Source organism: Dasypus novemcinctus, chromosome 24 (genome assembly GCF_030445035.2).
Source record: "Dasypus novemcinctus isolate mDasNov1 chromosome 24, mDasNov1.1.hap2, whole genome shotgun sequence".
NCBI classification, from domain to species: Eukaryota; Metazoa; Chordata; class Mammalia; order Cingulata; family Dasypodidae; genus Dasypus; species Dasypus novemcinctus.
This window is the reverse complement of record NC_080696.1, coordinates 37134631-37206719: the sequence shown is the minus strand read 5'-3', so window position 1 is coordinate 37206719 and position 72089 is coordinate 37134631. Positions and strand designations below refer to the sequence as shown.

Here is a 72089-nt window from a genome sequence, read left to right as displayed (position 1 = left end):
GGTAAGTTGACAGTACATACGTGGAGACAAGGAGACCAGGGAAAATAATCTAGGGAGAGTATGGAAAGACAAATGAGCATCTGAATTAGTGAGGCTGGGGAAGAAGCAACAGGTCTAAGAACCTTATATAAGGGGACGAGAGCAGAGGAAGAGTCGTGAAGGCTCTACAGTGTCTACCTCAGGTGACTGTGGCTAATGGTATCAGTGATGAGAAGAGATAGAGAATTCGGAACGAAGAGCAAGATTTGAATGGAAGATGAATTCTTTTTACTCTGAGGTATACTGAAGTAGAGGTATCTAGGAATGTTAGAAATAAAAATCTAAAGTTCTGAGGAGAGGTCTAAACTAAACATGTAGATTTAGGCATTATTGGCATATAACTCATAATTAAAACCAGGCAACAGATGAGATAACCCGGGGAGAATGGGAATAGAGAAAAGAACAGAGATACAAGGACTGAACTCTGGGATGGGCCAGGAAAGCTTTGGTAATTAGTCTTTTAATTTTTTTCCTGGGGCTTTGGAGTTTACCACCTGCTTTCATATCCATTATCTTACTCAGTTCTCATCTGAGGGGTTCCGTAAAGTAACTGGTAAAATCAAGTGTTACTGCGATGACACCTATGATGCCAACAATGCAATAAATCCGATCCATCAGACAGGTAGGACATGGGGACCCAGCACTCTCCCCCTGACCTCTATACCATTTCACAGAGGATACTCCCAGTTATTGGCTTGAAGTCCAGTTAACATGACACGGCACGATTCCTGAAGGTAGAGTGCTCCTTTCCTCCACGTGGTCTCATCCACTTGCAACGTCTTTCTACAGCATTTCTGAGTTTCACTGTGTTATGTTAGTGTGTGCTTGTTCAAATGCCCCCTTGTGTTCCCCAGATGTCTTCATCTTTGTGGAGCAGGTAGGAGCCCATGTGGCCAGAGGTTCAGGCCATGAGAGACAGAGGGTAAGGTGGAAAAACCCTGGCTTGAATCTCAGCTCTGCTCCTTACTGGATGAGTGACCAAAAACAAGTTGTTCAACCTCTTTGTACCTCAGTTTCCTCATCTAAAAATTCATTAAAGAGTTGTGAAGATTAGAGTTGTGCTCAGAGTTGGGCTTAAATAGCAGCACTCATTATTAGGATTATCATGAAAGTTTCATTTACTACAAAAATATCTTGTCTTTCAAAAATTTCCACCAGTAAAATTACCCCTTTAGGTCCAACACCTGAAAAACCCTATTGTAATGCTTATTATATGTGGGGAGTAATATTCTAACCCATTATTAACCATTACCATAATTCTGAATTGGTTTAGGTCAATCAGAGAGCAGAAATGGGCCACAAACAGTAATCTTTGTTGGGCTGGAGGTGGGAAAATGAAATATTTCCCAGGGAGTGGATGTGACTCAAGTGATTGAGTGCCTGCCTCCCACACGGGAGGTCTGGGGTTCAGTTCCCAGTGCCTCCTGAAAAAACAAACAAAAAGAACCAACAAGCAAAATAAACAAACAAACAAAAAACAATTCAGGGAAGCTGATGTGGCTCAGCATTTGAGTGCTGGCTTCCCACATACAAGGTCCTGGGTTCAATCCCTGGTACCTCAAAAATAAATAAATAAATAAAAATAAAAACTCCCAAATTTCAGTCATTTGGATAGCAGTGTCACAATTTCAACCATATTCCTATATTGCCTATATTATTATTTACTTTAAATAATAGTATTATTATTTTTCTTTAAATCAACTAACTTTACTGAAGCTTAAATACATTCATGCAAAAAGAAAAATGTATATCATAGTGTCATGTGTCATAAATAGAATATAATCCTAGAAAAATTTTAACAAAACAGTATTATTGAATTCAAAATAATCACTTTTGCCAGAAGAAAATTCTGGGTCTGTGTTTGAGTATGTTAATGACATTTTTAGGCCAAAATGAGACTTTCTTTTAAACTTAACCAAGGCTTGAAAGTGAAACTGAGAAGGGAATTACTCTCTCACCATATGATTCACTGCTATTTTATATTGTCCATGTACCTTGTAAAATCATCTCCTGCAAAACTCATCTCAGGTAACAGCTCATGCAATTCTACCCAAAATTCCAAAGTCAAAGACAAATGATTTTGGGACGATCTAGGGTCTAAGAAAGTTCCTGACAAGTTCCCAATAGAAATGAGAGTTGACCTCATTAATAAAATAAGTCTTCATCCTTGGCTCATTTTCTGCCCAGCTTTGGTGATGACATCCTTATATCAGCAGAGCAGAGTTACATTGTCTGATTCCTAAAGCAGTTCTTTGTCCTTACCTGTGAAAATTGCTATGTGGAAAGGGTCTGTGAACTCGGCGTCCAGGTTTTGTTTCATTCAGTGACTATGGCAACCTGACCAAAGGCATCCCTAGTCTTCCCACTGCTTTTAATGGGCTGTTAATGACCTCCAGCTCTAACCATAAGTAAATAAATCCTATGGTTTAAGTTGAACCATTTCATGGTAATTGCTTAAGCAGCCTGGAAAGCTAAAACAAGGGACAAATATGGTCATTAGGGGTCAAATCAAAAAGAAGATGTAACAATTATAAATAAATATGCACATTAATAGTGGAGCCCCAAAATATGTGAAGCAAATTGTGACAGATTTGAAGGAGAAATAGATGTTTATACATTAGTAATAGGAAACTTTAATACACCACTTTCAATAATGGATAGAATATCTAGACCAAAAAATCTAGGAAATAGAAGAGTTAGAGAATACTCTAACCACCACGTTAATAGAATGAAGGAAAAAAACCACACATGATCATCTCAATTAATGGAGAAAATGCATTTGATAAAAACTGCTTCTTGATAAAAACACTTAGAAAACAAGAAATAGAAGGAAACTTCCTCAATATGATAAAGGGTCTCTAAAACCCACAGCTAATATCATACTTAGTAAAAGACTGAAAGTTTTCCCTCCAAGATCAGGAACAAGAAAAGAATGTGCACTGTCCCCACTGTTATTCAACATTGTACTGGAAGTTCTAGACAGAGCAAATAGGCAAGAAATAGAAAAAAAAAGACATCCAAATTGGAAAGGAAGAAGTAAAATTTTCCTTTTGCAGATGACATGATTGTATATACAGAAAATCCAAAAAAATCCACAAGAAATCTCTTAGATCTAATAAATTAATTCAGCAAAGTGACAGGGTATAAGACCAACAGGCAAAAGCAGTAGTGTTTCTATACACTAGCAGTGAACAACTGGGAGAAATCAAATATGAAGGAATAAATCTAACCAAAGTAAAAGACTTGTACACAGAAAACTACAAACATTGCTAAAAGAAATCAAAGAAGATCTAAATAAATGAAAGGAAATTCCATGCTCATGGATTAGAAGACTACATATCGTTAAAATGTCAATTCTACCCAAAGCAATTTACAGAGCCAACGCAATTCCCATAAAAATTCCAACAACCTTCTTTGCAGAAATGGTAAAGCCAATAATCCAATTTATATGGAAGGGGAAGGGCCCTGAGAAACCAAAGCCGTCTTGAAAAAAAAAGAAAAAAGTTGGAGGACTCACACATCCCAATCTTAAAACTATTGCAAAATAACAGTAATCAAAACAACATGCTACTGGCTGAAATACAGACATAAAGACTAATGGAATCAAATTAAGAACTCAGAAATCAACCCTCACAGTTATGGCCAACTGATTTTTACAAGGGGGAGAAGACCACCCAACTGGGAAAGAATAGTCTCTTCAACAAATAGTGCTGGGAAAACTGGATCTCCAAATGCAAAAGAATGAAAGTGGACCTCTACCTTTCACATCATATTTCAAAAAATGAACTAAAAATAGATCAAAGACCTAAATGTAAGAACCAGAATTATAAAACTCTTAGAAGAAAACATAGGGAAGCATCTTTAGGACCTTTGTTAGGCAATTGTTTCTTAGATTTTAGACTCAAAGCAAAAGCAACAAAAGATAAAATAGATAGATGGGACCTCATCAAAATTAAAAACTTTTGGGCCTCAAAGAACTTTATTATGAAAGCATAACAGCAGCCTATAAAATAGGAGAAAATATTTGGGAACCATACATCCAATAAGGTTTGAATACCCAGAATATAATCAGGGAAATGCAAATCAAAACTACAATGAGATACCATCTTACTCCCATAAGATTGGCAGCTATGAAAAAAACAGAAGGCTACAAGTGCTGGAGAGGATGTGGAGGAATGGGAGCACTCATCCACTGCTGGTGGGAATGCAGAAGGATCCAGCCATTCTGGAGGACAGTTTGGCGGTTTCTCAAAAAACAAGCTATAGATTTGCCATATGACCCAGCAATTCCACTGCTGGGTATATACCCGGTAGAACTGAAAACAAGGACACAAACCGATATATACACACCAATGTTCATAGCAGCGTTGTTCACTATCACCAAAAGTTGGAATCAACCCAGTTGCCCATCAACAGATGAATGGATAAATAAAATGTGGTATATACGTACAATGGAATACTACTCGGCTTTAAGAACAAATACACTACAAACACATGTGATAACATGGATGAATCTTGAGAACCTTATGTTGAATGAAGCAACCCAGGCATTGAAGGACAAATACTACATGACCTCAATGATATGAAATAAGTAAACCAAGCTGCTTCGGAGAGCTAGAGACTGGATGATAGGCTTACAGGAAATCGAGGGGTAGAGGAAGGATGTAAGCTGACATCTACATGGGTGAAATCTACGATAAGCTGGAGGTAAGTATGTGTACAAGGAAGGGATAAAATGGGGGCATAGGGTTACCTTTGGGTGGGGTTTTGCAGGCTTGAGGGGGGCTAGGGATGGGCAGATGGGTATATTGCCCAAGAAATTGGGGGGAGGGTGGGGCAATATATGAACATAGGAGATTGTCAGGTGTTAGTTGAGAGTATAATGCTGAGAAAACCTTTTCAAAATATAATTAGGAAAGTTACCTGTTTAAGATACTTAAAGGGGATAATCTGATGTAAGACATACTCCTAGGGAATATGTGAATGCTCATTTTGCCAGAGTGGGTTATATCATTGGGTAGAGACCCATATAATGAGAGTGAAGGTATACCCACATCCTGGGGAGGACTAATGCCATCAAATAGAGGGAACTGTATCTCTCAAGAGAAATGGTGGCTCCCAGGGCATTCGGGCAGTTGAGCATGTCAAGTCCTCAACACTGTTGCAAGTATCTCTGAACATGGCTCCTCAAGAAATGAAGACTGACTGTCACTGTGGGTCCCAAGGAGAGGGGGAAATAGATATTAAATAGATGGAACCAATGTAACTGTGAGGGCAATAGAAGTGTTTCACAAGAGTACGCAAGGATGGATATAAAACATGTAATATTACACCAAAAACATATAGGGGCCGACAGACTAATAATGTAAATCATAATGTAAAACATAGGATAACTAAAAATTTAGAAAATTGTATAGCCTAAAGTATAAACCACAATGTAAACACAAATGTTAACTTGTTTGAAAGCTATTGTCTTAATATCTGTACATCAGTTTCAGTAAATATGGTATGAATATGTTAAAAGATTATTGCTGTGGAAGGGAAAAGGTTTTATACTGGATATGTGGGAGTACTGTATATTGTATATATGAATTACTGTGATCTATAACTCTTGTGAAGAGAAGCTTAATAACTAAGAAAAAAGAAAAGAAAAAGATAGGATGTAGAATTTTTCCAAATTAATATGTATTCTATATCTAACCTTTAAACTCATTGCTATATTCCATTTTACTATTAAGGGAACCTGGCATTATATTGGGCTTCACTTTTCAGGAAGTTTTGGATCACAGAGTGGTTCAACAATGGCAGCAGAGGAATACTGGTAGTGGATGTTATTGACAGGGGACATATGGTTGACAGGGAGTTATACAGGGCATGTGTCTGGGGTGCATGGAAATGTTTGGATATATTCATAGTGGAAACAATTAAAAACAACAGCTGGGGGGGCGGTGCAGGGTTCCTGGCCGGGGGGGGGGGGGGGCGGGCTCTGTCGTGGTCCCTAGGGGAGCAGCAGCAGGCCCCCAGGTGCAATGGCAAGGACCAGGAAGGAATGAGGGTCCAACAGTGAGCCCCTGATACTAATGACTATGCTTGTGAGCCTATACACCTGAAATAAGAACAAGGCCTAGAGCAGCACTGTGCCTAAGAGTTCCCTCCTGATAGCCTCCGTGTTACTCAAATGTGGCCAGTCTCGAAGCCAAACTCAGCATGTAATTGCACTGCCTTGCCCCCAGGGTGGGACATGACACCCGGGGATGAGCCTCCCTGGCGCCGAGGGATCACTACCAAGTACCAGCTGATAACATAATTAGAAAATGACCTTGAATAAAAGGTTCAACTCGGAGCAGCAGAATATCCCTGTCTACGTATAATAACAGGAGTTAAAAATGCTTTTTGACCTAAATCAAGGGGGAAATGAGAAGGACAAATGAATTTATATGGCTATGAGTCTCTAAAAAAGAGTCTGGAGGTTATCAGAAGGATTGCCCTTATGTACAGCTGAGCAGAGTCTCAGAGACAGATAAAGTAGATACAACCCCAGGTATTGGTTCTTCTGAGGGCTAAAGAGACCCACAGGTTTTATGGTCATGGCAGATGGAGTTCACTGCCATGTCAGTTGGCCCTTCTTTGGAGTTGGTGTTTCTGTGTGATGGAGCTGGACTCAGATGTGATCTCTTTTCACAAGCCTTTCATGCTACTTTACTGGAATTGTAGTTGGTGCTGGGGTTTAAGATATATCTAGGGGATTTGAATCTCTGGACTGACAATATGATAGCCAGGTCCTGAACCTCAACAGACTTCAGCTCCTACACTCTGGTTTATTGGACTCACCCCACTCAACTAACATGGAGTTGAAGAAGGTCAACCACCACACCATGGAGCCAAGAGTGCCTACAACTGAAAGCAGGAGGATTGCATCCAGTATCCATGTGGAATCCAAGCCCCCTCTTGACATAGATGTGGAATAGACACAACCAATCCAAGGTCCACAGGATGGAGGAATACAGTAAGGATTAGAGTGCACTTACTGATATTCTATTCATGAACTATTGTGGTTAGTAATCGAGAAAATGAGGTATTAGTGTGGAAAAAGTGGCCATGGTGGCTGCTGGGTGCGGGGAATGGGAGGAAGAGATGAGATGTGGAGGCATTTTTGGGGCTTGGAGTTGTCCTGGGTGGTACTGCAGGGACAATTACTGGACATTATAGATCCTCCTATGGCCCACTGGATGGAATGTGGGAGAGTGTGGGCTATGATGTGGACCATTGACCATGAGGTGCAGCGATGCCCAGAGATGTACTCACCAAATGCAATGGATGTGTCATGATGATGGGGGAGAGTGTTGCAGTGGGGGGAGTGGTGGAGTGGGGGCGGTGGGGGGTGAATGGGGACCTCATATTTTTTGAATATAATATTTTTTAAAAATGAATTAAAAAAATAAAAAAAAAAGGAAAAAAAATATGGGAAAATGTGGGAGGCATGGGGAGTGGGGCATATGGGGACCCCCTATATTTTTTGTGTCTTTGTGTAATCTAAGTATCTTTAAAAAAATAAGAAAATTAGAGCATTTTCATTACTATAATAATAATAATAATAATAATAAAACAAAAACCAGACAAACAAAAAAAATCTATTGTGTTTTCATTTTCTTTTTGTTTTTCTCATGACCTGGACAATGAGTTCTGGGCAGCCAGCTGCAGTCCCACTGCTGTTTTGACCCCAGAGATCAGCTAGAGTAGACTGCTGCTTCCCCCTGCACCTACTCCTTTGGTTCCTCACTGCCTTCTATCTCAGTCCTGGGTAAATTCGCCTTCATGGATTAGACTTGATCCATATCCTGTGATCAAGCCAGCACAGGCCCTCTGCCTTGGGATAAAACTCTGATCATTTCTCAACCTAATTCTGTCCCAAATGTCATTTTGGTGATGGAATTCTCAGCTTTTCAGACATTGACCACTTCTTTCAAACTCTTCACTGACAAGTGTATAATGACAGTAACTAACTAAAGCATTATTAATGTCAATCAGTTTGCTTATTGATTTCTAGAATTTCTCTTTGAAGGAATTCAGAGGTTGTGCTCTCTCAAAACCAGGGCTAAAATAATTCGACTGTTACGAGTTTTATGTTTTAAATAACTTCTTCTTGTTTGAGCCCCATTTATTTAGGGTGTGATGGTGGGACCTAATTCTAACCAATACAGTGAAAGAAAATCACATCATACTTAGGAAAAAAATCTAAATGCCTTGCCAAAGTCTGGAAAGGTCTACATGATCTGGTCCCACTCCAGTATAATCTCCACCACTCTCCTCTCACTCACTGTTCTCCAAACCCTCTGACTTTTTATTTATTTTTATATAAATATATATGTACACAAGCATGCCCTCTTTCCTCTCCCATCCCCATAACTTCTAATCTGCTATTTATCTCTGCATATTTGCTATTTCTAGTCATCTCTTACAAGTGACATCATATAATTTTTGTTCTGTGTCTTGCTTATTTCACTGAGCATAATGTTTTCAAGGTTGTTCCATGTTGCACCATGTCTAATAACTTTGTGTTTTAAAAGGCTGAATGATATTCCATTGTGTGTATGTACCACAGTTTGTGTATCTATTCATTTGTTAATGGAATGGACACTTGGGTTGTTTTCAGCTTTTGGCTATTGTGAACTATGCCATATAAACACTGGTCTACAAGTATGTGTTTGCAACCCTCTTTTCACTCTCTTTGGGTATATGCATAGAAGGAGATTGTTGGGGAATGGATCATGACCTCACAAAAGGCATGTTCAGTTCTACCCCCTGGTCCTGTAGATGTGAACCCTTTTGTAAATAGAAACTTTGAAGATGTTATTAGTCAAGGTGTGCCCAAACTGAAGGAGGCCAAGCCTTAATCCAATATGGATAAAGTTCTTATAAGCAAAGGAAATTGGAGAGAGAGAGGAGACATCAGGAGCAGCCAGGATCTGGAAGTCAATGGAACCTGGAAGAGAAAAGAAAAGATGCTGCTACGTGCATTGCCATGTATGGAAAAGCTGAGGAACCCCAAAGATACCTGGCCAACCAGAAGATAAATGACCGTGGGAGGCAGCAAGTCTTCTAGCCTTTGAAACCATGAGACAAAAAATTCCTGTTGTTAATCCAACCCATTGGATCATATTTGTTTTAGCAGCTGGGAAACAAATGCAGCAATTGCCGATCAAACAGTAATTCTATATTTAACTTTTTGAGGAACTACCATATTACTTTTCAGCTGGCTGTACCATTTTACATTCCCATTAACTATGCATTAGAATTCCAATTTCTGCACAGCCCCTCCAACACTTGCTATTTCCAAATTTTGATAGTAGCCATGTTTGTGGATGTGAAATGGTACCTCGCTGTGGGGTTTTTTGTTTGTTTTTTTTTAAATTTGTATTATCCTAATGGCTAAAAGACTTCATAGACGTTAGTCCATAGAAGGTGGATTAGAAAGACATGGGACTCTCTTCTCTCCCAGAAAAATAGCTAGAGGACAGGATGAAATGGCATGAAAAAAATCTTCTAGGGTTTAGGACCCTGAGAGAAGGCTGGACACTGCCCGCAAGAGAGAGGGACAAATGAAAAGAATCACGATGGCAAAACTGTGAGTTAAAAGCCACAGCTGGGGAAGCAGATGTGCTCAACTGATAGAACATCTGCCTACCATTTGGGGGTCCAGGGTTCGATACCCAGGGCCTCCTGGCCTGTGTGGTGAGCTGGCCCATACACTGTGCTGCCACACACAAGGAGTGCCATGCCACACAGGGGTTCCCCCCCCCCCCCCGCATAAGGGTACCCCACGTGCAAGAAGTGCACCCCACAGAGAGAGCTGTCCCATGCAAAAAAAGTGCAGGCTGCTGAGGAGAGGTGCCGCACTCACAGAGAGCTGATGTAAAAAGATGATGCAACAAAAAAGAGACACATTCCTGGTGCCACCTGACAGGAATGCAAGCAGACACAGAAGAACACACAGCAAATGGACACAGAGCAGACAATGGGGGGAAGGGGAGAGAAATAAATAAAAATAAATCTTTAAAAAAAAAAAGCAGCAGCTGCTACTGCTGGCACCCTCCCCCACACTAAAGACACTTTTGAATTCTCAGGCCTCTGTGCAGGATACAGACAATGGGGACCCCAGAGATCCACCAGCCCAGGACAGGGGAGAGAGAAGGACACGGCCTAAGGCTGACTCAGGTTTTGACCCACAATTTTGGTCTGCTGTATCCATGAGCCCTTCTAGGCCAGGTGGGGCTGTGCCATGGTTTTTCCCTTGAGAACCAGCTAGGGACTAAAGAGATCCAGGACTAAAAAGATCCAGCCTTCTCAATCTCCCTCTCTACTAACTGGGACTGATTGTTGAGGATGCAGAGGGGAGTAGAAATATTTCCTACCTGGAAAAAGGGAGGGGCTCCCAGAGAATGCTGGAGAACTGTCTCTGAGAAAGTTTGAATTACAAGGATCTTAGCCTCCAAATAGGAACCTATATCACACTGATCCAATCAGTGTTGCAGCAAATATTCTGACCAGGCATTGAATTGAGAGAGCTGCCAAAAGTGCCATCTGCTGGCAGACCAAGGAAATGTATGTGAGGAAATTAAAAGTAAATAAGAGGGAAGCTGATGTGGCTCAAGTAATTGGGTTCCAGTCTACCATATAGGAGGTCCAGGGTTTGATACCCAGGGCCTCCTGGTGAAGCAAGCTGGCCCATGTGGACTGCCAGCCCATGTGGAGTCCTGCCCTGCGCGGGAGTGCCGCCCCGCACAGGAGTGCCGGCAAACGCGGAGAGTTGATGCAGCAAGATGACACAACAAAAAGAGACACAAAAGAGAGACAATAAGAGACTTAGCAGACCAGGGATCTGAGGTGGCACAAAAGAATGATTTGCCTCTCTCCCACTCCAGAAAGTCCCAGGATTGGTTCCCAGAACCACCTAATGAGAATACAAGCAGACACAGAAGAACACACAGTGAATGGACACAGAGAGCAGACAATGGGGGGAGGGGGGATAAATAAATAAATCTTTAAAAAAAAGTAAATAAGGGAGTTTTTTTCCAGCCTTTATAGACTCCTTCTCCAAGGCACTAGGCAGCAGCTCTGCAACCCATCACTGAGTTCAGAGCCCAATTTTGAGCAACTAACAGGGACAATCGTAACAATCCAGGTTGAACTAAGAATCAAAAAGCAGCAGAAATACACAGCCTCCCACCACTAAATCCTTATGAAAGAGAGCAATTGAGCATCTGAGTAAAATTACCATCCTAACCAGATGCCTAGGCATCAGCAAAAAATTATGAGCTATACTAAGAAAATGGAATATATGGTCAAAGAAAAGGAATATATCAAAACCCCAGAAGAGATACAGGATTTGAGACAACTAATTAACAAGATGCACACAAATTTCCAAAATCAAATTAATGAATTGAAAGACAATATGGCTAAAGAGATAAATGACATCAAGAAGACACTGAGTGAGGACAAAAATAATTTGAAATCCTGAATAGAAAATTAACAGAGCTCATGAGAATAAAGGACATGATAGGTGAAATTAAAAACACTTTAGAGGCTGTGGCAATTTGGTATTGTTTATGAATTCCAAAATAGATATTGGATCGTATTTTTAAACTGGTCTGTTCCTCTGGGCATATTAGATTGCATTAAATTCAGAGATTTCACTTTGAGTTGATTAAATTATGATAAGGGCTTTAATTTGGCCACATCAGTAGGACATTGAGTCCCCACCCCTTTGGTGGGCAGGGACTCACAGACAAAATGCAATGGCAGAGGAGAGAGTCTTAGTTTTGATGCAGGAGCCCTGGGAAGTAAGCACATGGAGAAGGAGAACACAGAAGCAGATACACAGGAAGAGAGATTGCTCCATAGACACATCCCCAGGAAGAGACATGAGCATGATCATCTATAGCCAATCTTGTGGAGAGAACAGAGCAGCTGAGCATGGAAAGAAATGAGCCCTGGAGAGAGAGATGAGCTTTACACCAGCCTGAAGCTGAGATTGGAAGAAGTTGGGACCACATAGCCTTAAGAGGAGGGAGGTAGACTGGACCCTCACAGACATCATCCATCATCTTTTGTAAACATGTGGCAACAGACTTTGATGAGAAAGTACCTCTTATGGTACATTGAGTTGGACTCTCTAGGGCCTGATAACTGTAAGCTTCTAACCCAAATAAATACCATTTATAAAAACCAACAGATTTCTGATATTTTGCATCAGCACCACTTCAGCTGACTAATACAAAGGCATACAATAGCAGAATCTAAATGATAGAAAAAAGAATAAGTGATACCAAAGACAACAGCTGAAATGAAAGAGAGAAAAGAACAGAGAGAGAGAAGAGAATAGAAAAAAATAGAGAAGGTGGTCAGAGAGTTGAATAGCAAGATGAAATGCAACAACATATATATCATGGGAGTTCCAGAAGGAGAAGAGAAGGGAAAAGGGTCAGAAAGAATATTTGAGGAAATAATAGCTGAAAATTTCCCAACTCTTAGGATAGAAATGAACTTACATGTCCAAGAACCGCACCATTTACCAATCAGAAGAAACCTGAATAGACCCACTCCAAGACATATACTACTCAGAATGTCAAATGGCAATGACGAAGAGAAAATTCTGTGAGCAGCAAGGGAAAAGCAAACTATCACATGCAAGGGACACCCAGTAAGACTTAGTGTGGATTTCCATGAGAAACCATGGAGGTGAGAAGACAGTGGTGTGATAGAATTAGGAGACTAAAGGAGAAAAAAACTGCCAATCGACAATTCTTTTTTTGGGGGGTGGCAATAAAAAGAATTTATTTGGGAAATGGGAGAAAGAACAGAGCTTGCTGAGAAATGGGAGAGAAAGAAAAACACACCAAGATTTGGTGTGGGTTTCTCTAGGTAGTTGGAGCCTGAGAATTCTTTATCCAGCAAAATTGTCCTTCAAATATGAAAGTGAGTATAAAATACTCATAAACAAACAGAAACTAAGAGTTTGAAAAAAGGGAATCTACCTTCACAGGAAATATTAAAGGAAGCCTTCGAACCTGAAAGAAAAAGACAGGAGAGACGGGCTTGGAAGAGCTTATAGAAGAAAGAATAGCAGAAAGCGTAACCAAAAAATTAAACAGACAGGTGAAATTATGATATGACATATGAAAACCAAAGAATAAAATGGAGGGAGTAAAGAGTGCATTTATGGTAATATCACTGAATGTGAATGATTTAAAGTCCCCAATCAAAAGATACAGGCTGACAGAATGGATAAAAAAAGACATGAGCCATCTATATGCTGCTTACAACTTAGACCTAGGGATACAAACCAGCTGAAAGTGAAAGGTTGGAAAAAGATACCCCATGTGAATAGTAACCAGAAAAAAGCAGGGGTACTGTATTAATATCAGACAAAACAGACTTTAAATGCAAAAAATTATAAGAGATACAGAAGTCCATTATATATTAATAAAAGGGACAATCCATCAGGTAGATATAACAGTCATAATTATCTATGCACCTCACCAGGGTGCCCCAAAATACATGAGACAAACTCTGGGGAAACTGAAAGGAGAAACAGACATCTCTGCAATTAATCACTGGAGACTTCAACACCTCACTCATATCATTAGATAGAACAAGTAGACAGAAGATCAACAAGGAAATAGAGATCTTAAACAATATGATAAATAAGTTAGACCTAACAGATATACAGAACACTGCATCCAAACTTAGCAATTTATACATTCTCTCAAGTGCCCATAGATCCTTCTCCAGGAGAGACCACATGTTAGGGCACAATGAAGCTCTCAATAAATATAAAAAGATTGAAATTATACAAGGTACCTCCTCAGATCATAATGGGATGAAGCTGGAAATCAGTAATAGACAGGAATAAAGTAAATTCACAAATGTGTGGATGCTGAAGAACACACTCCTAAATAATCAGTGGGTCAAAGAAGAAATTGCAAGTGAAATCAGTAAATATATTGAGACAAATGAAAACAAGAACACAATGTATCAAAACTTCTGGGATACAGTGAAGACAGTCTTGTGAGAGAAATTTATAGCCCTAAATACTTATATTAAAAAAGAAGAAAGAGTTAAACTCAAAGATTTAACTAAACAACTAGAGAAACTAGAAAAAGAACAGCAAACCAATCCCAAAGCAAGCCAAAGGAAAGAAATAATAAAGATTAGAGCAGAAGTAAATGAAATTGAGAAAAAAAAAAGAGAGAGAAAGAGAAAATCAACAAAACCAAAAGCTGGTTCTTTGAGAAGATCAATAAAATTGACAAGCCCCTAGATAGACTAACAAAGAAAAAAAGAAAGAAGATTCAAATAAATACAAAAAGAAATGAAAGGGGAATGTTAAATCTGACCCCACAGAAATAAAAAGAATCGTAAGAGGATATTATGAGAAACTGTATGCCAACAAACTAGACAACCTAGATGAAATGGACAAATTCCTAGAAATGCATTCCCAGCCTACACTGACACTACAAGAAATACAAGAACTTAACAAACCATTCACATTTAAGGAGACTAATCCATCATAAAAATTCTCCCAGCAAAGAAAATTCCAGGACCAGATGGCTTCATAGGTGAATTCTACCAAGTATTTTGAAAATAATTAATACCAATCCTGTTTAAATTCTTCCAAAAAATTGAAGAGGAGGGAAAATTACCTGACACATTTTATGAAGCTAAAATACCAAAATTTGGTATTTGGTAACCCTAATACCAAAGCCAGATGAAGGTACTACAAGACAAGACAGTTACAGGCCAATCTCTCTAAAGAGCATAGATGCAAAAATTCTCAACAAAATACTTGCAAATCAAATCCAACAGCATGTCAAAAGACTTATATATCATGACCAAGGGGGATTTATTCCTGGTATGCCAGGCTGGTTCAATATAAGAAAATCAACCAATATAAGACACCACATTAACAAATTGAAGGAAAAAAACAAAACAAAATAAGGTCATCTCAATCATCACAGAAAAGTCATTCAACAAAACCCAGCATCCTTTTTTGATAAAAGCACTTCTAAAGATAGGAATAGAAGGAAAATTCCCCAATATGATAAAAGGTATTTATGAAAAACCCACAGCCAACATCATACTCAATGGGAAAAGGTGGAAAGCTTTCTCTCTAATATCCGGAACAGGACAAGGATGCCTAATGTCACTGTTATTATTCAATATTGTACTAGAAAGTCTAGCTAGGGCAATTAGACAAGGAAAAAAAAAAGCTAAAGACAACCAAATAGGAAAATAGGAAGTAAAACTCTCACTCTGTTTGCATGACATGATCCTGTATTTAGAAAATCCTGAAGTCTCCACTACAAAGCTACTTGAGCTAATTAATGAATGAGTTCAGCAAGGTGATAGGATACAAGATCAACACACAAAAATCAGTAATTCTTTTGTACATTAGTACTAAACAATCTGAGGAGAAAATCAGGGGAAAATTTCCAATTTCAATAGCAACAAAAAGACTCAAATAGCTACGAATTAATTTAACAAAAGAAGTACAGGACCTATATGCAGAAAACTACAAAATAATGCTAAAAGAAATTTTAAAAGACCTAAACAAATAGAAAATCATTCTGTGTTCATGGATTTGAAGAATAAATATTGTGAAGAAGTCTATCTTACCCAACCTGATTTATAGATTCAATGCAATGCCAATCAAAATTCCAATAAGAAAAGCAATTGCCAAATTCATTTGGAAGGGAAAGTGCACCGAATAGCCAAAAACATTCTAAAAATGAAGAGCAAAGTGGGAGGAGTTTCACTGCCTGACCTTGAAACATATTATAAAGCTAGAGTGGTCAAAATAGCATGGTACTGGCATAAAGATAGACACATTGATCAGTGGAATAGATTTTGAGAACCCAGAAATAAACTCTCACCTATACAGTCAACAATTTTTTGATAAACCTACCAAGTTAATGTTAATGGGACAAAAGAGTCTCTTCAACAAATGGTGTTGGGAGAACTGGATATCTATAACCAAAGAATGAAAGAGTACCCCTATCTCACTCCCTATATAAGAATAAACTCAAAGTGGATCAAAGACCTAAATATAAAAGCCAGGACCATAAAACTATTAGAAAAAAATGTAGGGAAACATCTTCAAGACTTTGGAGTAGGTGGTGGTTTCTTGGACCCTACACCCAAAGGACATGCAACAAAAGAAAAAATAGATAAATGGGACCTCCTCAAAATTAAACACTTTTCACTTCCCAAGACTTTGTCAGAAGGGTAAAAAGGCAGCCAACTAAATGGAAGAAAATATTTGGATATCACATATCTGATAAGGGTTTAATACCCAGGATATAAATAGATGTTACAACTCAACAATAAAAAGACAAACGACCCAATTAAAAAATGAGCAAAAGACTTGAATAGACATTTGTCCAAAGAAGAAATACAAATGGCAAACAAACAAACAAACAAAAAGCAACTCATGGAGAAATGCTCAACTGCAAATCAAAAGTACAATGAGATATCATTTAACACCTATCAGAATGGCTACTATTAAAAAGACAACGGGAAACGGACTTTGGCCCAGTGGTTAGGGCGACCGTCTACCACATGGGAGGCCCGCGGTTCAAGCCCCGGGCCTCCTTGACCTGTGTGGAGCTGGCCCATGCGCAGTGCTGATGCGCGCAAGGAGTGCCCTGCCACGCAGGGGTGTCCCCCGTGTAGCGGAGCCCCACGCGCAAGGAGTGCACCCATAAGGAGAGCCGCCCAGCGCGAAGGAGGGAGCAGCCTGCCGAGGAATGGCGCCACCCACACTTCCCGTGCCACTGACGACAACAGAAGCGGACAAAGAAACAAGACGCAGCAAAAAGACACAGAAAACAGACAACCTGGGGAGGGGAGGGGAATTAAATTAAAAAAAATAAAAAAAAAAAGACAACAAACTACAAGTGTTGGAGAGGTTGTGGAGAGATACAAACTGGGTGAAAGTAAAAGGTTGGAAAAGATACTCGATGCAAATAGTAACCAAAAAAGAGAAAGGGAAGCTGTACTAATATCAGACAAAACAGACTTTAAATGCAAAAAAAGTTATAAGAGATACAGAGGGCTATTATATATTAATATAAGGACAATCCACCAGGAAGATACAGTAGTCATAAATATCTATACACCTTACCAGGTTGTTCCAAAATACATGAGACAAACCCTGGCAAAACTAAGGAAGAAATAGATAACTTTACAAATATCATTGGAGACTTCAGCACACCACTCTCAGCATTGGATAGAACATCTGGACAGAGGATAAATAAGGAAAAAGAGAGCTTGAATAATGTAAGTGAACAAGACCTAACAGGCATTTATAGAACATTACACTCCAAATCAGCAGGGTATACATTTTCTCAAGTGCTCATGGATCTTTCTCCTGGATTGAATACATGTTGGGTACAAAATGGAGCTAAATAAATTTTAAAAGATGGAAATTATACAAAGCATTTTCTCTGGTCATTATGGCAGAAAAAGGGAAAATTCACAAACATATGGAGATTAAACCACACACTCTTAATAGGTGGATCAGAGGAGAAATTGCAAGAGAAATCAATAACTATCTTTTGACAAATGAAAATGAGAATCCAACATATCAAAATTTATGGGACACAGTGAAGGTAGAACTGAGAGGGAAATTTATAGCCCTCAATGCTTACATTAAAAAAAAAAAAAAAAGGCGCTCTCTGCCCAGAGGAGCCTGCACCAAATCTTGGTGTGTATTTCCATCTTTCTCTCCCATTTCTCAGCAAGGTATATTCTTTCCCCCATTTACCAAATAAATTCTTTTTATTGGCTTATCAACAACAACAACAAAAGAGCAAAATCAAAGACCTAATTGCACACCTGGGAGAACTAGAAAAAAACAGCAAATCAATTGTAGCAGTTTGATATGGGTATGAATTCCAAAAATAGATATTGGATTATGTTTGTAATCTGGCCTGTACCTGGGCATGATTAAGTTTTGATTAGGGCTTTGATTGGGCCATGTCATTAGGGCATTGATTCCCCACCCAACAAGGGGTGGGGACTCACAGATAAAAGGCATGGCAAAGGACAGGGCTGGGGATTTTTGATGTTAGAGTTTGATACTGAAGCCTTACGCTGGAGCCCCGGGAAGTAAGCACACAGAGGAAAGAAAAGCAGAAAGAGAGGAATCCTGAGCCTAGGAAGAAGCAAGCCCTGGGAAGAGAGGAACCCTGAACCCAGAGAAAAGGTGAGGCAGAAAAAGAGGAGTCCAAGAAGCCTGAAACCTTGCAGACATTGGCAGCCATCTTGCCTCAACACATGAAAATAGACTTTGGTGAGGGAAGTAACTTATGCTTTATGGGCTGGTATCTGTAAGCTCCCACCCCAAATAAATACCCTTTATAAAAACCAACCAATTTCTGGTATTTTGCATGAGCACCCCTTTGACTGACTAATACACCAATCCTAAAGCAAGCAGAAGGAAAGAAATAACAAAGATCAGAGCAGAAATAAATGAAATGGAGAACAACAACAACAACAATAAAAAACAATAGAGAATCAACAAAACCCAAAATTGGTTCTTCAAGAACTTCAACAACATCGACCAACACTTAGCTAGACTAACAAAGAAAAAAATAGAGAAGATGGAAATACATATAATCAGAAATGAGAAAGGGGTCATTACTACTGACCCAGCAGAAAGATCATGAACAACTGTATGCCAACAAAATAGACAACACTGATAAAATGGAGAAATTCCTGGAAACACACAAACAAACCACATTATCCCTAGAAGAAAGAAAAGACCTCAACAAACCAATCACAAAGAAATTGAAACAGTCATTAAAAAAAAAAACCTTCTCTAAATGAAAAGTCCAGGACCAGTGGCTTCACAGGTATGTTCTACCTATCAGTTAAACAAGATCTTATATCAGTCTTGCTCAAATTCTTCCAAAAAAACTGAACATAGGAGGAAATGCTACCAAACTCATTCTACGAAGCCAACATCACCCTAATACCAAAACCAGATAAAGGGAAATGGACTTGGCCCAGTGGTTAGGCCGTCTGTCTACCACATGGGAGGTCTGCGGTTCAAACCCCGGCCTCCTTGACCCGTGTGGAGCTGGCCCATGCGCAGTGCTGATGCGCACAAGGAGTGCCCTGCCACGCAGGGGTGTCCCCCGCGTAGGGGAGCCCCACGCGCAAGGAGTGCGCCCGTAAGGAGAGCCGCCCAGCACGAAAGAAAGTGCAGCCTGCCCAAAAATGGCGCTGCCCACACTTCCCGTGCCACTGACGATAACAGAAGCGGACAAAGAAACAAGACACAGCAAATAGACACAGAGAACAGACAACCGGGGGAGGGGGGGGAATTAAATAAATAAATAAAACTTTAAAAAAAAACAGATAAAAATATTAAGAAAAAAGAAAATTACTGACAAATTTCTCTAATGAATATAGATGCAAAAATCCTCAACAAAATACTTGCTAACCAAATCCAGAAGCACATTAAAAGAATTATACCCCCTGATCATGTGGGTTTTATACCAGGTATGCAAGGGTGGTTCAACACTATAACATTAATCAGTGTAATACACCACCTTAATAAATTGAAGAAGAAAATTCACACGATCATCTCAACTGATGCAGAAAAAGCATTTGACAAAATATAACATCCTTTCTGGATAAAAAGCACACCAAAATATAAGAATAGAAGGAAACTTTCTCAATATGATAAAGTACATATGTGAAAAACACACAGATAACATTGTACTCAATGGTGAAAGACTGGAAGCTTTCCTGCTGAGATTGGGACCAAGACAAGGATGTCAACTGTCTCTGCTGTTATTCAATATTGTGTTAGAACTAAAGCAATGAGGCAACAAAAATAAATAAAGGCAAACAGGAAAGGAAGAAGTAAAACTTTCACTATTTACTGATGTTATGATCTTATACCTAAAAAATCCTGGAAAAACCCACAACAAAACTACTAGAACTGGGAAGCAGATGTGGCTCAAGTGATAGGGCTTCCGCCTACTATATGGGGAGGACCCAGGGTTTGATTCTTGGGGCCTCCTGGTGAAATAGAAGAAGAGAAAGCATGCCTGCATGGTGAGCCAGTGCTCATATTGAGAGCTTAGTGCCTGCGTGGTGAGCTGAGTGTCCATGAGGTGAGCCAGTGCCCACACAAGTGAGTCATGCAGGAAGATAATGATGCAACAATAGAGAGACAAAAGGGAGAGTCAAGGTGAAGCGCAATAGAAACCAGGAACTGAGGTGGTGCCGCTGACTGAACTTCTCTCTACATCAAAGGTCCCCAGGATCAAATCCTGGTGAATTCTAGAGGAGAAAAAGTGAAAAAGAGTAGACAAATAGTCCTAAATGATATTGCAGGGTCAGATGCTGGACTTTATTTTTTTTTATTTTTTATTTTTTTAAAGATTTATTTTTTTTAAATTTATTTATTTCCCCTCCCCTCCCCCGGTTGTCTGTTTTCTGTGTCTTTTTGCTGCGTCTTGTTTCTTTGTCCGCTTCTGTTGTCGTCAGCGGCACAGGAAGTGTGGGCGGCGCCATTCCTCGGCAGGCTGCTCCCTCCTTCGCGCTGGGCGGCTCTCCTTATGGGTGCACTCCTTGCGCGTGGGGCTCCCCTACGCAGGGGACACCCCTGTGTGGCACGGCACTCCTTGCGTGCATCAGCACTGAGCATGGGCTAGCTCCACACGGGTCAAGGAGGCCCGGGGCTTGAACCGCGGACCTCCCATGTGGTAGACGGACGCCCTAACCACTGGGCCAAAGTCCGTTTCCCGATGCTGGACTTTATGTATCCTGCTATAATCCACTGAATGTACTGGGGGAGAGTGTGAAATACAGGGTAAACTATTATCCATGTGTTGCAGCAGTGTTCCAAAATGTGTTCACCAAGTGCGATGAGTGTGCCACAATGATGGGGGGAGGTTGTTGGTGTGGGAGGAGTGCGGTGGGGAGGTGGGGGATATATGGGAACCTCATGTTTTTTAATGTAACATTTTTTGAGATGTACATATCTTCAAAAAAACGCAGTTTACAAAGATGATGGGGGGTTGGAGAGTGGGTTATATGGGAACCTTCATGTTTTTTAATGTAACGTTCTTTGTGATCTATTAACTTTAATTTAAAAAGTGTAAAAAAATAAGAGAAATAGATACAGAAGATCACACAGTGAATGGACACAGACAGCAAAAACAGACAGGTGGGGGAGGGCAGGGAAAAAGGAAGGGGGAAAATAAATAAATAAATAAATAAATCTTTTAAAAAACTACTAGAACTAATAGGTGGTGTATTAGTTAGCGTTCTCTAGGGAAACAGAATCAACGGAAATATCTGTCAATAACATGCAATTTTGTAAGAGTCTCACATGACCATGGGGTTGCACAAGTCCAGGTTCCACAGGTGGGCTGCAAACCAGGGGCTCTGGTGAAAGTCCAAAGAAGACCCTTGATGAGTTTCTGGGAGATGTTGGCTGTCCAAACATGAGCTGGGAAATTCTCCCTGAATGTTGGAATCACTTCCCCTTTTAAGGCATTCAACTGATTGGATAAAGCATCACTCATTGCTGATGGCAATCTCTCTGATTGATGTAAATGTAATCAGTTATCTGCGCAGTAAAGTCACTGGTGACTAAAGTCCATAAATGCATTTGTATAACAATTAGCCCAGTGCTTGCTTGACCAAACAACTGGTTACAATTACCAGGCTGAGTTGACACATTAGCCTAACCATCACAGATGACTTCAGCAAAGTGGCAGGGTGCAAGATTAACACACAAAAATCAATAATGTTACTATATTCTACTAATGAGCAAATCGAGGGGAAGTCAGAAAAAAAAATCCATTTACATTAATGTCTAAAAGAATCAAATATTTAGGAATAAACTTAACCAAGACATAAAGGACTTATATTCAGAAAACTACAAAACATTGCTAAAAGAAACAAACAAACAAAAAAATCTAAATAAATGGAAGGACATTCTGTGTTCATGGATTGGAAGACTAAATATTAGGATATGTTCTTGTTTTCATTCATCTCAAGATATCTACTAATTTCTCTTGCAATTTCTTCTTTGAACCACTGATTAAGAGTGTGTTTTTAACCTCCATAAATTTGCAAATTTCCCCCTTTCCCACCTATTATTGATGTCCACCTTCATTTCATTATGATCAGAGAAGTGCTTTATATAATTTCAATCTTCTTGAATTTATTGAGAGCTGTGTTGTGGCCCAACATGTGATCTATCCTGGAGAAAGATTCATGAGCACATGAAAAGAATGTATAACCTGCCTATTTGGGGTGTAATGTTCTGTATATGTCTGTCAGATCCAGCTCATTTATATTGGTCAATTTCTCTGTTTCCTTGTTGATCTTTTGGCTAGTTGTTCTATCTATTGATGTGAATGACATGTTGACATCTCCAACTATTATTATAGAGATGTTTATTTCTCCTTTCAGTGTTGCCAGAGTTTGTCTTATTTATTTTGGAACACCCTGGTTAGGTGCATAGATACTTACGGCTGTTACTCCATCTTGGTGGATTGTCCCTTTTATTAATATATAATGGACTTCTGCATCTCATCATTTTTTTCATTTAAAGTCTGTTTTGTTTGACACCAGTATAGCTATTCTTGCTCTCTTGGTTACTATTTGCATGAAATATCTTTTTCAACCTTTTGCTTTCAGCCAGTTTGTATCCCTGGGTCTAAGGTGAATCTCTTGTAAGCAAAATATGGATAGCTCATGTTTTATTGTCCATTCATCAGGCTATGTGTTTTGATTGAGGAGTTTAATTCATTAACATTCAATGTTATTACTGTAAAGGCATTAGTTCAACCATTTTATCCTTTGGCTTTCACATGTCATATCTGATTTCATACATCTTTTTACATTTTGGTTACCCTTTCTGATAGTCTTCACTTCTGCCCTACCCTCCAAGTCTCTCTCATCTTTTCTGGCTACAGAACTCCCTTTGGTGTTTCCTGCAGAGCTGGATTTGGGGGGGGGGGGGGCGTGCATAAGGGAGATTGAGCCCAGGACCTCATACATGGGAAGCAGGTGCTCAACCACTGAGCTAAATCCACACCTCCAGAGCTGAATTCTTGTTTTTGAACTTTTTGTTTCTGCTTATCTGTGAATATTTTAGGCTCACCATCACCGTTGAAGGACAGTTTTGTCAGATAAAGAATTCTTGGCTGGCAGTTTTTCTCTTTTAGTACTGTAATTATATCATACCACAGTCTTCTTGCCTCCATGGTTTCTGAAGAGAAATCCACACTAAGTCATATTGGACATCCCTTGTATGTGATGGTTCACTTTTCCCTTGCTGCTTTCAGAATTTTCTCTTTATCTTTGGAATTTGGCATTCTATATATTGTGTGTCTTGGGGTAGATTTATTTGGATTTATTCTAATTGGGGTATGCTGTGCTTCCTGGACACATATATCCATATCTTTCATGAAAGTAGGGAAAATTTTGGCCATCATTTCCTCAAAACCTCTTTCTACCTCTTTTCTCTTCTCATCTCCTTTTAGAACTCCCATAACATTTACGTTGGTGTGCTTTCTGTTATCATTATCCCTGATATTATGTTATCCCTGAGCCCCTGCACAATTTTTCCCATTCTTTTCTCTCTCTGTTCTTCTTTCTCATCCATTTCAGTTGTTCATTCCTCTACAGCACTAATTCTTTCTTCCATGATTTCAAATCTGCTCTTGTGTGCCTTTGTTGTATTTTTAATCTCACATATTTTGCCTTTCATTTCCATAAACTCTGTAATTTTTCTATCCAAGATTTCAAATTTTCCTTTGTGTGCACTCAGTGTTTTCTTAATGTTTTTTTTATTGCCCTCCCCCACCCCACTCCTGGGCTTTTTTGCATGCTGTCTGCTCTCTGTGTCCATTTGCTGTGCATTCTTCTGTGTCTGTATTTATTTATTTTATTTCCCCTCCCCCATTGTGGCTTGCTTGCTGTGTGCTCTCTGTGTTCATTCACTGTGCGCTCTTCTGTGTTTTTGCTTGTCTTCCTTGTTTTTTATTGTGTCACCTTGCTGAGTCAGCTCTCCATGGTGCCTGCAGGTTGGGCAGCACTCCATGACACTAGGCTAGGCAGCTCTCTGCAGTGTGCAGGTGAGCCTGTCTTCACAAGGAGGCTCCAGGACGTGAACCCAGGGCCTCCCATATGGTAGACAGGAGCCCAACTGATTGAGCCACAGCTGCTTCCCATAATGTTCTTTTAAAATTTTCGTTAGTCATGTTGTCCTTCAACTCCATGATTTGATTTAGGAAAGTCATATGAACCTCACAGATTAGTTGTTTCAAGAGTCCTATGTCTCATCTGGAGCTTTGATTTTTTCCTTTGCCTGAGTCATATCTTCCTTTTTCTTTGTATGGCTTATAAATTTTTGCTGATGTCTAGACCTCTAATTTTTTAAAAAGATTTATTTATTTTTTCTCCCCACCCCTTTGTTGTTTGTGCTCACTGTCTGTTCTCTGTGTGTCCTTATCTTATTTTTAAGAAACACTGGGACCTGAACCTGGGACTTCCCAATCACTTGAACCACCTCTGCTCTCTGCTTTTTGTGTCTCTCACTGTTTTTCCTCATTGTGACTCTTTATTGCATCATCTCATTGTGCCATCTCGTGTCATTTCACCACACTAGCCCATTGCAACAGCTCACTGTCTTGCTCAACTTCTTTTGCTCAACTTCAGGAACTGAACCCAGGACCTCCCATGTGGTAAATGGGCACCCAATTGCTTGAACCACATCTACTTCCCTAGGCATCTAATTTTGATGCTGGGTTTACTCTGATGTTCACTTTCTCTTGCCTAGGGATTTACTGTTAAGCAGTCGTATGCTACCAAAGTTCTTTGACTCTTGGTTCAACTCATTCTAGATATTTAGCATTGCCCCTATTTAACTGCACAAAGCAGGGCTAAGCCTGAATGACATTGTAATGACAGATACAGGCCATTATATATCTTGCCATGACCTACAGAACTGAGTAGGAGAGAGTATAAACTAAATTAAAACTTTAATCCAGGCTTAGTGGCAATGCCCCAAAATGCACTCATCAATTGCAAAAAAATGTACCACACTAATGAACAATATTATTAATATGGGAAAATGTGGGAGGCCTGGAAAGTGGGGCATATGAGAATCCCCTGTATTTTCTATGTAGCATTTATGTAATCTAAGTATCTTTTTTAAAAAATAACTTAAAAAGTACAAAAAAAGAGCTGCGTTTTTCAATATTTTATTTTTTAAAATTTGAAATAAACTTGTTAAAAGATAATTAAAAAAACAGGACCAAGTACCCAGTAATTGGTATAGGTTAGTTTCCAAGGGCCTTGAAGAGAGGGGCAGTAAAGATACCAGATTACCTCTTTTATTTATTTATTATTTTTATTATTTTTCTCTTTTTTGTGCACTTTTATGGTCTGGCAAGCACATGGCACCCTTTGGCAGACCTCTCAGCTCAAACACCAGATGCTGGGGGGAATGCATTCAGTGTAACTCCTCAGGTGGGTGGGTGGTGCAATGTCTTTAGGGCTGGCCAAACCTCACAAACAAACTTTCTCAGAATCTGTTTGTAGCAGTTTGATATGGTTTATGAACTCCAAAAATAGATGTTGGATTATATTTGTAAACTGGTCTGTCCCTTTGGGCATATTAGAGTATATTGGATTCAGAGGTTTCACTTTCACTTGATTAAATAAAGATTAAGGCTTCGATTGGCCAATGTCAGTAGGACATTGAAGACTCAGAGAAACTGTCCCACTGAGAAGAGAGGTTGGTGTCTTGAGCTGGAGCCCCAGGAAGTAAGCACACAGAAGAGCTTGGTTGTGAGGGAAGAGAAGCAAGCCCTGGGAAGAGAGGAACCCTGAGCCTAAAGAGAAGCAAGCCCCAGGAAGAGAGGAACCCAGGAAGCCTGAACCCCAGCAGAAGTCAGCAGCCATCTGTGACTGCATGTCACACAACATGTGAAAATAGACTTTGGTGAGGGAAGTAACACATGATTTATGGCCTGGTAACTGTAAGCCCCTACCCTAAATAAATACCCTTTATAAAAACCAACAGATTTCTGGTATTTTGCATCAGCACCCCTTTGGTTGACTAACACACTGTTCTCCACCTTGGGCCAGCCACCCTCCCTCTCCTCTGCCTCTTCAGCAAGCAGCCCTGAGCAGCAGGGAGGGTGTTTGAGAATGCAAATTATCTTTAGTTCCCTGGTGGCTTTCAGGACAAACAATGTCAAAGCCCCACCTGGCCTGGAAGTGTAAGACCCCTCCAATGTAGCAGACCAAGTTCACTGGCCCAAATCTGAACTTTCTGTAAGCTGTGTCCCTCCCTCTCCCCTTTCCCTGGGGAGGAGGGCCCTTGCAACCCTCTTAGTCCACAGCCACTGCATTTCACAGCCTGCTATAATATTTGCTCTGTAGATGGGGAAAAGGGCACCCACTGCTGCTTTTGTGGCTCTACTCATGAGATTTTTCAGCCAGCTGAAATGCCTTTCCTTTGCCCCTTTCTTTCTTGTGGGTGGTGTCTTGCCTTCCCCTGATGTCCTGAGCCCCAGAGCAGCCCTTCAGACAGTCTTTGCCTATCCTCCAGTTATTTTTTCTGGGAGAGAAGTGATCCCTCCCTCTGCCTCTCCAATCTTCCATCTTCCCAGGATACTAATTCATTTACATTTGTTGGAGAAAAACGGCACTCACTGGGATGTGGAGATTGATGATTGCAGGTAGAAAGTTTATTGGGAAGTTCTCCCAATGGAGGGGGTCTGAAGAATAGATTTCAGCCCACCCCTGGAGGGTGGTGGATATGACTTTAAACAGTACATCAATAGGCAGGGAAACTGAGTACAGCCTGGGGCCAAAAGGCTAGGGGGAAGTGGGCTAGGAGGAAGGGTATTCTTGGAATGCAGGAGTGGTTGGTGGTGCCTGGGCCAGAGGGGGTGAAGACTCTTATCTGCTCCATTTTGTTTATTCTTGGGAGGGGATGGGCTCCCTCCTAGCCTGTAGGCTGTGGCTTGCTCACTCAGTTATGGCTAGAGAGAGGCTGCCTTTCTTTAATTTATGTAATGGGGGAATTGAATCACAGACTTATGACCTATTAATCATTGCAAACTTTGTAGGGTGGAACCTCTAGCATTCCACTCTTTGATTACACCTATATATGATGAAAGACCTGAGCAATGGGAGCACTGGGCAGGATGGGAGGGTAAGGGGATTAGGGACATCAACTCAATCTGGCTACTTTCTGTTGTCAGAGGGTGGAGAGGGGTTCTTTTCCATCCTGCAGAGTAGGTTTTGGCTTCTGGTTGCAGAGGTTAGTATTGTTGTTTTCACAATAAGAAGATGCCATTCATTTATTCCTGAGTTGTTGACTGTACAATTTAGTGTATGAATCCGACAAGAAGCTGTAAGAGGTAAGGACTAAAAAGGAGAAGCAGCAATACTATTAGTAATGGTGCTATAATAGGTAAAAGGATTGATTTTAGGGATGAGGAGAAGTAAGAAAGAAATGAGGATAGGTGTCTGTAAGAGGATGATAAAGGGATTTTAGAGAGGTTAGTACAAAGAGAAGTGGAAGGGGAAAATATAGGAATTCCATTGTGGAGAAACTACTTTAATCAGAAAGAAAAGGAAGAGGGTGGTAAAGGAGAAGAAGAGGATTTCTTTGGGGTGAAAATCAGAAAAATCTCCTTGTATGGCAAGGTATTACTAGAGTGAAAGGGTAGAGGGGTTGACAAAGTTGGTTAAGTGTGAGGAGAGAATGATACAGAACGTGTTGGCCTTGAGTAATAACATACAAATTGGCGCTGCCAAATTAAGATAATTATGACTGAATGGCAGGAAGGAAAAGGGAGAGAAATTAGAGGGAAACAGGACCAGTAGTAATTGGAACGTTGTCACCTCTGTTTCTTATGAGTTTCAAGCACAGGTCTCCAAGAGGTTCACGTAATTTGCTGTCTACAGAAGGTGGTGGAATAGGCTTTAATCTGGATGAATAGGCAGTGAGGGGGGGCATAAGATTCCAGCACAGGAAGAGTAGAGTCAGTTAGTTGATGCGGGAATGAACACATTTGTTTTAGGCCAACTATATTTCTTTCAAAATCTTATGGCTGGGAGGGTATAGCAGTTTGCTCTGATTGATGAATGTCCAAAATAAATATTGGATTATGCTTGCAATCTGATCTGTACCTGGGCATGATTGAGTTATGATTAGGGTGTTGAGTCCCCACCAAGGGGTGGGGACTCACAGACAAAAGGCATGGCAAAGAACAGAGGTGAGGGTTTCTGTTGTTGGAGTTTTGATTGTTGGAGTTTGACCCTGAAGATTTAAGCTGGACCCCAGGAAGTCAGCATGCAGAGGAAAGAGAAGCCAGCCCCAGGAAGAAAAGAATCTTGAAGCCAGAGTAAAGTAAGCCCCAGAAACGTAGGAACCCAGGAAGCCTGAACCCTTGCAGACGTCGGCAGCCACTTGCTCCAAATAGACTTTGGTGAGGGAAGTAACTTATGCTTTATGGCCTGGTATCTGTAAGCTCCTACCCCAAATAAATATCCTTTATAAAAACCAACCAATTTCTGGTATTTTGCATCAGCCACCCCTTTGGCTGACTAATACAGAGGGTATATTGGTAAAAGGCCATCCATACATGATTTCAAAGGGGCTTAGGAAGTGTGGTTTTTGAGGAAAGTTTCAAATTTTCATGAAAACTAAGGGCAGAAGTTCAGTCCATGGTGTCTGTACCTCCATTGTTAATTTAGTTAAGTATTGTTTTAGGATGCTGCTCATATGCTCAACTTTTCTGGAGGACTGAGGTCTGTAAGGAATATGCAACGTCCAGGTAGTTCCTAAGGCGCTACAAACCCCTTTTGTGATCTGTGAGGTGAAGGCTGTCCTGTTATCTGACTGCAGAGAAGAGGGAAGACCAAATCTGGGAATTATTTCTATTAACACGATGTTAATTACAACATCGGCCTGCTCAGAGGTGACTGGAAATGCTTCAACCCATTCAGAAAAGGTGCCTACAAAGTTATTAGGAACTAAAGGAACGATGGGTTGTGTGGCTTCATTAATAGTTCTAAGATCTTGTACAAGGCGATAGCTCCTATGTGGCTTTTTTACTGCCAGGATGGGGGTGTTAAAGGGTGAAATAGTTCAGCGTAAAATACCAGCAGCACAGAGTTTGTCAGTAGGAGTTTAAGGCCTCGTCAAGCACTGAGGGACAAGGAATACTGAAGAATATTTGGGGAGGAGGGGTTTTTTAAGATTATTCTAACAGGCAGATGGTGAGTTGCCATCAAAGGAGAATTAGAGTTCCAGACGTGGGGGCTTACTTCTGCCTGCAGTATAGGAGGAATATCAGTGGGAATTGGGTAGGAGATAGGTGGGGTGGACAAGAGGAGAAGGAAGTTTGTTTAAGAGGATGGAAGAGTGAAAGAAATGGAAGAGTGGAGTTTGGACAATATGTCACAGCCTAAGAGAAGGGAGGGACAAGTAAGGATTATAAGAAATTGATGGGAGAATGTGTGATTTTCTATTGAGCATATGATTGGTTTGGTAATTAAAGGAGAAGAAGGGATGCCATCAACCCCCACAATAGAGATTGAGGAAGTGGATGAAGGTCCTGAATGTTCTAAGAGGACTGAATATGTGGCCCCTGTGTCGATTAAAAGGAGATGGGCTTACCTCCAACCTTGATGATAAATTTAACATCCTTATTCTATAACAATCTGGTTTGCTTTGATGTCAACTTAACAGCTTCAATAGCATACATAAACTATCTGCCCATACCCCTCTGTCCCCCATCTTAAATAGCTTTTGTCACAAATTAAGTATTTCTATATTATGAGTCCAAACCATGAATTTATCGTTACATTTTATGCATTTGCCTTTTAGATCTTGTAGAAAGTAAAAAGTGGAGTTATAAATAAAAAATAAAATAGTACATGTATTTATATTTACCCATGTCATTATCTCTGCCAGATATCTTCATTTCTTCTTGTGGCTTCAGTTAACTGTCTAGTTCCTTTCTTTTCCAAACTGCAGGACTCCCTTTATCATTTCCTGTAGGATTGGTCTAGTGGTGACAAAGTCCCTCATCTTGTATATCTGGGAATGTCTTAATTCTTCTCTCATTTTTGAGAGACAGCCTTGTCAGATACAGAATTCTTTGTTGGTAATTTTTTGCCTTCTACACTCTAAATATGTCATCCCACTGCCTCCTTGCCACCTTGGTCTCCAATGGGTATCATGTGCTTCTTTCTTGCTGCTTTCCCAATTCTCTATCTCTGGTATTTGACAGTTTGAGTAAAACATGACATGGTGTGGTCCTATTTAGGTTTATCCTGTTTGGAGTTTGTTGATATTTTTGGATGTGTAAATTCATGTCTTTTGTTAAATTTAGAAAGTTTTCAGCTATTATTTTAAAATGTTTTCTCTGTCCTGTTCTCTCATTCTTCTCCTTCTGGGATTCCCACAATGCATATATTGGTCTGCTTGATTATGTTCCACAGGTTCCTCAGGTTCTGTCCATTTTTTGTCATTCTTTTTTCTTTCTGACCCTCAAACTGGACAATTTCAATTGTTTTGTCTTTGAGTTCACCAATCATTTCTTCTGCCTCCTCCATTCTGCTCTTGAAAATTTCTCTTCAATCATTGTACTTTTGAGATTCAGAATTTCCACCTGGTTCTTCTTTATAATTTCTATCTCATTACTGAAATTCTCCTTTCATTCATTTATTGTTTTCCTGATTTTCTTTAGTTTTTGTCCATGTTTTCTTTACTTCAGTGATCCCATTTATGAAAGTTGTTCTTAGATCTTTGATTAGTAATTCTAGAGGCTTTGTTTTCTCTGGAATATTTTTCACTGGATTCTTTTTTTCATTGTGTTTGGCCCATATTTCCTGTTTCCTTGAATGTTTTGCCATTTTTTGTTGAGAATTGGACCCTCTGGATATTATGTTGTGGTCACTCTAGAAATCTAATTCTCCCATTCTTCAGTCTGTCAGACTAAGAACAAGAAGGGTAAAAAAGAAAAGCAAAAAGAGGAAGAACAAAAGAGAGGAAAAATAAAAGAAAAACCTAACAGACAAAACACCCATACATATACACATAAAAAAGAAAAAAGAAAACAAGGAAAAAGTAATGAAATGTCCTGCTTCTCCAAGTCTCTCCAGTGGGAGGCCAGAGCTGTTGTTTTTGAGGCCAAAATCTAGGTCAGCATCCTTGCTTATCCATCAGGGATCCATCAGAACCAAAAATATAAAACAGAGAAAGAAAAAAGCAAACCAACAAAAAACAAAGTAAAAGAAAAAGAGGGGTATGGGTTCTTTGTGTCCCTGTAGGTACTGATGTAAGACCAGAAGATGGTGCTTCAGAGAGAAACTGGGGCTAGTGTCTGTGCTGGACTCTCAGGGATTCACCAGACTAAACAACAGAAGAAAGAATAATTCCAACCAATGAAAAAGTGCACTGGGTCTTCAAGCCTTGGTAGATGCTGCTCTCAGGCCAGAAGCCATTATTATGGAGAGGGCTAAAACCAAGGCCAGAGTCTATACTGTGCCCCAGGGATCTGCCAGACTGGGACACACCCATATAGAAGAGAAAAAATATATAGTCAGAAGGTGTACTAGCTTTTTAAAAATTTTTAATTTATTTCTTTTCTTATTTCTCCCTCCTTCCTCCCCTCCATTGTCTGCTCCCTGTGTCCATTTGCTGTGTGGTTTTTTTTGTGTGTGTCTGTTGTATTTTCATTAGGCAGCTCTGGGAACCCATCCTGGGACCTTCCGGAGTGGGAGAAAGGCAATCATTCTCTTGCTCCACCTCAGCTTCCTAGTTCGCTGTGTCTCATATTGTCTCTTCTCTGTGTCTCTTTTTTGTTGTGTCATTTTTCTTTTTTAAGATTTATTTTTATTTATTTCTCTCCCCTCCCTTACCCTGTTGTCTGCTCTCTGTGTCCATTCACTGTGTTCTGTGTCTGCTTGCATTCTTGTCAGCAGCACCAGGAATCTGTGTCTCTTTGTTTCATCATCTTGCTGTGTCAGCTCTCCGTGTGTGCAGCGCCACTCCTGGGCAAGATGCACTTTTTTTCACATGGGGTGGCTCTCCTTACAGGGTGCACTCCTTGTGCATGGGGCTCCCCTACACGGGGGACACCCCTGTGTGGCACGGCACTCCTTGTGTGCATCAGCACTGCACGTGGGCCAGCTCACCACATGGATCAGGAGGCCCTGGGTTTGAACTCTGGATCTCCCATATGGTAGGTGGATGCTCTATCAGTTGAGCCAAATCTGCTTCCCTTGTGTCATCTTGCTGCATCAGATCTCCGTGTGGGTGGCATCACTCCTGGGTGGGCTGCACTCCTGCATGGGGCTGCACTCCTTGCATGGGGGGCAACCCTGTGTGGGGTGATACTCCTTGTGGCAACACTCCCCAAGGGCCAACTTGCCATACAGACCAGGAGGCTTTGGGTATCAAACCCTGGACCTCCTATATGGTAGGCAGAAGCTCTATCATTTGAGCCACCTCTGCTTCCCTGTACTAGATTTTTATGTCCAGGTAGATCCTGATGGAAGCCTGGAAATGCTGTTGCCCAGAGTTTCAAAATTGAGGCCATTTTCCACACTGGTCCTTCAGGGACCACCAGACTGACCTCAACCCCAAACACTAACTTTTAGTGGAGAAGGTTTCTTCTGCCAGCTCTGGCCACAGTCAGGTGCTCCTGGAATCCAGGTCACCATTGCTGCAGCTGCCTGTAGCTGCCACCATAGGTTGCATAATGGCAGCTGGTTACTGGTTGGGGCTTTCACTTAACCTCTCTCACCAGCCTCTGGCTTCCTCTGGCATTGCTATAGTTGTTATAAATGTCCATTCTGTTTCAGGGTTACCATCTAGTTAATTTCAGTCTCTTTTTTTGACCTTTTTCATTTATTTTGAGTGAAAGGAGCAATTTGTAAAAAACAGAAACAAAAACACAAACTTCTTATGCTATCATTTTTCACCTGTACTTTCTCTGTAATTTTTGAAAGCTTCCTAGATGCAGCTAGTGTAGAGGATCACTGGATTTAAGGTATCCAATTGAAGTAAAACTGATATCCTCTGTCTCAAAGATGGGTGGCAAAGTACAAACCTGTGTGCATTTTTCAGTACGGTGATGGACAGTCTTGCTAGCTAGCTCATCCTTAACTGGAATAAGTCCATTGGTGCCTAACTGAGGCCTCCCACTGTTAACAGTTTTCTCCCTTGGCCTTAAACTAGGTCTAACCCTCTAATTCTTTCCTTTCCTCTAGATCTCTCTCCCAGCTTCCAAATATTTTATCAATATTAAACTCCCTCCTCCAATTTATGCCCCCTTACAATTTTCTGGACTTCTTGCCCTTCCAGGCAAGCTGGAACCAGGCTATTCAATCAATTGCAATTATTCTCTACTTTCTCTAAGCAAAGTATCATGTTAGATGAGAGAGTAGGGGATTATGCCTTCCATTTCAATAATTCTTTGCTCCAGGGTAAGTTAATACACATATATTACATGGTTTAATAACTAAAAATCATATGAAATAGATATAGCCGGGAAACAGACTTTGGCCCAGTGGTTAGGGCGTCCGTCTACCACATGGGAGGCCTGCGGTTCAAGCCCCGGGCCTCCTTGACCCGTGTGGAGCTGGCCCATGCGCAGTGCTGATGCGCGCAAGGAGTGCCGTGCCACACAGGGGTGTCCCCCGCGTAGGGGAGCCCCACGCGTAGGGGAGCCCCACGCGCAAGGAGTGCACCCATAAGGAGAGCCGCCCAGCGCGAAGGAGGGAGCAGCCTGCCCAGGAATGGCGCTGCCCACACTTCCCGTGCCGCTGACGACAACAGAAGCGGACAAAGAAACAAGACGCAGCAAAAAGACACAGAAAACAGACAACTGGGGGAGGGGAGGGGAATTAAATAAATAAAATAAATCTTTAAAAAAAAAAAAGGTATAGTCTATCATTCCTACTTTACAGATAGAGAGACTTTGGAGACTCAGAAAGACTAAATGACTGGCCTAAAAGCACTCAAGTGGTAAGTAGAAGTGTCTCAGGACTGCCAAACTCTAGGCTCAGGGCTCCCTGAAGGAGCTTACAATCTCTGTATACTCTTCAAAGAAACCTTCTCTGATATATATTCCAGATTGGGATAGATGTCCTTTTACTTTCATAGCACCCTGTGCATATTTCATCAGTGCACAACACAGTGCATTGTTGATAAATTGCTAATGAATTTGTCTCTTCCTCTAGATTTTAACTCCTGAGGGCGGGGACTATGTTTTATTCATCTGTGCATTCCCACTGCCTAGCTGTTGTTCCATGGTAGCTGTTCAATAAATGTTTACTGATTAAATAAACAATTCAAATATAACCAACATTACAAAAGTTGTAGGTGTGAAATTGTGGTATAGGTATTTAGCAAGAGAAGAGCTCAGAAGAAGAAAAAAAATCATTGTAAGCCAGGATGGTCAGGGAAGGTTCTCTGGAAGAGGTGGAACTGTTAGACAAAGCAGGGGCTTCCTAGTCATTTTAACTCTGGGAGCTTCAATTTCTCCGCTATCCAAAAAAAAAAAAAAAAAAGGGGGGGGAGACAGTAAAACCGTATCTTAGGCAAAGAGTAAATGAGATAGCTAAATAAAATAATTAGCTCAGAGTGTGGCACACACAAAATAATTTTCTTCCCTCTCTAAGTTATCTTTCTTTTACTCACATGTATAAATATCCCATTGGATTATATGTATATATAATATTTAAAATTACTTATATATATATAAATAAAACCCAGTGGGATATACATACATGCATATATATATATATACATATACATACATCTATATATATATATATTTTTTTTTTCCTTCTCCTTTTAGGAGCTACTGGGGATTGAACCCAGGACCTCATACATGGGAAGCAGGCACTCAACTACTGAGCTACATCCACTCCCCAATGAGACTTGGTTATTTTCTTTGTTTGTTTTAAGGAGGTACTGGGGATCAAACTCAGCCTCTCTTACATAGGAATCAGGCACTAAACCATTTGAGCTACATTCATTCCCTTATATATATATTTTCTTTATTAGAGAAGTTGTAAATTTATAAAAGAGTCTTGCAGAATGTACTGAATTCCTATCACTCTTCCACCAACGCCTTACATTGTTGTGGAATATTTGTTACAGATTATGAATGAACATGATCATCCTATTACAACTAACTATGGCCCATAGCTTATGTTTGGTATATATTTTTTCCATACACCCCCTATTATTAGCACCATGTATTAGTATTGTCCATTTGTTATCCTTCATGGAGAACACTCTCATATTTGTACTATTAACCGCAGACTATCTCCCACAACATGCCTATGCCTATATGTGGTGTTATGCTGTCCCATACCTTATACAGTCTTCTCAAAATGTGCACTCAGTGGCTTTCACTTGCATCACATAATTGTGCAGTCATTGACAGTAAATTTTTGAGCCTTTTCCTTAGTCCAAAAGAATCCTCCAGGATCTACGGAGGGGGAGCCCAGTCGGAAGAGACCCTCGCCTCCCTTCAATGAATGGAAACCCTTTCCCAGCTACCTCAAATTCTGCTCCAACAGGTGCCCTAGGACTATTCGCTGACTCCGCTAATGAACTTCATGAGCTTAAAAAACAAATAGCATCTGTCTCTGCAGAAACGAAAGAAATAGAGAAGCAGATTTATCAGTAAGATGCTGCCATAGGGAATGCCAGACTTCAGTGTGGAGGCCTGGAAACGCAAATCAAAGCCTTACATACAGAAAATGTAAAGCTTAAATTTCACATAGAAGCAACCCAAGAAGATTTTGAGGAACAGAGGATAAGACATATGTATATTATGCAAAAATAAAAGCATATAAAGATAAGTTTGGGGGGGAAGCAGATTTGCCCCAATGGATAGGGCCTCCGCCTACCACATGGGAGGTCCAAGGTTCAAACCCAGGGCCTCCTTGACCCGTGTGGAGCTGGCCCATGTGCAGTGCTGATGTGCACAAGGAGTGCCGTGCCATGCAGGGGTGATGCCCGCATAGGGAAGCCCCATGCGCAAGGAGTGTGCCCTGTAAGGAGAGCCGCCCATCACGAAGGAAAGTGCAACCTGCCCAGAAATGGCACCGCACACACGGAGAGCTGATGCAGCAAGATGACACAACAAAACGAGACACAGATTCTGGGTGCCGCTGACAAGAATACAGACTGACACAGAAGAACACACAGCGAATGGACACGAGAAGAGACAACGGGGGGGGGGGCAGGGAAGGGGAGATAAATAAAAAATAAATCCTTAAAAAAAAAGATAGTATAGGGGAAGTAGAAAGCAAATGATCATTCATGACTGAACTCTGTGAAAAACAAGATCTTGTTAAAAAACTAAAGACAATGAAAGAGGAACTTATGCAGAAGGAAACTGAAAAGAACATGAAGACATTACGAAGCTAAAGGATAAAATTATAACTATAGAACAATCTATCACTGAAAAAAACCTGTTTCTTGAGGAAGAAAAAAGGGCACGTGAAGAATTAAGAAAAGAAATAGAAGTGTAATATAAGGTATGATGCAATTCTTAGGCATTTGCATTGTCAGGTGACCAAGCTTCAGAAGACAATGGCAATGGAACATTCAACATCTGGAAAAAACTGCAGCTGAACTAAGAAAATGTATCGAAATGCAAGAATAAAATTGTCATAGGGCAAAGGAGTGTTGATCCTGCCACCTCTAATTATGGGACAGAACGTTGAGAAAATCCTTTCCATTCTTAACAATGAGCCTCCATTATCAGAAGCCTGTCTTGATGGATATATTTTCTTTCTTTCTTTCTTTCTGATCAATTATCCATTTATTAAAGATCATACCAACCCCACAACTGAGAGCAGTAGATAGAAAATAGGAATGCTGATTGAGTAATAGAAGACGATATGAATATTTTGAGTTTGTACAATACATTGTACTTATGAATGCCTATTTATAACCTTCTTGCATTCACTGCAACATGGAGTAAAAATTTTAGAAGCAAAAAAAAAGAAAAAGAAAAACTTCCATACCCACCCCACCATTATTGACCCTTAGTGTTGATATAGTACCTTCTTTGACATTGATGGAAGAAGGTTACAATATTGCCATTAACTACAGTCCATAAATTACATTAACTGTATTTTTCCCATGCATCACCATATTCTTACCACCTTTTAATAGCGATGTGCATTTGCTCTAGTTCACAGAAGGACATTCTTCTATTTGTGCTATTAACCACAAATCTCATCCATATTTGGGTACACTGTAATATTCAGTCCCTAGATTATTCTCTAGCTTTCTTTCATTTGACATTTATGTCTCTGGATTACCCCTTTCAGCCACAATCCCATTTATAAACCAGCTGTACTAGTTAAACTCACTACAATGTGTTACCATCAACTCTTTCCATTTACAGTCAAGCTAATTAAAAATTCTACATATATTAAGCACCAATACACCTTCTCAGCCTTCATTCTATGTCCTAATAACCTATACTCTAGGTTTTAAATCCATGTGTTTATTCTTCATATTTAGTTCATATTAGTGAGACCATAAAATATTTGTCCTTTTGTGTCTGGCTTATTTCACTCAGCATAATGTCCTCAAGTTTCATCCATGTTGTCATATGTGCCCCAATTTCATTTTTTCTTCCAGCAACATTGCATGTATATATCACATTTTGTTTATCCACTCATTGGCTGATGATACTTGGGTTGTTTCAATCTTTTGGCAATTGTGAATAATGCCACTATGAACATCAGTGTAAAAATATCTGTTTGCATCTCTGTTTTCAGTTCTTCTGGATATATTCCTACTAGAGGGATTACTGGATTATATAGCAGTTCTATATTTAGCTTCCTGAGGAACCACCAAACTATCTACCACAGAGGCTGCGTCAGTCTATATTCCCACCAACAGTGAAGGAGTGTTTCTGTTCCTCATATCCTCTCCAGCACTTGTTGCTTTTTTTGTTTTATTTTTATAATTGCCATTCTATGAGGGGTGAGATATCTCATTGTAGTTTGGATTTGCATTTCTCTAAAAGCTAGTGATAGCGAACATTTTTTCATGTTCTTTTTCACCATACGTATTTCTTCTTCAGAGAAACGTCTATTTGAGACTTTTGCCCATTTTCATATTGGATTGCTTGCTCTTTTATTTTTGAGTTGTACAATTTCTTTATATATCATGGAAATCAACCCCTTATCAGATATGTAGTTTCCAAATATTTTCTCCCATTGATTAGGTTGCCTTTTCATTTTCTTGACAAAATCCTTCTAAGCACAAAAGTGTTTAAGTTTAAGGAGGTCCCATTTATCCATTTTTTTCTTTCATTCCTCATGTTTTCAGTATAAGGTTTAAGGAACCACTACCTTCCACCAGGTCTTGAAGATGTTTCCCTACAGTTTCTTCTAGGGTTTTATGGTTCCAGCTTTTATATTTAGGTCTCTGATGCATTTTGAGTTAATTTTTTGTGTAAGGTGTGTGTTAGGGGTCCCCTTTCTTTCTTTTGGATATGGATATCCAGCTCTTCCAGGACCATTTGTTAAATGGACTGTTATGCCCCAGTAGGGTGGGCTTGACAGCCTTGTCGAAATCACTTGACCATAGATATGAGGGTCTGTTACTGAACGATCAATTTGGTTCCATTGGTCCATCTATCTTTATGCCAGTACTGTGCTGTTTTTACCACCGTAGTTAGGTAATATGATTTAATGCCTGGAAGTGAGAGCCCTCCAATTTCATTCTTCCTTTCTAAGATGTTTCTGGTTATTTGGGACCCTTTATCATTTCAAATAAATTTGATAAGTGGGTTTTCTATTTCTTTTAAAAAGGTTGTTGGAATTTTTATTGGGATTGCATTGAATCTATGTATCTATTGGGGTAGAATTGACTTCTTAATGATATTTAGACTTCCAGTCCATGAATATGGAATGTTTTTACATTTATTTAGGTCTTTGATTTCTTTTAGCAATGCATTGTAGTTTTCTGAATACAAGGGCTTTATGTCCTTGGTTGTTTATTCCTAAATATTTGATTCTTTTGGTTGCTATTTTAAATGGAATTTTTTTCTGACTTCCTCCTCAGATTGCTCATTACTAGTGCTAGTGTATAGAAACAAACACTACTGATTTCTCCATATTAATCTTGTATCCTGCCACTCTACTCAACTGATTTATTATCTCTAGTAGCTTTTTTGCAGATTTTTTGGGACTTTCTAGGTGCAGGATCGTATCATCCATGAATAGGGAAAGTTTTACTTTTTCCTTTCCAATTTGGATGCCTTTTATTTCTTTTTCTTGCCTGATTACCCTAGTTAGAACCTCTAGCACTATATTGAACAATAGTGGTGACATTGGGCATCCTTGTCTTTTTCCTGATCTCAACAGGCTAGTGTTCAGTCTTTCACCATTGAGTACAATGTTAGTTGTGGTTTTTTCATTTATGCCCTTTATGATGTTGAGAAAGTTTCCTTTAATTCCTATCTCTTGTAGTATTTTTTATCAAGAAAGGATGTTGGATTTTGTTGAATATCTTTTCTGCATTCATCAAAAATGATCATGTGATATTTCTTCTTTGATTTATTAATATGGTGTATTATGCTGATTGATTTTCTTGTGTTGAACTACCTTTGCATGCCTGATATAAAATCCAGTTGGTCATGATGAATAATACTGTTAATGTGCTGTTGGATTCATTTAGTAAGTAATTTGTTGAGGATTTTTGCATCCATATTCATAAGGTAATGGGTCTGTAATTTTCTTTTTCATAATATCTTTATCTGGCTTCAGTATCAGGGTGATGTTGGCTTCAAGAATAAGTTTGGTAGCATTCCTTCCTATTTCTATTTCTCCTTCTGTTATTGATTTCTAGCTTCATTTTGCTGTGGTCAGACAATATGCATTGTATGATTTCAGTATTTTTAAATTTATTCAGACTTGCTTGGTGACCCAAAATATAGTCTACCCTGGAGAATGATACATGTGCACTCAAGAAGAATGTGTTTTCTGCTTTTGTTGGGTGCAGGGTTCTGTAAATGTCTTTTAGATCTAGTTGGTTTAGTGTATCATTCAAGTCCTTTATTTCCTTATTGATCTTCTGACTAGATGTTCTACCCATTATGGAGAGTGTTGTTTTAAAGTCTTCTACTATTAATATAGAACCAACAATTTCTTCATTCAAATATGTCAGTACTTAACTTCATATATTTTGGGGCTCTGCTGTTAGGTGCATATATATATATTTGAATTGTACCCTTTATCAGTTTGTAATGACCATCTTTGTCTCTCATAATTGTTTTTTACTTAAAGTTTATTTTATCTGATATTAATATATCCACCCCAGCTATATTAATTTGGTTTCTGATTCCATGGTATATTTTTTTCCATCCTTTCCCCATCAGCATACTTGTATCTTTGAATTTAAGGTGAATTTCTTACAAACAGCATACAGTTGGATCATGCTTTTTTATCCATTCTGCCACTCTGCCTTTTGACTAGAGAGTTTAATCCATTTGCATTTATTATCACTACTGATAACAGAGGAGTTTCTTCTGCCATTTTGCTATTTAGCCTCTCACTTCCATTAATGCCTATTTTTATATTTATTTGCTTTTTTTGTGCTGTACCATATTGAGTGCCTTCTCATTTCTATATGGATGTATTTTTCATATTTTTCCTTGTCGGTACCATTGGGTTAAAATTTAACATCCTAAACATATAACAATCATATTTGGTTTGATATCAACTTAACTTCAACAGAATGCACATATCCTTTCTTATACCCTTCTGTACCCTCACCACTTTTTGTACTTGTTTTCACTTACATCTTTGGAAATTTTATGTCCAAAACTATAGGCCTATCATTGTATTTTATGCATTTGCATGTTACCACCTGTAGGAAGAAGTGGGGTTTTTAATACATACCAAACAATACAATACAATAATACTGGCAAATAAATACCTTTGCCAGAGGTCTTTCTTTATGCTGTTTTGAAGCACTGTCTTGTGTCTTTTCCTTTCCGTCTGAAGAATTTCCTTTAGCAATGCTTGTAGGGTAGGTCTGGTGATGATGCACTCCCTCTGTTTTTGTTTATCTGAGAATATCTTAATCTCTCCCTAATTTTTGAAAGAAAGTCTCACCAGCTATAAAATTCTTGGCTGGCAATTGTTTTCTTTTAGAAGTTTAAGTATTTCAGTCCACTGTCATCTTGCAACCATGGTTTCTCATGAGAAATAAGCATTCAATCTAATCAGGACTCCCTTTTATACAACACATTGTTTTTCCCTTGCTGCTGTCAGAACTCTCTCCTTGTGCTTTGCATTCAAAAATGTAATCAATATATGATGGGGTGTATTTTTCTTCATGTTTACCCTGCTATGTGTTCTCTGAGTTCCTTGGATGTGCTTTTCCTTTGGCTAAGCGTGGGAGGTTCTCTATTCTTTGACTATTCCTTCTCCCCTTTCTCTTTTTCTGGGACTCCCATAACACATATATTGGTACACTTGATGGTGTCCCATTGCTGTCTGAGGCTATTTTCAATTTTAATATATATTTTTTTCTTTCTGCCCCTCAGCCTTATTTCAAGTGTCTTGTCTTCAAGTTCACTGATTCTTTCTTCTTCCAGCAATAGGCATGTATGAGTCAGCCAAAGGGGTGCTGATGCAAAACACCAGAAATCTGCTGGGCATTATAAAGGGTATTTATCTGGGGTAGGAGCATACAGATACCAGACCATAAAGCATAAGTTACTTCCCTCACCAAGTCTATTTGGAGCAAGATGTCTGCTGATGTCTGCAAGGGTTCAGGCTTCCTGGGTTCCTACATTCCTGGGGCTTGCTTTATTCTGGCTTCGAGGTTCCTTCCTTCCTGGGACTGGCTTCTCTTTCTCTGCATGCTGACTTCCCAGGGCTCCAGTTTATGTCTTCAGCATCAAACTCCAAAATCAAAACTCCAACATTAAAAGCCCTCAACTCTGTTCTTTTCCATGCCTTTTATCTGTGAGTCCCCACCCACCAAGGGGTGGGGACTCAATGCCCTAATCATAACTCAATCATGCCCAGGTACAGATCAGATTACAAGCATAATCCAATATTTATTTTTGGAATTCATCAATTATATCAAACTGCTCCAATGCTCTTGAACCATCCTGGGCATTTTTTCATTTCAGTTATTGTGGTCTTCAACTCTAGTAGTTCTGTTTGGTTCCTTCTAAATTTTTTATCTATTACTTAGACCCTCATATTGTTCACACATTGTTTTCCTGATATCCTTCTCTGTACTTTCCTTTATCTCCTTGAGCATTTTTAAGAGCATTCCTCTCCCTTCCCTGCGAGATGGCTACCTCATCTCTTTTGCTCATAGTTTTTGCTCATTGTTTGCACTTGTTGTCTGTTCTTGTTGTTTTTGCTCATTGTCTGCTAGCTGATTTTTGCTTGTTGTCTGTTTTTTCTTTAGGAGGCACCAGGAACCAAACCTGGACCTCCCATGTGGGAGGTGGGCAGTCAACTGCTTGAGCCACATCCACTCCCTGCGTGTTTGTTTTTGCTTGTTGTTTTTGCTAGTTGTCTGCTCATTATTTTTGCTTGATGCTTGCTTGTTGTTAGTTTATCTTCTTTAGGAGACACCAGGAATGGAACTCAGGACTTGCCAACTGCTTGAGCCACATCTGCTCCCAAGATCATTTTTAAAGGCTTGGTTTGGTATGTTCACATTCTCTTCTTCTTCATTGGTGTTTGTGTATTTTTATCCTCTTCCTTCAGATGGACCATCATTTCCTGTTCCTTTGTTGTCATGTGCTCTTTTGTTGCATACTGTACATTTTAATATTTTAAATTGCTAACTCTGGGATTTATTCCTTGAGATGGCTTTTCTTGGTTTTGTAATGAGCTGGTGATAAGACAGAGATTTTCTTGAGCTTTAGTCCTCCTATCAGGAAGGTTGCCCAAGGCAAGTGCTGTGTGCAAGGTTTTCCCTGTCTTTCTGGGCCTCTGTCTTGTCCTGGGCTTTTGCTTGTTAGCTGTTTTGGAGTTCCCCATTTACAGGAGTTTGGTTGTCCCCTCCATTTCCAGGAGCAGGCCTCCCTCTCTCCTGTGTTTGGAGTCAGTAGTCCTTTGTACCAGATTATTTGACTCTATAGTTTTTTAACATGGCTTTCTTTGTCTTGAGCTCCTTTCGCCTGGAGGACAAATTCAGGGAGGAGAATCATTCCAAAGAGAACTTTCCCAAGTCAATTTTTCCCAAGGACCCATAAAAGGTGCACAGACTGGCTTCAAATTTCCCTGGGGAGGGCACTAAAAGCTCCGAGAACTCCCCAAAACTGAGCTTTCTGGGCCTTCCCAGCAAATATAGCCATTCAGCTAGCTGCCTCCTGCAGCCCTGAGGAAGTACTGCATCTTTAAATTTCTACTGCCTTCACTCTTGTCCAGGGCAAGGTTGAAACAATGGCTGCCAACACCTTATCCAGGGTGGTTTGAAACCCTGGGAAAAGGGCCCCCTGCAACCCAAAATTGCTAATTGAAAGCCATGATCTGCAATTGGTATCATGCTCACCCTCATTCTCGGGGAAGAGGATTTTTATGTCCCTTTATGTCATCAGTGAGCCAGCAAGGGATTGGACCCCATGGCAACCTGCCATGAGAGTGGGGGATGGGCACGAGTAGGTGCCATGCAGAGAGAGAAATTGACTGTCTTTTATTATAGTTTATCAGCCTCTTCCTGGATGCTGTACAGTATTCTTCTGGCTTCCAGAGTTTCAAAATAATTGTTTCAGACAATTCCTGGTTGTTTAATAGTTGTTTTGGTAGAATGATTGAATCCTGGAGTTCCCTACTCTGCCATCTTCCCCAGAAGTCCTTTCTTTTTCACTTTCTTGATAGTGTCCTTTGATGCACAAAGGTTTTTTAATTTTCTTGAAGTCCATTTATTTTTTCTTTTGTTGATTGTGCTTTTGGTGTCATGCTAAGAATCTTTTGCCAAATTCAAGGTCACAAAAATGTACCCATATTTTCCTATAAAATTTTTATAGTGATATTAATAGTATTAATAGTAATTTTTATAGTGATATTAATAGTAATGATCAATTAGATCATTGATGCATTTTACATTATTTTCTTATGTGGTGTGAGGTAGAAGTCCAGCTTCATCTCTTCCATGTGAAGATCTAGTTGTGCCAGCACCAGTTGTTGAAAAGAATATACTTGCTGCTTTGAATGGTCTTGGCACCCTTGTTGAAATTAGTTGGTTGCAGATGTATGGGTTCATTTCTGGACTCTCAATTCTTTTCTGTTTTTTAAACCACTTAATATTTAATATGAAAATCTTACAACAGAATACTTCCATTTCCCTTCTCCTGCCTTTTCTACTGTTGTCATACTTTTTATTCCCATGTGTATTAGAAACCCCAAAATACATTGCTATTATTTTTTCCTTTAATAGTCACTTATTTTTTTTTAAAGTTTATTGAAAAATGCAATACAGGAAGCAAGGCAAACACATATTTAAATACTACAACCACTTCTTTTCCTACTAAAGGTCGAAATAGCAGACCTAATCATTGCCTAGTTGATCTAAAGATTTTTACCAATTTGATTCTGCTGCTATAGTTCCTATTTTGTCAAGAAATGTAAACAATTACTTATATGATTCATAATTCATAAAAAATCTACAAAGTTCCTTCATTTTTGACACCAAAATAATACATTTGGGAGAGATTTGTAAAAATGAAACCAGCCTGGGGCTGAGATCTTGGGCAGAGATTTTTTGTGAACATCCCTTGTTATTGGCCAGGTCACAGCTCTGGCTCCATTTCCCAAGGTGGGCTGTTGTCTCCCCACCTCCAGCTTCCCTGCAGAACACATGGTGGTGCAGCCAAGGTTCAGGTCCTGCTTGGTGGGTGGGTGGTCAATTATCTTTTAAAGTAATTAATATGTGAAAGAAAAAACATTTATATTTACCCACACACTTTCCATTTCTGATGCTTTTCGTATATGTTATAATCCAAATTCCCACCTGGTATCACCTAGTATCATTTTCTTTCAGCCCAAAGATCTTCCTTTAATATTTCTTGTAGTGCAAGTCTATTAGCAAAAAATATTTTTCTCAGCTTTTCCTTTTCTTTGAGCATCTTTATTTCACATGAGTTTTGAAGGATTTTTCATTGATCTGTAATTCTAGATTACCTTTTCTTCAGCACTTCAAAAATGTTATTCCTTCATCTTCTCACTTGTATTGTTTCTGATTCCATTGTGTTCAAAGAACACATTCTATGATTTCAATTGTTTTGAACTTTTTGGGATTTGCTTCATGACCCAAGATACAGCCTATCCTTATATATGTTCTTTGAACACTTGAAAAGAATGTGTATATTGCTATTGTTGGGAAGAGTATTTATATGTGTCAATTAGATCCTGTTAGTTCACGGTGTTCTTCAGTTATACTATATCCTTGTTGGTTTTCTGACTAATTATTCTGTCAGTTGTTAAAAGGTGTGTTGAAGTTCCAACTGTATGAATTTGTCTATTTCTTCTTTCAGTTCTATCATTTTTTGCTTCATGTAATTGTGCAGCTGGTTTTTGGTGCATAAACATTTATGTTTGTTATGTTTTCTATTTATCTTCTTTGTTTTTCATTTCTCTGTTTTCTTTTTTCTGCCTTCCTATGGGTCACCAGAACATTTTTGTTTAATTCCATGTTGATTTGTCTATATATGTTTTTTTTTCCTTTTTTCTTTTCTTTTTGAGGTACAAAGGGAATAATCTGGGACCTTGCATGTAGGGAGCCGGCACTCAACCACTGAGCTGCACCAACTCCCTATAGTGTATTTCCCCCTCCCCTGCAGTTTTTGCTGTCTGTGTCCATTCTCTGTGTGATCTTGTGTATCTATGTCTATCTTTTTTGTTTTCTCTTCTCGTTTTTTCTCCTTTAGGATCCACTGAGATTCGATTATGAGGACCTCTGATGTGGAGAGCAGTTCCCTGTCCCCTGCACCACCTCAGTTCCTGGTTTCTGCTATGCTTCACCTTGACTCTCCCCTTTGTCTCTCGTTTGTTGAGTCATCATCTTGCTGCATGACTCACTTGTGCAGGCACTTGGCTCACTGCTTGGACACTCATGTGGGCACTCAGTTCACCCTGCAGGTACTTGTGTGGGCACTGGCTCATCATGTGATCATGTGGCTCACCACACAGGCACTGGCTCACCATTCAGGCATGCTTTCTCTTTTCCTTTTTTACCAGGGGACCCCAGGGATCTAACCTGGGTCTTCCCATATGGTAGGTGGAAGCCCTATGATTTGAGCTACATCTGCTTCCCCTTATAGTGTTTTTTTTTTTAAAGATTTATTTTTTATTTTATTTCTCTCCCCTTCCCTCCCTGCCCCACAATTGTCTGCTCTCTGTGTCCATTCGCTGTGTGTTCTTCTGTGACTGCTTCTAAACTTACCAGCGGCACCAGGAATCTGTGTTTCTTTTTGTTACATCATCTTGCTATGTCAGGTCTCCATGTGTGCGGCGCCATTCTTGGGCAGGATGCACTTTCGAGCTGGGTGGCTCTCCTTACAGGGTGCACTCCTTGAGTGTGGGGCTTCCCTACATGGGGGACACCCCTGAGTGGCAGGGCACTCCTTGTGCACATCGGCACTATGCAGGGGCCAGCTCCACACAGGTCAAGGAGGCCCAGGGTTTGAACCGTGGACCTCCCATGTGGTAGGTGGACACCCTATCCATTGGGCCAAGTCTGCCTCCCTTTATAGTGTTTTTTAATGCATTTCTTAGTGTAGCATTTTTAGTGGTCATTCTAGGTCATTATGTTTAGATAGCTCATCACAGTCTACTGCTGACATTTTACCTATTCTAGTAAAGTATAGAAACCATATCTCCCTTTATGCCCATTTGCACTCCACTGATTATAATCATTGTCTGTAATATATGAGGCCTTTAGTTGGTCTATCTTCTCCATCTTTCACAGTCTTTTTATGTTTATTTTATATATAATGACTGCGGTTTTTAGTTGTACTGAGTGGGAGGAATAGAGAAAAGTACAGCTACTCCATCTTTGTGGAAGTCCTCAGATATTTTACTTTTCAATTCTTGAATTTCATTCTCCCTTATTATATTCATGTCTTCTCTTAAATCCTTTTACATATTTATAAAAACTTGCTTAAAATTCTTGTTTGCTAATTCCATCATTTTGTCATTTCTGGTCTATTTCTTTTGAATAATTTTTCTCCTGATCATGGGTTACATTTTCCTACTTCTTCAACTGGTAACTTTTTATTATGTGTTGGACATTTTGGATGCTATGCTATTGAGGGTCTGGATTTTGTTGTCTTCCTTACTCAAGTGTCAAGTTTTATTCAAGCAGGCAGTTAATTTACTTGAGAAACAGCTTAATCATTTTGAGGCATATTTTCAACTTTTGTTACAGAGGGTCTAGGATAACCTTTATACTATTGATAGGTTAGTGCTCTTCCTTAGGAATAAGGCAAGATCTTTCTGGGTTCTCTACTGAGTATGCAGGTTTTTTCAGCAATGTCTCTTCATTCTGAGTTGTGGAAACTTGAACATCTCCCAGCCTAGTGTGATCTCTGATTGCTGTTCCTTCCTTAATAGTTGTTCTTTGCCCCTCCTCAATGCACAGGATAAAGACCTATGTAGATTTCTGGTGCCCCTTCTCTGCATAGATCCCTTCTCTCCAGTTCCCTGCCCCATGAATCCCAACTACCTCTTAACTTTGAAGTCCAATCTCTGTCTCCTCCCTTTGATGTAGCTGGAAATGACCTCCATGCAGAAGGTGGAAACAATCATGATGCTCACCTTGCTCATTTTCCTTCTCACAGGGATCATAGTCCTTTACCACCTATATCCAACACCTGAAAACATAAATTTTGTATATTTTGTCCAGTTTTATAATTGTTCATGTTTGAAGGGCCGGTTTGATAACTAGTTACTCCATCATTTCATAAGTGGAAATCCTAATTTATATTTTGAAAAGACAACTTTGGCTACTGTTGGAGGATAAGTTAGGAGGGAGGTCAAAGGTAGTGTTGTAGAATTTGAGAGAAGTTCAATTATTTGAGTATAGAGAGGCCAGGACTCAGGAATGATTTTGAGAAGGAAAAATGGTTTATTGAGGCCGGCGGGACTCAGGAGCTTTCTGTTTGAATCCCGAGCCCTGAACAAGATTTTCAAACGTCTTTTATACAGAAAGGAAAGGCCAAATGGTCCCTTTGTTTCAGTTCTCAATAGGCTTCAATTAGCATATATATCTTCTACATCTTAGGTAAGCTTTTAGCATGGACTTCAGATATTCTAGATAAGCTTTTAGCATATTTACTTTTTGCATTTCCCCTAAATACTTAAAGTTTATAGCCCTTGCATTGTTAAACTGTTTCCTGGGACTGGAGCCTGTTGCCACTGTCCCTAAGGGCAGGACTGCAGCCTCTTACCATTCTACACCCACAGCCTTCAGCTTAGGTTATCTCTGAAGAGACAAAGAGCCTTCCACCCATAGCCCACATCAGTAGAAGTAGAAGATCTGTTAGAAATCTACTCTAGTAGTCAAGGAAAGAAATAATGGTGGCTTGGACTACCTTGGGAATGGAAAGAGATGAATGAATGAGTTATTACTTACTAATTAGAAGTCCCAAATGTTTTAGATAATTTGAAATGAAAATAATCCCTTATTTGTCTTCTACTTTTCCATGTGCTTTTTTTCCTGTTTTCCCTGATATATTCCCAGTGTGGAACAAAAAAATAATTATTCTATTTTCTTCATGAATAAATTAATAACTGAATTTTGGGATTGTTTTCCCTATGTCCCCAAAGAAACAAGAGTAGATCCTGGGTTCCCAGACTGCTGAGAGTTCCCTAACTGCTGCTATCAAACTGGCTGAAACTATCATACCAGATGACTTAGGAGTCTTTAAAGTCTTAGGAAACTTAGTTTTGAGAAAAAATAAAGTCTCCTTTCAAGAAGATTTTTGTATTGGAATTGAGTGTTCCCTTTTAATCTAAAATAATTTTATCTATTATTATCCATTAAAGAGTTAAACTTCTTTTTAAAAATTTGATGGGACCTTTCTTCAAATGAAGATTTTCTAATTATTCTATCAATTGTTAAGAGGTGTATTTCCAACTGTATGAATTAGTCTATTTCTTCTTTCAGTTCTATCGGTTTTTGCTTCATATAATTTTGTAGCTGTTTTTTGATACATAAATATTTAGGTTTGCTATGTTTTCTTTAACCTCTCATTTCTATAACTGCTAGCAAAGTTTCAGGTAAGAGAGTTTTTTTTTGCTTGTTTGTTTTTTGTTTTCTCAGAACAGGGAAAATTCTGTGACTTCCCTTTCCTTCTGCTAAAGGCCTTGATGTCTGAATGAGAGATGAGATCCTGCTCTTCTTAAGAGCTGATTCTTTAAACTAGAATATCCTCCTTTTTTTTTTTTTTTTTGCTTAAAAAAGCACAAACTGGTGGTTTGAAGCTGTATGTACCCCAGAAAAACATGTTTTTTTAAAAAAAACCTAATCAATTCCTTTGGGTATAAATCCATTGTAAGCAGGATCTTTTGATGTGGCTACTTCAGTGAAGATGTGACCCACCTTATTCAGGATGAGACCTAATATAATTGTTGGAGTCTTTTATAAACAGAATGGAGAGAGAGAGAGCCATAAATCAAGAAGCCAAAAGCAATGAAAGAGCAGGAAGCAGGTTTTTTAACTTTTTGTGTCTCCATTGCCATGCACACAGTAAGGTTTCAATAATCGTTAATTGATTAGGAAAATGTGGGGATTTGGGGCACAGATGTCAATAAATGAAAGTAATGTTTTTAGGGGGACCACTTTTTACATTTATTTCCTAGGTACCACACCTAAGGTATGATAGCCTTACCTGTTTCTTCTGCTGCATTTTCATGGGTGAAATATGAAACGAATATAAAAGCAACACTGGATTGTCAATATAGGGAAGAAGGTACTGCTTAGAAGAGTTTGAATCCTGCAAAAAATTTGCTGGAATGTTAATATGCAAATGGGTGCACTGTAGAATTGATGCGGGCTGTGGGTGGAAGGCTCTTTGTCTCTTCAGAGATAACCTAAGCTAAAGGCTGTGGGTGTGGAACGGTAAGAGGCTGCAGTCCTGCCCTTAGGGACAATGGCAACAGGCTCCAGTCCCAGGAAACAGTTTAACAATGCAAGGGCTATAAACTTTAAGTATTTAGGGGAAATGCAAAAAGTAAATATGCTAAAAGCTTATCTAGAATATCTGGAGTCCATGCTAAAAGCTTACCTAAGATGTGGAAGATTTATATGCTAATTGAAGCCTATTGAGAACTGAAACAAAGGGACCATTTGGCCTTTCCTTTCTGTATAAAAGACTTTTGAAAATCTTGTTCAGGGCTCGGGATTCAAACAGAAAGCTCCTGAGTCCGGCCGTCCGTCAATAAACCATTTTTCCTTCTCAAAATCATTCCTGAGTCCTGGCCTCTCTATACTCAAATAATTGAACTTCTCTCAAATTCTACAACAGAATAAGAAAGCTTTAATTAGGAGGGAAAAAAATACATAAAATGCCCAAGATTAAGGAGAAACAGTTGTTTTAAAAAGCTGCTTGACACAAACTATTTAATTGTGTAGAACCTAATTGGCCCCTATTGGTTTATGATATATTCTGGAACAAAGGAACATGAGGGAAAAACAAATAATGACAGAAGAATTGCTTAAGCAAGACAATAAAATTCATTTCAGCCTAAATCATCTTTAAGGCACCCTCTGGAACCAGGAAAATATTTCAATTAAAATTTTCTAAACCTGCCTTGGAGCTTCATTTAAGAAGTTGTAAACATATCAGATTTTTTAAAATTTGTGTTTTGGATTTTTTAATGACCTCCATTAAAACTTTAATTCACTTCTTTATTGGAGGATTTTATATTTCACTGTTCCTTGACCAAAGATTCTCATCATTTAGGTGTGATAGCTCTGAAAATGTCTTAAATCAATCTTAGTTCACAGTTTTAGATTAAGCTAATAATCAAAGTCTTTCTAAAATTGCATTTCACCAAGTCTTTATATCTATCTCATGGATCAGCAAATTTTTCTATAAAGGTTTTGCAGGCTATATGGTCTCTGATAACTGCTCAGCTCTGTCTTTGCAGCCAAAAAGCAGCCACAGACAATATGTAAGCAAGTGGGCATAGCTGTGTTCCAATAATATTTTATTTACAAAAATGGGCAAAGGGTTGAATTTGGCCTGCCTACGTGAGCAAATCCAAATACTTTATTCTAGCAGCTGAGCAGGACATTTCATCACTTGTTTCTACCTAATCTTCTATTGTACCCAACATAAAATTAGCTCCAGGCCCAGCATACCTCATTTTCCAAATGCTTCTTCAGTACTTTGCACATGTGGTTCTCTCACCAGGAATAGCTTCTTCCCTTCATTCTGCCTTTCCAAGTCCTACCCATCCTTTGGGGTCTGGCTCCACCATCTTTTTGAAGGCTTTCTGGATAACTCCAAAAATATTCCTCTCTCCCTTGTCTCAACCTTTCATGACTATACACAGCCCTTAGTATAGCAAAATATTTTGAAATTATTTCAGACCATTTAGTCAATAATGATACTATAATACATCAGCTTCGATAGGTCTCTAATTATCTCCTTCAGGCAAATCTTGTCTGGAGAACAGAAGCCCAGTTAAGAGTTGGACTTCCTGTAAAGCTAATTAAACTTTAGCTGTAGGACCCTACGCTTGCTCAGGTACCTGCACTTCATTTTGTATTTATAATTCTAAATTCTCTTACTTAAAGAGGGCCTCCAAATGTGTACAAGTTTCAGAATCCACAAAACCTGGATCAGCGAAGCCCAAGGCCCAAAGTAGGAGGGGTACTGTCCCTTAATACGCAATTTCCTTCCTGTACTGCCTGCTTCCCAGGTTGTTGCATAAGACAGAAATACACATTTATTTTGTTTAAGTCTCTATTTTGGGGTCTTTCTGTAATAGTAGCTTAGACCTTGCACTGTAAGCTGGTACAGTAAGTACTCAAAAAAGTTTAACTCAATATTGATTGAATTAAACATGGCCATTAACTGCAGATTAAGGCAGACCTGCCACTCAGAATCATTCAGTTCCCTACCTACCCAAATAATTTCTGCTACCTTTGTATTTCATAGAGTATAGAACGAATGGTAGGGTGTATTTACATAATAAAAGTACTTGTGATTATAACTGTGTTTTCTGTTTTAGGGCAGATCATTTACTTTTAGAGCACCCATATCAAGCAAATTAGAAAGTAGTAGTTTGCACAGATGGCCTTATTAAAATGGTCCCCTTACTTCACTTGGGTACAACTTAGCAATACTTTGCTTACCAACTCCCACCTAACTCCTGCCCCCCAGATTCAAAAGAAAAACAATCAAAACCAAGAATCATGTGTTATATTGTGGGCTTGTGTGTGTGTGTTGGAGGTAGGTGTGGTGGAGAGTGAGGAGGAAAGACTGCTAATGTTCACAGTTAAATGGATGAGAAGATGGGTCAGATAGTGGAAGAGTATAGCTGAGAACAGCTATCAATCAATCAGCTTGCAACACTGCAGTAAGTAGAGAAGGGAAAGGTGGTAAAGGGGGAAATGAGGCCATAAAGTATGAGGTCATGAGTACGAGGCCATGAGTATGAGGCCATGGAGGCAGACTGTCTACCTTAGTGAGCCCCAATCAGCTCCTTAGGATTGGGGGAAGGGGCACCCTAAGTGGATCTGAGTCATGTTTTTGGTCAAGGGAGACATGTTACTTGTTGGAAAAGATCAATGAAAGCTGTGAATATTGGTTCATTACTTTTTAAAACATTTATCTGGTTTCTGTGTCAGATTTAGCGCACTGCTAAATTATAGATAACGTGTATATATATATATAGCCATAATTAAACTAAGAATAGGAAAAAATGTTCAAAGACCAGAAATGGATAAATTCATCTAAGAAAATAACAAGAAGTACCAGGAACTCACAGCACCAAGTGGGAGTCAAGACCTTTCAACCTACAGGAGCCAGGACCTAATATAAGCACCGGGCAAAGACAGCACATACAGCAGTGAAGCTGGAGGCCCAGCTGGCACTGCCAAAATGTGAACAGAATCTCAAAAGAAAAGCAGCTACCAAGAACTTGGGCAGAAACAAAGTTATCTGACCGAAGACTGCTCTGAAGAAAATAGAGCAAAGTATTGGAATAAACCATAGAGGTGAGGAAGAACAAATTAGATGGAGTAGTCTGGGAAGGCCTAAAAGAAGAAATGTTTGACGTGAAAAACAAGAAGCTGCCAGTCATGTAAAGATCAAGGGGTAAAAGGAAGAACTGTTTTGTAAAGTCAGGAAAGAAACCAGTGTGGCTAAAACTCATTGAGAGAGGTAAGGAATACTGAGATGAGGTTGGGAGAGGGAGTCGAGGGCTAGCAAATACGGAAGTTTTGGCTAACATGGCAGTGTGAGGCAGGAAGTCCTCTTGCCCTCACCAAACAAATAGAAATAAATACAAACCACACATTTAAAATCCATGGTTGGTATCTGAAACAAGAAAAGGAAATCCCCAGGTGCTGGAATCAAATATCAGAGGAGTGAAAAAAGTTGAAGTCAAAGCTGAAGCTGGATATCTCCTCAACTGTGTTGTTAGAAATTTTAGCCTATGGCTTACAACTGGTTCCATTATCTCTGTGGCTCAAGTTCTCTTTTACCACTGACCAAATCTGGTCCTCACTTGTTTTTATAAATAAAGTTTCATTGGAATACAGCCCTATTCATTAATTTGTATATTGTCTATAGCTGCTTTCATGTTAAAAGGGAGAGTTGAGTGCTTGCTTTGGCAGCACACATACTAAAAATGAAATGATACAGAGAAGATTAGCATGGCCCCTGTGCAAGGATGACTTGCAAAATCGTTAAGTGTTCCATATTAAAAAAATAAAATAAAAAGGCACAGTTAAGTAATTGCAACAGAGGCTACATGACTCACAAAGCCGAACATATTTACTCTCTTCCCTTCACAGAAAAAAATTGCTGACCCCTACTCTAGCGCTTTATTTTTTTTACAGTTTTTTTTGAGATATAATTTATATACAATAAAGTTCACCAGTTTAAAATGTGCAATTCTGTCATTTTTAGTTTATTCACAAAATGTGCAACCAGCTCCATACTCTAATTTTAGAACATATTCCTAACCCCCAAAAGTGACTTTATACCACCTGGCAGTCAATCCCCATCCCTGACCCTCTCTCCCACCTCTCAACCCTGGGTAACTGCTAATTTACTTTCAGACTCTCTTATTGCTGAACAATATTCCATTCTATGGATATACTACTTTTTGTCTATCCATTCATTACTTGATGGGCATTTGGCTTGTTTTCACTTTTTGGCTATTATGAATAATGCTGCTGTGAATATTCATGTACAAATTTTTATGTGGATATACGTTTTCACTCCTCTTGGGTAGACGCATAAGCATGAAATTTCTGGGTCATATGATATCTCTATGATTAATATTTTTAACTGTCAAACTTTTCCAGAATAGCTGTACCCTGGCTTTTTATTTTGGATACCTTGGGTTCACAAGGAAATTATGGCTCATTACTTAGGGCTGTGGGTAGAAAAATAGATACCAGAAACTAGAGTCTCAAACATGCTCTAAACCGAGTGGTTCAAATTCACATCACGCCTGTGGTTCAGGAATGTTGAACTCAGGAATCAGCATAACCATTGGCTCAGAACTGGTGAACTCCACAGGGCTCCAGGGAAGAGGCTAAACTAAATGCTTATACCTATCCCAACTATAAATCAGGAATAAAAGTAAAATAAAGAAACATTAAGATCTACAAAGATTTAGAATATTTACCTTATTGCAAGTACTGTGGAATGCATTCAAACAATAATAAAAAGGAGCCAAGAAGGGAATAGAGGAGTGCATGAAGCAATGGAGAAAAAAAACTAAAATGTGTTGATAAATCTAAACAACACATTTATGAGATTAGCATGACTTTGAAACTGAAACTTAACAAGGACAGTAAGAGAAGAAAAACAATCATAGGTCAATCTCATTCATGAAAATACTTGTAAAAATCCCAAATATCAAAAAATGAAATTCAATATCACATCATGAAGGACTTAACATCACAAGAGTGGTTCAACATTAGAAACTTTATTAATGTAATTCAAAACTATAATTATCTCAATAGATGTCAAAAATATTAAATAAAATTCAATGCCCATTTGTGATTTAAAACTCTTTTCCACCATTCTGTAAACATACTCTTGAGCTTTTGAGGGAATGATAATCTATCAGGTACATAGAGCCTTGGAACCTTAGGTGGAAATGTAAGCATGGCCTCATATTTTTCAATGATTGAAGCAAACAGATCTTTAGACACCAAGAATCATCTGATATGATAATGGCATTTTGACTATGAATTTTTTAAAAAGTCTTTATCTTTTAGAGATGCATTCCAAAATATTTACAGATGAAATAATATGATGCCCTAGAATTTGTTTCAAAGTAATACAGTGGGGGCAGTGGATGTGACTCAAGCGATTAGGCTACCATATACCATATGGAGGGTCCCCGGTTCGATTCCTGGGGCCTCGTGATGAAAAGCAAGCTGGCCTGCATGGCATAGAGATCTGGCACAGCAAGATGACACAATACAAGGAGACAAGCAAACACAGAAGAACATGCAGCAAATGGACACAGAGAGCAGACAGCAAGTACAAGAGGTAAGAGGGGAGGAATAAGGAAATAAAGAGGGGGGAGATAAAGAAATAAAATAAATCTTTAAAAAAAACAATACAATGGCAGAGGTTTAGAAGAAACAGTTTAGATTGTGAGTTGTCAAAGCTGTGTGATAGGTATACTGGGATTAATCTGTGATCCTCTCTACTTATGCATAGGATTGACATTTTCCATAATTAAAAGTTTTAAAAATAACCTGGGACATTTGTAAAATATTTAGATTCCAGCCCCCACTCCAGAGATTCTAATTTAGTTGGTCTGACTGGGATTTTAAAAATTGAAATGTTAATATCTTCTATCCCCACCAACCCCCAATATCTGCCTCACTCTCACAATGATTGTTGTTCTTCAGACCACTTTCTGAGAAGTACTATAATAGAATGTTTTATTTCAAGTGACATGTTGAAATGGAGATGCTCTTCATTACAGACAGTTATTTTTATTTCTGTTAGACATTTTGCTTTGATTTTTAAACAACACCCTTGGAGAAATTGCCAGTGTCCTCCAAGAATGCCTGAATATGCTATCTATAGAGTCTACCACTGCTTCAGAGGCAGTTAAATTTCCAAGAAATTTGTCATTTGGTATATTTAGAATGCATTTGATCCACTAGGCACATGTCAGAAAACTTTAGGTTCAAATCAGGGTTTGAGAAAAACACAGGTCTTTGGCTATTTTACTTTCCTTGCATTTCTAGAGTGTATAGAACTGTTCTTGAGTACTTCTTACGTTTTGCCCTCCTTTTTTTTTTTTTTTAAATCTTACTATATACAGCTTTTTCCAGTTCTCGTCTATAGAAAAACCCCCATCTCCAAAATCTGAAGCAGAGATCTGTTCAGAGTTTATGAGAATATGTTTTTTTAAGAAAGGTAAGGAGGAGACATTATGATATATTTTCTCCTTCTAGTCAACCCTGATTCAGAAACTTCAGCAGATAAAGTGTTTAGTAGATTATTTTGAATATGAGTAATTATGCCCTGTGTCACAAACCTTTCCCACTCTCCTCAAGCCCCCCTCACCATCTAATTTACAGCATATGATCTTGCCTCCTCCTCGAAGAACAAAACAGAGGTCCCTAGTAATAAACTCCCCTAAGCTCCCTCCATCTTCTCTACTTCTTTTCTTTCTGCAAGAAAAGCCCCTCCTCCTGTTCAAGGCCCACTCTCCCACTAGATTTCTTGATGATAACTCTTTGCCCCATCAGTATCTTTTCTCTCTCTTCCGTACTGACCTTCTTTATGGAAATAGATTATATTGATTACTCTCTTCAATCTTTTCCATTTATTATTTTCTCCCTCTCTCCAGTTTCCCCACCATATCCTCTCATGTTCCACTATATTTCCCTTTATTGTCCAACTTTTTTGATTACCACTCTTCTACACATCTCATTCTTCCTTTAATTCTTTTCCTTTTTTTGAAGATTTATTTATTCCTCCCCCTCCCCCCGTGGCTTATTCCTTTCTTTTTTGCTGTCTCTTCTCTGTGTCCATTTGCTGCATTTCTCTCCCCCCCCCCCCCCCAATATCTGTTTGTCTCCCTTTATTGCATCATCTTGCTGTGCCAGCTCTCCTTGGCACACGGGCCATTGGCTCTCCATGGCTCTCAGGCCAGTTTGCCTTCACAAGGAGGCACATGGTAGATGGGAGCCCAACTGATTGAGCCACAGCTGCTTCTCCCTTTAATTCTTTTCAAAAATTTTTTAAAAATTTATTTTTCTTAAAGAAGCTTTAGATTTCATAAATGTTACATTAAAAAATATAGGGATTTCCCATATCCCTTCCCCTTCCCGTCCCCATTCCCACATTAACAACATCCTTCATTAATGTGGTACATTTGTTACAATTGATGAACACATGTTGAAGCATTACTACCAACCGTGGAGTATAGTTTATATTATAGCTTATACCCTGTTCTGCACAATTTTGTAGGTTATGACAAAATATATAATGGCCAATATCTGTCACTACAATGTCATGCAGGAAAATTCCAATGTCCCCAAAATGCTCCCATATTATACCCAATCTTCCCTCTCCCTTACCCCAGAACCTTTGGTGGCCACCACCTTTATATCATTGACAAAAGTTACTCCATTGCTAGAATAATAAGGCTATAATTGAACAATAAATCTACTTTAGTTCATTGCTCATTCTCCAGTCTTGAGGGTTGGGGGATGGTAATGCTTGCTCTGTTTCCAACTGAGAGGGAGCTTAGATCCCATGGGGAAATGGATGGAACTATCTTGCTTGCCATCTCAGGCACTCTCTGTTCCTTGGGATGGGCATCATCCATCATCATCTCCTTGTTTGTTTCCCTGGATGAGACCATTGAACTGGAGAGTAAGTATTGCAACTCTGCTGCGATTCAGGGCTCAAATGGCACATGAATGGAACAAAGATTTAAGTCTCTGGCACATATATTTAATAAGTATAGTGTTAATTATAGGTTCAGATAAAGGGGGCAGGTGAGCCATGTGAAGGGGAATTAAAATGAATCTAACTCTGTTACAATGGGGAGCATATATTCCAAAGTAGGGCCCACTGATAGGGTGCCACATTCCTGAGCTTGTCTGCCCTGCTTATAGTGTCTGGATGTCTCTAGAGTCCTCAGAAACCCCACTATTTGAGGAACTGTTTACTGTGGCAGTCAATGAGATCCTGCTGAGACTTGCATAAACATAACCTCTGGATGATCTCCGGACTCACTTTGAAATCTCTTAGTCATAAAAATTCATTTGTATTTACCATTTACCCCTTTTGGTCAAGTTTTTTTCCAGATGCATTGCTAGTTGGTGCTTGATAATAATCTCTCAGTGCCAGGGATGCTTATCCCTGGGAGTCATGTCTCATGCTGGGTGGAGCAGGAGGAGGTAGTGTTTTATATGCTGAGTTTGGCTTAGAGAGAGCCCATATTTGAGTAACAAGGAGGCTTTCAGGAGGTGACTCTTAGACAATTTATAGTAGTAGTAGTTCAATTTCACAAGAAAAGGTTCATAAATATAATCATCAATATCAAAGGCCTAGCATAGTCATCTGTCTTCTTTCATTAGGCATTGCCTTTGTTCTCAGGGAATACTTGCCACCCTATTGGAAAATGTAGCAGTACTTCCCAGGATGGGAATTCAATATTCTTTTGGTTAATGTGTCTCCACCCACCAAGACAATGCCCCATGAACACTTGAACATATTCATATGCCTTAGAGGCGTGCCCAGGTGCACCCCTCCCCACACATCCCCCATCACTGACACCCCACACCAGTAATCCTCCCCTGCCACAGTTGTGACCCCTCTGAGATCCAAAACCTCTCCAAAAATGAAGCCAACAAATTAACCAAATAAAATGAATAAGTAAGTGAAATAATAATAATAGTTTTTAAAATAGCAAATAAGATACAAAAAAAAATTTTTTATTGAAATATTGTAAAAAAATTTTAGACATGTTGTCTTTCATCACTGTAAGATCTGTTGTCTTATATGTACTTTGCATTTTCTTCCATACATTCCCCAGCATTTTATTTTTTTCATTTTATCTTCAAAGAAGCCTTAGGTTACAGAAAAGTCACATCGAGAATAAAGGGGACTCCTACATACTCAATGTCTTTCCCTGCTGCTGTCTTGGATTGCTAACCTCAAAACTGTAAGCTTTTTTTTTTTTTAGGTACTAGGGGCTGACGATTGAACCTGGGACCTCATATATGGGAAGTCGGCACTCAGCTCAACCACTAAGCCACGTTGGCTCCCCTGAGTTCATTTTTTTTGTTTGATTTTGCTTGTTGTTCTTTTGGGTTTTTTTTTTAGGAAGCACCGGGAACCAAAACTTGGACCTCCCATATGGGAAGCAGATGCTCAACTGCTTGAGCCACATCCACTCCCAACTGTAAGCTTTTAAGTTAATAAATTTCCATCATAAAAGTCAACCCATTTCTGGTATATTGCTCCCAGTAGCTTTTAGTAAACTAAAGCAGAAGCCTGTTTGATTTCCAGCTCTCATTGTATGAATCAGAGAAACCTGGGAAAATATTTTTCTTATACACCTGAAAATTCACTTGCAATTGAAACACTTACTTTTTTTTTTAAGATTTATTTTATTTATTTCTCTCCCCTCCCCTCCCACCCCCACGCCAGCACCCCCATGCCAGTTGTCTGTTCTCTGTGTCTATTTGCTGCGTCTTCTTTGTCTGCTTCTGTTGTTGTTAGCAGCATGGGTATCTGTGTTTCTTTTTGTTGCATCATCTTGCTGTGTCAGCTCTCCCTGTGTGCGGTGCCATTCCTGGACAGGCTACACTTTCTTTTGTGCTGGGCGGCTCTACTTATGGGGAGCACTCCTTGCATGTGGGGCTCCCCTATACAGGGAACACCCCTGCGTGGCAGGGCACTCCTTGCGCGCATCAGCACTGCACATGGGCCAGCTCCACACGGGTCAAGGAGACCCAGGGTTTGAACTGCGGACCTCCCATGAGAAACACTTACTTTTGAACTTATTTAAGGATGAAGGTGTAAATGTAATGTAAGCTGTTCATAGGGTATGATGCATATACTTTTCAAATCAACATACCCTTTCAGAGACATTTTTCTTTGCATTAGGGTAAAGAGCAACTAGTCAATCCCAGCACATTTTAAAAGAGTTTAAGAGTAGAAGTTCCAAGTTACCCTATACCCCATCCACTACACTTAACCCCAAAATAATCAGATTCCAGCAAGCTTGAGGAAGGAAGACAAGGTTTAGGAAGATTAGGAAGCAAGAAAACCCTCCCCCCCTACTTCTATTTGGTCTTCTTTTGGGGGACTGAGTTCATTCTTTAGTGCCTGTCTGATTTAGCTGTAGGAGAGGGAGGAAACTGTCAATAGCTCAGTTACTCTTTAGGAGGCACAAGGACATCTGACAATTTTTTTTCCTCCCTTGATAACCAGCTGTTCTTTCCTTAGATGTTTCTCAGTTAAAGTAAATTTTTGCATCCCTTTAAAGAGCTATGGCTTTTCTACAAGGAAGAAAACTGGTACCAGCTTCAAAAGAGGAAAACCTTTAAACCTTATATAACCTAATGCATCAAGAGAAAGGAATACGGCCTGCACTTTGAAGCATTCTATTCCTAGGCCCTCCTCCACTTGCTTAGAAACTTTATTCCATTGAAATCTCCCCTCCAAAGCAGATGTCTATAAGAAGAAGAGAGATAGAACAAAGACATTTTTCCGATGTTAATTCCCAGATGTGAGCTGCCCAGAATGATGAAGTACAGCTCTGTTGTCTAGTTCCAGGACAATCAAGCTCTGCAGTCTCTTGACATGTTTTTATGCATTTTTTTAGCAAAAAAGAGTCTAAATTTAAGAACTGGTAGCATAATTCCATCCCTTCTACCACTGTCTCTCTCCTTGTTCAAAAATGATCTTCATTCCCCAAATCATGCATGATTTGGGCATGGTTAGTGTATGGGTTGTGACTAATCCTAGTCTGTCTGAGGCTAGGAAAATTAAAATATAACTGTGTTTTAGGTTTTTGTCCTAACTGGTATTTATCCTAATATTTGAATGGAGGTGATGATGAGAACAACAAATTATATGTAGCTCTACAGTTGCTAGATGATATGAAGAGGAATTTTTAGATAAAGTTGTAAAAAAGACATGAAATGAGACTGAGTATGGTAGGAACAGATGTCCCAATTTGTATGACAGGGAAGAGAATGACTTTATAAAAAATTTGGACAGATTTCAAAGCCACTAAATTAGTGTTTAAATTTTTGTTTTGTTTTAAATCTTTACTCTGCTAACATATATATACAACCTAAAATTTCCCATTTTAACCACTTTCAGGTATACAATTCTGTGGTGTTAAATAAATTCACAATGTTGTGCTACCATCACTACCAACCACTACCAAAACTTTTCTGGCACCCCAAACAGAATCTCTATACCAATTAAGGATTAGTTCCCTATTCCCTACCCACACCCTAGCCCCTGGTAACCTGTATTCTAATTTCTGACTCTAAAATTTACATATTCTAATTATTTCATACAAGTCAGATCCTACAATATCTGTCCTTTTGTATTTGGTTTATTTCATTCAACATGATGTCTTCAAGAATCATCCATGCCATGGCACATATCAGAACATCATTCCTTTTTATAGCTGAATAATATTTCATTGTATATAAATACACATTTTGTTTATCCATTCTTTCATTGATGGATACTTTTGTTGCTTCCATCTTTTGGCAATTGTGAATAATGTTGCTATGAACATTGGTGTGCAAATATCTGTTTGAGTCTCTGCTTTCAATCTTGGGGAAACAGACCTAGAAGTGAGAGTGCCAGATCATATGGTAAGTCAACACTTAACTATCTGAGGAAATGCCAAACTTTTCCACAATGGCTGCACCATTTTACATTCCCACCAACAACATACAAAGGTATCAATTTCTCTACATCTTCCTCAACACTTGTAATTTTTCCAATAATAGCCATTCTAGTGGGTGTGAGGTGATTATCTCATTGTGGTTTTGATTTGCATTTCTCTAATGATGTTGAACACCTTTTCATGTGCTTATTGGCCATTTGTATATTGAAAAGGGCAGGTTTAACAGAGAATTTAGGAATGGCCATGAAACACAGCTTGGGAAGTTGCTACTTCTACGTGACTAGAAAAGTTAAACGTGAGAATTCTGGTATATGCTGGAATGAACAAGGGAGTTATCTGGAAATGACTGTTAAGAGCATGATCTGTATGTAAACCCATACTAAGTTGAAGTAATAGGCCTGTGCTCCTAATTAATTGTCTTGGTTAAAGACAGTAATATCATTAAAATATCGTTAAAAAGAAATATGATTCATTCCAACAAGGCTCTATTTAAAATGTCAGTCTAGTAATTTAGGTGGCAAAGGGATGTCAGTGAAGAAGGGATATGGTAGGAACATATCATTAAATGTTAATTAAAATAACATCAAGTTAAATTAAATAATTCCAAATTAAAATAAGACCATCTGGGAGACTGGATCAGAGGAAGGAAAAGAGTACATAAAAGCAGAGGAGAGAGTGCTCTTCCTGGTCTCTCTCCTCGGGGTTGTGGCTGGCAGGGTTCTGGGGGTGCCTGCTGATGCCAGAAAGAGCAGAGAAGTCAGCAAATATAGAAGACTGGCAGACTCATGTTCTAGCCCCAGCAGTTCTAGGGAACTACTGTTCAGCAGGTTCCAGTTTGATCTGCTGTGGGGAAAAAAGCAAATATGAAATTTTATGACTTGGCTTTCTGATTTCTGATTTTTTCAAGCCTCTGATCCTACTGTTAGAGAAAAAAGGTATAAAGTTACAAAATGCAATCTATTAAAGGGAACAACCATAGGTGTAGGTGATTAGTCATCAAGATTAAATGGCAATACCTTTTCCAGTTTCTCTAAGGAAGGCTAGGTATGAAGAAAGCTGATGGCTCTTTAGAATTTGAATTTTAAGAAAGGATACGAAAAAGCTGATGCCTCCTCATTATCTGTAATTGCACATTAGCCTGACATCCAAGGCCTTCCAATAACTGATCTTAACCTCTCCAACTTTATTTCCCTTTATACCTTCGACTAGATCAGAGTAACTTGTGGCCCACTAGCTTCCAATCTACTTTCTTTTTATTTATTTATTTATTTTACTTATTCAATTTTTTTTCCTTTAGGAGTCACTAGGGATTGAACCTGAGACCTGGTACATGGGAAGCAGGCACTCAATCTGCTCCCCCCAATCTACTTTCAAATGCACCCTTTCAGTCCAACAGGGCCTCAGAATGACTCTAATGTAGGGAAAATGTTCTTATTTTACTCTGACTTGATACGTTTATTTGGTTGACCCTTTACTATCCTTTTCTGAAAATGTAGGCTCCACAAGGGCAGGGACTGTATCTGTGTTGTTCACTGTGTATGTATGTCCAGTGCCTAGCAAGTGCCCAACACATAAAAGACACTCAATAAATATTTATTCAATGAATGAATGAATGAAAGAATGCCCTAAAGCTCTGGAAGATTGTAGGACTGGATTGGCCAGAGAACGAGTGGGGATAGGAGGAGAGGAAGTACTCTAGACAGAGAGCATTATCCTTGAGATATTCTTTAGGATAATGTTTTATGAGACTTAAAGGGCGAACTAGCTTTATGGAAACTTATTTATAGAGTAAATGGTCAGAGTGAAAGAAAAGGGCAGAATTGGAATAATATTTGTGTTAATCAGGGTTCTCTAGGGGAAAAGACATCAACAGGAGACATCTGGAAATAGTAGGAGTTTTTATAAAACTGTCTCATGCGGCCATGGGGATGCACAAGTCCAAATTCTGGGTACAAATCAGGAACTCCAATGAAGGTCCTTGATGAGTTCCCTAGAAGACACTGACTATCTGAAGTGGAGATGGGAATTCTCTCTCTGAATGCTGAAATTACTTCTCCTTTTAAGGCTTTCAACTGATTGGATGAAATGTCACTCATTGCTTAAGGCAATCTTCTTATTGATTGTAGATGTAATCAGCCATAGATGCAACCAACTAACTGTTGATTAGAGTCCATGAAATGTCCTTGCATTACAATTAGCCCAGTGCTTGCTTGACCAAATAACTGGGCACCATTACCTGGCAAGGGTGACACATTATCCTAACCATCACAGCATTCAAGGAGATTAACATAGTAGGATTATGAAGAATGGATAAATTGATGAGGCTGGAACCAAGGAACTTAGTGGAAGAGGCTGGCATAATCTATGGCCATGAGAAAGGATCTGAGGCAACTCACTGGAGGGATACTGCAGTGGTGGAATCAATTGTGCATGATAAATGGCAGAAGAGTCAAAGGTGACTTCAAAATGCCAAGCCTGGGTAACTGCAACAGAGGGGGTTATAGCAGAAGAGTAGCAATTACAGAAATAGGGCAACAGGAATGTGATGGTTTAAGATCAGAAAATCATGCTCTTAAAATTAATCCACTCCTGCGGATGTAAACCTGTTGTAAGTAGGACCCTTTTCCCTTTATTTTTAAAAAAGCTTTAGATTTCATAAATGTTATGTAAAAAGTATAGGAGAGTTCCATAAAGCCTACCCCTCTCCCCTCTCACACTTTGCCCCATTAACATCTTTCATTTGTGTAGTACATTTGTTACAATTGATGAACACATAATGAAGCATTGCTACTAAACAAGGTCTATAGTTTACATTATGCCTTTTGATTAGGTTGCTTGAGTTAAGGCATGGGCCAGGATGGATCTTAATCCTCCTACTGGAGTCCTTTATAAATGGGGTGAATATGAAGAAAGAGAAAGCCATGGAAGCAAGAAATGAAAGCAACAACCCAGAAGAGAAGGGAGAGATCCAGCAGATGCCACCATATGTCTTGCCATGTGACAGAGGAGTCCAGGATTGCCGGCATCCAGTCTTTGGGGAGAAAGCATCACGTGATGATATCTTGGTTTAGACATTTTTCTCAGCCTCAAAACTGTAAGCTTGTAAACTAATAAATTCCCATTGTTAAAAGTCAACCCATTTTATGGTATCTGCTTGAGCAGCTTAGCAGACTATAACAAGGAACCACACAGGTCATCAAACCAAAAGAAAAAGTCACACAGTAAAACCATGGTGGAGTGTCAGGAAAACCCAAACAGTTGTTTTATTTTTTTCATTTTTTATTTTTTTTAAGATTTATTTTTTATTTATTTCTCTTCCCTTCTCGCCCTCCACTGCCCCCTCCCCCCGGTCTGTTCTCTGTGTCCATTCACTGTGTGCTCTTCTGTGTCAGCTTGTATTCTTGTCAGCAGGACCCAGAATCTGTGTCTCTTTTTGTTGCGTCATCTTGCTGCATCAGCTCTCCATGTGTGCAGTGCCACTCCTGGGCAGGCTGCACTTTTTTCACGTGGGGCAGCTCTCCTTACATGGTGTACTCCTTGCACATGGGGCTCCCCTATACAGGGGACACCCCTGCGTGGCACAGCACTCCTTATGCACATCAGTGCTTCATGTGGGCCAGCTCACCACAAGTCAGGAAGCCCTGGGTTTGAACCCTGGACCTTCTATGTGGTAGGTGGACGCTCTATCAGTTGAGCCAAATCCACTTCCCCAAACAGTTGTTTTAAATAGTTCATCTGTGAGGACATACAGAATAAAATTGAAATATATTGGGTTCTTAATTTAGATTTTTTTTTCCTCCTGAGTATCTTTGTTCTCACTAGTGGCAGAGTTAGCCCTTGTCTTCAACAGTAGCTCTGTTTCAACTGTTAGCAGTTGTTTCAGTCTTAACTAACCCAACACAGTAAGAAATTAGTCAATGTGAACTATGAAGTCATCAGGACCAAGAGAAATGAGGTTTTCCAGTCTGCCAGGCCCTGCTGGGTATGTTTTACTGAACTTCGCCTGCACCAGACTCCTGAGCTCTGCCAGTGAGTCTGCTTTGATGAACTCCATGATAAACTCTTTCCTGTTTCAGGGCTTCACACATGTTTCCTTTGCCTGAACTACTCTTCCCCCATTCTTCTCAGAACTATTTCTTGCTCATCCTTCAGGTTTAGTTTAAATGCCATTTCCTTAGCAATCCCACAAATCAAGTGTCCACTGTTAGTCTCATTCATATCAACTTGTTCCTTTCCTTCATAAAAGTTATCATAATTTGCAATCATATGTTTATTTATATATATACCATCTAATTCTCACACAACACTGTAAGCACCGCAAATGCAGGAGGAGCATGTCTATCTGTCTTACTACTGTACCTCTAGCATATGGCAAAAATCCTCATTTTTAATATATATCTGTTGAGTGAATGAATGATTGGCCCTTGGTATCATCTGGGCACCAATTCTTGCCATGTTATCTAGTTCCTCTGGAAAGGAATTTGGGGGATTATCAAGGAAGATTGCTTGTATTCCATTTCAAAATTTAAGAAAAAGTTTTCTCATGTGAAAACATGTCAGAACTCTTAGAAGAGAAACATTTCCCTCTTAGGTCTGGCTTTTAGAAGCAGTATGTTTGATAAACTAAATTACCTTTTTTTAAAAAGTTAAAATCTTATGTTAAATGGATATATATTCTATGTTGCTTTGAGTGAAGTAGAAATTGTTCACAGAAATACTCAATGTTATATGCAATAACAAGCACAAATAAAAATTTTCAGGAATCATTTCTTGCAAATAACAGTATTACTAATAATGAGTTGACATTGACCAGAAACAAAATAATACTTTAATGACATTAAAAAAAGAACAGTTTTTTTCCTTTCCTTCAAGGTTCTCATCCTTAAAGAAATAGGACATGAATAAGAAGTCTGAAATGGGAGACATTTGAGGAAAATCTTTGTTCTTTTCCTTTTCTAGTCTCTCTTCTGATTTTGCATTTTGTTTTCATAATCCTTCTTATGGCTTTTCCCCACTCCTCTTTTCCTTTGCTTTTGTCTATTTATTCTCTCTTCCCTTTGTCTTAGTGATATTTAATATGCACCCAGAATTCTAGCATTTGCTAAAATCAAACCACAGTTTTCTATTTTCAATAGCCCAGAGAAGAGCCATAATTTTCTCAAATGTTGATGGAAACTACTTCCCAGCCAACTCCTCTGACCTGGTGGTCCCCTTCTAGAAAAAAAGGAGGTACTCTAAGACTCACACCCAGGGCTCAAAGTAGACAATTCAATCAATCTCAGCCACTACTATTCTCTGTAAAGAATATCTGTCTCCTACTCCCACCTACAGACACAAAACTATTATTTGGGGTAGTGGTGGTGGTATAAAATTGCAAAAAATAACAAGTGTACAAGTCTTTACAAAACACTTTTCCAGCCATGATCTCATTTAATCCTTTGACAAACCTGCCAGGTAGATATTATTATTATTCTCCATCTTACATATACGTTAATTGAAGTTAGAGAGCTAAAATAACTTTCCCAAGGTTACTTACCTAGAAATAGCCAGAGATAAAGCTCCAACTGGGTCCCAGCTCCATATTTTGTGGTCTTTACCACACCAAAAATACAGTTTTTCATAAATCTCCATAATGAGGGTAGGAAGAAAAATAAGAACAGTGATAAGTAAAAGTAACAGGATCCAAACTTAGGGAGCTTTATAAAGCTTTAATGCAGTGAGGAATCCTTCATGGAGTCTTTACTTCCCCATTCCACTTACCCTTTACCCCCTTCAAAGAAAATGTGCATAAATATCTTATAAAGCAGAATGTATCCAAGTAGGAAGAATCATCAGCTGCTCATAGGCTACTCTGATTCAGAGGCGATTTATATTGCAATCAAACATCAGTCTGAGAGTAGCTTAATTCAGGCCCTTATCATCTCTTGCCTGGACAATTTTAAAAGCCTCCTAACCAGTCTTCATGCCTCTAGTCTTATCTTCCCCTCCAGTCCTTCCTCCACACTGTTGTAATGTTTCTAAAATGCAGATCTCCTCAGGCCCTTCTCTACTTAAAATCTTTCAGTGGCTTCCCAAATGCCTACAAGATAAAAAGTAAGCTTCTTAATATGGCATAAAATTTCTTCATGAAGGAGGCTGATGTGTTTCAAGCAATTGTGCTCTTGTGTACCACATGGGAGGTCCCAGGTTCAGTTCCCAGTTCCTCCCGGAGAAGATGAGAAAGACAGTGAGGTAGTGCAATGGGCTGGGGCAGTAAGAGAAGACGAATGGATACAGAAAGCACACAGTGAATGGACAAAGAGAGCAGACAACAAGGGCAAACAAGGAGGAGGAGAATAAATAAATAAATAAAATGAATAAATAATCTTTTTAAAAAAATTCTTCATGACCTGACTCTTATTTTTCCAGCATTATCTCTGGTAGCTACTCTGTGTCCTTTACTATATATACTAGAATGCTAAATATTTCTTGTCTCCACACCTCTGCTTGTAGTGCTCTTGACTCCCTTAATTTTTCTCCAAAAACATAGTTCCTGACAGTCCCTGCCTTCAGGCTGGATGAATTATCTACCCTCTAGTAATGCTAAGGTCCTGAAAGGGAAAGCCTGTCTTAGTTATCTTTATTTATATATTTTTAAATTTAATTTAATTTTTAAATTATCTTTTTTTTTCAGTTAATAGATCACACAAAACATTACATTAAAAAACATAAGAGGTGGCGGACTTGGCCCAGTGGTTAGGGCATCTGTCTGCCACATGGGAGGTCCGCAGTTCAAACCCCGGGACTCTTTGACCCGTGTGGAGCTGGCCCATGCACAGTGCTAATGCGCGCAAGGAGTGCCGTGCCTCGTGGGGGTGTCCCCCACATAGGGGGGCCCCACGCGCAAGGAATGCACCCCATAAGGAGAGCCACCCAGCGTGAAGGAAAGTGCAGCCTGCCCAAGAATGGCGCCGCACACACGGAGAGCTGACACAACAAATGAAGTAACAAAAAGAAACACAGATTCCCGTGCCGCTGATAACAACAGAAGTGGACAAAGAAGATGCAGCAAATAGACACAGAGAACAGACAACTGGGGTGGGAGGGGGGGAAGGGGAGAGAAATAAATAAATAAATCTTTAAAAAAAAACATTAAGAGGTTCCCGTATACCCCACTCCCAACCCCATCCCCATCGTTTTTTATTGTATTTTTTTGAAGATACATAGATCATGAAAAACGTTACATTAAAAAATATAAGGGGTTCCCAAATACCCCCTATGCCCCACCCCACTCCTCCCACATCTTAGTTATCTCTATATCCCCAGAATTCATCACACTGATACATTGATAGACAGGTGTTCAATACACATCCATTAAATTGAATTGAGGATGGGTGGGAGGGAAGAATGGTAAGGAAAACAGTCCTTTATCTTATTGATCTCTCTGCTCTACCACTTTGTCAGGGCCTCAGGCTGGCAGCTTCCTTGTTTAATCTTAAAGTTAAGAAAGGGCTGACCTAATGGAACTCAAATTTATGAGATGATTCATGAATTTCAGCTGTCTCCACTATGTTCTTTTCCCTCTATCCTCTAGTTTCTTCTTTATTAGGTTCTTCAGATTCTCAATTCTGTCTAAATTTGGGTGTTTTTTCAGGCATAAATCTAATTCCCAGAGGAGGTAGAGTTCTCTTCCTCCCTTCCCCATCCAATTTCCCCCATGCATTGTTTTCATTCTCTCCTATAGCAAAAGGCTTTCCTTTAGGCAACCAGGTAAGAAGATATGGGAGATGCGAGTTTACATAATCCCATTTTAGCAACCCAAGTGGAAGAAAAGATCCTCTTTCTTTTGGAAAAAAGACTAAACTTCCTGGGTCATATGCTTACCCCTTAGACCAATTACTGTTGCCAAGGGAATGAAGTACTATGATTGACCAAAACTGAAACAAATTCCTCATGCAGCCCTCCTCCTACAACACAAACACATACTTTGGCTAGTGGTGGTGGGGTCATAGGGTCTTTCCAGACACATTTATTAGCTACAATGTATTTAAATGAGTGCTCACAAAAACTTGTCCGCAAATATTCATAGCAGCTTTATTTATCATAGTCAGAAATGAAGCAATCCAAATGTTCATCAACAGGTGACTCAATAGCAAAGTGTGGTATATAAATGCTACTCAAAAATTTTTAAAATGTGAACTACTGTTATGTAGAACTATACAGATGAACCTTAAAACATGCTGAGTCAGACACTAGAGTATACACTATATGATTCCATTTAGTTGGAACTCTAGAGAAGAATAATTTATCATGACAGAATATCTGCCTGTTAAAGACCTTGAGGTAAACATGGACTTTCTTTTAGGATTCAGATCAAGCATCAGCTGTGCTGCCTTTCTGGGTTACTTTCAGGAGGAAATCCTAACTCCTCCTTCTCTCTGCACCATACCCTGCACATTCTATCATCTTCATTCTTTGCATACTTGTCTTCTCTACTAGACTATGAATTCCTTGAGGGCAGGTATGAAAGAAGTTTCTTCCACTGAAATAAGTTTCAGGGTATTTGAAACACTTGGAAAATATCTGGAAAATAGAGATTGAGCTGAAAGTTCTGAAATGCTTACAATGTGCCAGAAACTGCTAGACTTTTTCATCTGGTTGAAACAATTTAGTCTACGGATGTGACCTCAGAATTTCAGAGGATGTCTATAAACTGAGATATCACAATCCAGCAACATTTTGCATTTCTCGAGTACCTCAAACATTAGTCTAAAATTTTTTTTTGAATTATGAAAAGCTTTCCCACTAATTATCAAACCCATATGTATTTCAAAGGAAATTTAATACCCATTTGATTCATTCATACTCAATTCATCACAGTTTTTACTGTTAAGAGCTATTTGATGTTCAAGAGCCATTTTGATGTTCAAGAGCCCATAATGCACATTTCTGAGAAAAAGAGGATGTGGGTAAAATTAAGCAAAACCAAATGTTACCGAAATCCTCAAAGATTAAGAAGAAATCTTAATGAGGAAAGTTATGCCACACTTTTTTTTTTCAGACTCCAAGTAAGTTGATTCAAGAGGCCCTGTAGGGAAACGGACTTGGCCCAGTGGTTAGGATGTCCGTCTACCACATGGGAGGTCCACGGTTCAAACCCTGGGCCTCCTTGACTCATGTGGAGCTGGCCCATGCGCAGTGCTGATGCGCGCAAGGAGTGCCCTGCCACGCAGGGGTGCCCTTCCATGCAGGGGTGTCCCCCGCGTAGGGGAGCCCCACGTGCAAGGAGTGCGCCCCGAAAGGAGAGCCGCCCAGTGTGAAAGAAAGTGCAGCCTGCCCAGGAATGGCACCACCCACACTTCCTGTGCTGCTGACGACAACAGAAGTGGACAAAGAAACAAGACGCAGCAAATAGACACAGAGAACAGACAACTGGGGGAGGGGGGAGAATTAAATAAATAAATCTTAAAAAAAAAAAAAAAAAGAGGCCCTGTATTAGTCACTGCAGGGGTAACTAGAGCCCAGTAGTTAAATGGCCTAAGCATCCTGGATACTTCTTTGCTATATCCGGGACACAGTGACACAGCATAACTGCACTCAGCTTCTGGGGGATGAACTTGAAACTCTACCAACACATGCACCAGTTAATCTGTATATGTAACATGATAGGTATGCCACTGTAAGAGCCAACCATATATTCCAATAGTAGTAACATAAAAGCAACTCCCATGTATACAGAGGAATGGAGAGAACAAAGAAAGCTTAAAGGAGCAGGAACAGGAAAGAGGAGACAGAGAACAGAGAAAGGTGGAAATGAGCATGGAATAAACTCAATATGCATAAATTCCCCGTGGCTCCATGTGCCTTTTTCT

General features: G+C 39.4%; 1 non-coding gene and 1 pseudogene across 1 annotated transcript; both read left to right on the top strand.

Annotated features, from left to right (window-relative positions):
- The first annotated feature begins 35654 nt into the window (after window positions 1–35654).
- Window positions 35655–36794, top strand: LOC101440976 (coiled-coil domain-containing protein 122 pseudogene; annotated as a pseudogene).
- A 17167-nt stretch (window positions 36795–53961) lies between these two features.
- LOC111763277 (U6 spliceosomal RNA) lies at window positions 53962–54068 on the top strand. Its single transcript, XR_002796170.1, has one exon. It is a non-coding gene; the product is annotated as a U6 spliceosomal RNA (small nuclear RNA).
- The last annotated feature ends 18021 nt before the right edge of the window (window positions 54069–72089 follow it).